This window comes from Ranitomeya variabilis, chromosome 2 (genome assembly GCF_051348905.1).
Source record: "Ranitomeya variabilis isolate aRanVar5 chromosome 2, aRanVar5.hap1, whole genome shotgun sequence".
Lineage (NCBI taxonomy): Eukaryota > Metazoa > Chordata > Amphibia > Anura > Dendrobatidae > Ranitomeya > Ranitomeya variabilis.
In genome coordinates, this window is record NC_135233.1 from 32,669,540 (window position 1) to 32,741,628 (window position 72,089).

The window sequence follows — 72,089 nt, forward strand, 5'->3', positions numbered from 1 at the left end:
AGGGCCCATCCTGATCGCCCTGGTGGTTCTGGTGAGGGTTCGGTGCCCCCTCCTTGAGGGGGGGGTACTGTTGTGAATTTGGATTCTGGGCTCCCCCGGTGGCTACTGGTGGAATTGAACTGGTGTTTTCATCTTCTCTGTTCACCTGTTCCCATCAAGATGTGGGAGTCGCTATATAACCTTGCTGCTCTGTTAGTTGCTTGCCGGTCAACAATGTTATCAGAAGCCTCTCTGTGCTTGTTCCTGCTCCTAGACAACTACTAGATAAGTTGGACTCTTGTCCATGTTTGTTTTTGCATTTTTGTTCCAGTTCACAGCTGTAGTTTCGTTACTGTGTCTGGAAAGCTCTTGTGAACAGGAATTGCCACTCTGGTGTTATGAGTTAATGCCAGAGTTTTAAAGTAATTTCTGGATGGTGTTTTGATAGGGTTTTCAGCTGACCATGAAAGTGTCCTTTCTGTCTTCTGCTATGTAGTAAGTGGACCTCAAATTTGCTAAACCTATTTTCATACTACGTTTGTTATTTCATCTTAATTCACCGCCAATACATGTGGGGGGCCTCTGTCTCCTTTCGGGGTATTTCTCTAGAGGTGAGCTAGGACTAATATTTTCCTCTGCTAGCATTATTTAGTCCTCCGGCTGGTGCTGGGCATCTAGAATCAACGTAGGCATGCTACCCGGCCACTGCTAGTTGTGCGTTAGGTTTAGTTCATGGTCAGCTCAGTTCCCATCTTCCAAGAGCTAGTTTCTATATATGCTGATGCTATGTTCTCTTGCCATTGAGAACATGACAGGTGGCACTAGCGTCGCATGGGGACACACACACGCACACACACACACACAGAAGGACTCCATGCTGCTTCACTGGGGGGCGGGGGCTTCCCTCTTCCTGTCCGACGTCACGTCCGGTCCTGGGTGTCAACCCCTCCGTACAAAGACGCCGACACCCAGGACAAAGGCGCTGTGTGTGGAAGGTAATATGGGGCCCTAGGGGGATACGCAGACACGCCGCTGCGTAAAGAATTGACATGTCAATTCTTTTTACGCCGGCGTGTTTGCAGACAAAAGCGCCGCGTTTTTTTGCGGTGTGTCTGAACGGCAAAGTGAATTTCTCATTCACTTTGCCGGCAGACGAAAATGACATTGCGCATTTTTGAAAAGCGCCCGCAAAATAGCGCTCAAAAATGCGCTATGTCTGAAAGTAGCCTAAGGCTTCTTTCACACTTGCGTCGGTACGGGGCGGTCGCAATGCGTCGGCCCGATGTACCGACGCACGTTGTGAAAATTGTGCACGTGGGCAGCGGATGCAGTTTTTCAACGCATCCGCTGCCCAGTCTATGTCCTGGGGAGGAGGGGGCAGAGTTACGGCCACGCATCCGCGGAAATGGCGGACGCGACGTACAAAAAAAAGGTTACATTGAACTTTTTTTGTGACGACGGGGGCTAAAGTTATGGTTAGGGTTGGGGCTAAAGTTAGGGTTGGGGCTAAAGTTAGGGTTAGAGTTGGGATTAGGGTTAGGGTTTGGATTAGGGTTGGGATTAGTGTTACGTTTGGGATTAGGGTTGGGATTAGGGTTAGGGTTGGGATTAGGGTTAGGGGTGTGTTGGATATAGGGTTTTGATTAGGGTTATGGTTAGGGTTGAGATTAGGGCTGTTTTGGGGTTAGGGTTGTGATTATCGTTAGGGTTGTGATTAGGATTATGGATCGGGTTGAGATTAGGGTTAGGGCTGTGTTGGGGTTAGGGTTGGAGTTAGAATTGGGGGGTTTCCACTGTTTAGGTACATCAGGGGGTCTCCAAACACGACAGCCAATTTTGCGCTAAAAAAGTCAAATGGTACTCCCTCCCTTCTGAGCTCTGCCGTGCGCCCAAACAGTGGTTTACCCCCACATATGGGGCATCAGCGTACTCGGGATAAATTGGACAACAACTTTTGGGGTCCAATTTCTCCTGTTACCCTTGTGAAAATAAAAACTTGGGGGCTAAAAATCTTTTTTGTTGGAAAAAAATATATTTTTTTATTTTCACTACTCTGCATTATAAATTTCTGTGAAGCACTTGAGCTTTCAAAGTTCTCACCACATATCTAGATAAGTTCCTTAGGGGGTCTAGTTTCCAAAATTTGGTCACTTGTGGGGGTTTCTACTGTTTAGGTACATTAGGGGTCTGCAAACGCAACATAACGCCCGCAGACAATTCTATCAAAGTCTGCATTGCAAAATGGCGCTCCTTCCCTTCCGAGCTCTGCCGTGCGCCCAAACAGTGGTTTACCCCCACATATGGGGTACCAGCATACTCAGGACAAATTGGACAACAACTTTTGGGGTCCAATTTCTCTTGTTACCCTTGTGAAAATAAAAATTTGGGGGCTAAAAAAATCTTTTTTGTGGGAAAAAAAATATTTTTTATTTTCACTACTCTGCATTATAAACTTCTGTGAAGCACTTGGGCATTCAAAGTTCTCACCACATATCTAGATAAGTTCCTTGGGGGGTCTATTTTCCAAAATGGGGTCACTTGTTGGGGGTTTCTACTGTTTAGGTACATTAGGGGTCTGCAAAGGCAACATAACGCCCGCAGACAATTCTATCAAAGTCTGCATTCCAAAATGGCACTCCTTCCCTTCCGAGCTCTGCCATGCGCCCAAACAGTGGTTTACCCCCACATATGGGGTACCAGCATACTCAGGACAAATTGGACAACAACTTTTGGGGTCCAATTTCTCTTGTTACCCTTGTGAAAATAAAAACTTGGGGGCTAAAAAATCTTTATTGCTAAAAAATATATATTTTTTATTTTCACGACTCTGCATTATAAACTTCTGTGATGCACTTGGGCATTCAAAGTTCTCACTACACATCTAGATAAGTTCCATGGGGGGTCTAGTTTCCAAAATGGGGTCACTTTTGGGGGGTTTCTGCTGTTTAGGCACATCAGGGGCTCTCCAAACGCGACATGGCGTCCGATCTCAATTCCAGTCAATTTTGCATTGAAAAGTCAAATGGCGCTCCTTTGCTTCCGAGCTCAGCCATGCGCCCAAACAGTGGTTTACCCCCACATATGGGGTGTCGGCGTACTCAAGACAAATTGTACAACAGCTTCTGGGGTCCATTTTCTCCTGTTACCCTTGGTAAAATAAAAATTTGGAGGCAAAAAGATCATTTTTGTAGAAAAAATGCGATTTTTTTATTTTCACGGCTCTACGTTATAAACTTCTGTGAAGCACCTGGGGGTTTAAAGTGCTCACCACACATCTAGATAAGTTCCTTAAGGGGTCTAGTTTCCAAAATGGTGTCATATGTGGGGGGTCTCTACTGTTTAGGCACATCAGCGGCTCTCCAAACGTGACATGGCGTCCGATCTCAATTCCAGCCAATTCTACATTGAAAAAGTAAAACGACACTCCTTCTCTTCCAAGCTCTGCGGTGCGCCCAAACAGTGGTTTACCCCCATATATGGGGTATCGACGTACTCAGGAGAAATTGCACAACAACTTTTGTGGTCTAATTTCTCCTGTTACCCTTGTGAAAATAAAAATTTGGGGGCAAAAAGATCATTTTTGTAGAAAAAATGAGATTTTTTATTTTCACGGCTCTACGTTATAAACTTCTGTGAAGCACTTGGGGGTTCAAAGTGCTCACCACACATCTAGATAAGTTCCTTGGGGGGTCTAGTTTCCAAAATGGTATCACTTGTGGGGGGTTTCCACTGTTTAGGCACATCAGGGACTCTCCAAACGCGACATGGCATCCGATCTCAATTCCAGCCAATTCTGCATTGAAAAATTCAAACGGTGCTCCTTCACTTCCAAGCTCTGCGGTGCGCCCAAACAGTGGTTTACCTCCACATATGGGGTATCGACGTACTCAGGAGAAATTGCACAACAACTTTTGTGGTCTAATTTCTCCTGTTACCCTTGTGAAAATAAAAATTTTGGGGCAAAAAGATCATTTTTGTAGAAAAAATGAGATTTTTTATTTTCACGGCTCTACGTTATAAACTTCTGTGAAGCACTTGGGGGTTCAAAGTGCTCACCACACATCTAGATAAGTTCCTTGGGGGGTCTAGTTTCCAAAATGGTATCACTTGTGGGGGGTTTCCACTGTTTAGGCACATCAGGGACTCTCCAAACGCGACATGGCATCCGATCTCAATTCCAGCCAATTCTGCATTGAAAAAGTAAAACGGTGCTCCTTCACTTCCAAGCTCTGCAGTGCGCCCAAACAGTGGTTTACCTCCACATATGGGGTATCGACGTACTCAGGAGAAATTGCACAACAACTTTTGTGGTCTAATTTCTCCTGTTACCCTTGTGAAAATAAGAATTTGTGGGCGAAAAAATCATTTTTGTGAAAACAAATGCGATTTTTTATTTTCACGGCTCTACGTTATAAACTTCTGTGAAGCACTTGGGGGTTCAAAGTGCTCACCACACATCTAGATAAGTTCCTTGGGGGGTCTAGTTTCCAAAATGGTGTCACTTGTGGGGGGTTTCCACTGTTTAGGCACATTAGGGGCTCTCCAAACGCGACATGGCGTCCGATCTCAATTCCAGCCAATTCTGCATTGAAACAGTCAAACGGTGCTCCTTCACTTCCAAGCTCTGCGGTGCGCCCAAACAGTGGTTTACCTCCACATATGGGGTATCGGCGTACTCAGGAAAAATTGCACAACAAAATTTGTGGTTAAATTTCTGTTTTTACACTTGTGAAAATTAAAAAAAATGGTTCTGAAGTAAAATGTTTGCAAAAAAAAGTAAAATGTTAATTTTTTTCTTCCACATTGTTTTAGTTCCTGTGAAGTACGTAAAGGGTTAATAAACTTCTTGAATGTGGTTTTGAGCAGCTTGAGGGGTGCAGTTTTTAGAATGGTGTCACACTTGGTTATTTTCTATCATATAGACCCCTCAAAATCACTTCAAAGGTGATGTGGTCCCTAAAAAAAACATGGTGTTGTAAAAATGAGAAATTGCTGGTCAACTTTTAACCCTTATAACTCCCTAACAAAAAAAAAAATTGTTTCCAAAATTGTGCTGATGTAAAGTAGACATGTGAGAAATGTTATTTATTAACTATTTTTTGTGACATATCTCTCTGATTTAAGGGCATAAAAATACAAAGTTTGAAAATTGCAAAATTTTAAAAATTTTCGCCATATTTCCATTTTTTTCATAAATAATCGCAAGTGATATCGAAGAAATGTTACCACTAACTTGAAGTACAACATGTCACGAAAAAACAATCTCAGAATCAGCGGGATCCGATAAAGCGTTCCAGAGTTATAACCTCATAAAGTGACACTGGTCAGAATTGTAAAAATTGGCTCGGTCATTAAGTACCAAATTGGCTCTGTCACTAAGGGGTTAATGAGAAAAAAAATGAACTTTTTTTAATTTACCAAATGGCTGCAATGAAACAAAGAGTGAAAAATTTAAAGGGGTCTGAATACTTTCCGTACCCACTGTATCAGATCACCAAACAAATGTAAATATTAGACAAAGATAACACAAGTAATCACAAAATGCAGTTTTTAAATGAAGGTCTTCATTATTAAGGGAAAAATAAATCCAAACCTATGGGGTCCTGTGTGAAAAATTTGAGTGAGCCAAAATTCCTTTAGAGCGTTGTAAGAGACTCTTTGACAGTTATCGCAAACGCTTGATTGCAGTTGTTGCTGCCAAGGGTGGCCCATATAGTTATTAGGTTTAGGAGGCAATCACTTATTCATACAGGGCCCTGCAGGTTTGGATTTCTTTTCCCTTTAATAATAAAGGCCTTTATTTAAAAACTGCATTTTGTGTTATCTTTAAATATTAGACAAATCAGGTGATCTCAAACGTTTAAGTGTGGCAAACAAGCAAAATAATAGGGAATCAGGAAGGGGGCAACACTTTTTCACACTACTGTATATACTTTTCTTCCCCAGTTTCCAGCGCAGCTCTGGTCATCTTCTCGCTCGACAGAAATTACGACTCGCCGGATCACACTTGTGTTTATGTGTGAACATGAAGTTGCATTTAAAAAAATCTGAACGACTGCTTCTTTAATTATGATAATGAGCACAATTTGACGCAAAAAAGGGGTGAATGGGTAAATACTTTTTTTCAACACATTACATTGTGTAATTCAACCTGAACTCTATTCATATTTTTAAAATTGAAGAAAGGTGACACTATCGGATCCAATATGATAACTATTCCTTTCCATTCAATCATTTTTCCATTTCCTCCAAACGCTTGAATTATAGCGCACATGACAACACAAATGAGAAATCCAAATAAAATCTCAACTCCCCTTACAGCGTGTTCCTTCCCCGATACAACGTGTGCTATTTATTCCTCTCTATATCACTTAATCAGTCTATTTCATCATTAGGTTTGGATGAAACATCTGGGATCCTTTTTAATTTAAGAAAACTATAAAAAGAATCATTTTTGCCCCTTTTTAATAACAGTTTTAGTTCCGTGAATATATTTATATTCGGAAAACCCATTTTGTGAAAGAAATTTTGCTTTATCGGCACGGTGCGTGCCAACGGTATGTGGCCTACCTTTGTTTTTTACAACGGTCAGGAAAATGTTTCCGCTTAGCACTTAATCTAAACTAAACAAAAGTAGCCCTATTTTAGGAACACAAAATAAGAAAAAACTGCCCAAAGATAGAAAATTAGCTTGATCCAAAAACTGTTACCTTATGGACAACTACATGGACCAAGAAGGAAAATTTGTGATCGGTTGGGGTCAATTCGCGAAATAAACCTTTACCGGAAAGAATTGGAGTTACTGTACCCCAAGCAGCTAAGTGCAACATTTACGTGGGTACTAACAATCACAAGCGCGTTGTAGTCTTTTTCTTCTCCTGGTTGGTTCTGACGATCGTCCACCAGCTGGATGACACACGGATGACACACGGTGATGGCTTACTCTCTGGATCGTCCATCAATTTTCAAGAAAAACTCCTTTGGATACAATATGCACCAGTTTTGTATCTCGAAAAATATCCTGGTGGCAATTAATATCTGGAGCTTTATTCCAGCAACTAGATTTATCTATGATCGTTGAGGATCTTTGGAACTCCCGTCAATTACAAGAATGTGAAAAGAAAAGTGCTCATGCACGAGCCCATTTTGGTGGAGTCGGTGTCATGGAAATTGAGGAGTCGGAGGTTTGGCTTACCGACTCCATAGCCCTGTCAGGGTTGTGGAGTCAGTCGGAGTCGGAGCCCATTTTGGTGGAGTCAGAGTCGTGGAAATTGAGGACTCAGAGTCGGAGGTTTGGCTTACCCACTCCACAGCCCGACCATTCCTCCATGTACTGTCTATGTGGTCCCATCAGTGGGGGTGCGCACTACCACTCCATTCTCATGGGACTTTGGAAGCCCCATTGAAGGTCCACCTTTGACCATCATTTTGCTTTTACATTTTTATCGAAATTTCAGTCCTCGTTAATTTCATAATATAAATTTATATGGGGTCGGAGCTCCAAATCTTTTGCATAAACACTCTTAAATTCTGTCTGCTTGCCGTCACTTTGAGGAGGAGCTTTTTATAAACATATTTCAAGGGAACTCTGAATCTCCAGATGAATCCCTGATAGGATCGTGTGAGAATCCCTGTGCCCAAAAAAATATTGTCCAAATCTGGACATTAAGTTTAATCTCTACCTTGGTCCAAGTCTTATCCAATATTGGAATGCAAAGGAAAATCAGTGTAAACATCCTTTCTGTGCATTTAAGAACGGATCAGTTTTATTGGTCACCCTTCTCTAATGCTAGTGCTTATGTAACAAAGGGAGGATTTAAAGGGGTTGTCCACATTCAAGTCTGCAGTAACTCTAAGTGATGCAAAATGGTGCAAAAATACAGTGCTAATCGCTGAGAAAAACAAACGCAGAACCACAATGCTGGAAAGCAACAGTGCTAACCACTGAGCCACAAACATAGAACCCCAGTGCCGCAAGGAAACAGTGTTAACCACTGAGCCATAAACACAAAACCCAAGTGCTGCAATGAAACAGTGCCAACCATTGAACCACAAACATAAAACTCCAGTGCTGAAAGGCAACAGTGTTAACCACTGAGCTATAAACACAGAACCTCAGTGCTGCAAAAATACAGTGCTAACCACTGAGAAAAGCAGAACCACAATGCTGGAAGGCAACAGTGCTAGCCATTGAGCCACAAACAGGTGATGCAAAGCAACAATGTTAACCACTGAGCCATAAACACAGAACCAAAGTGCTGCAAGGTAACAGTGCTAACCGCTGAGCCACAAACACAGAACCAAAGTGTTGCAAGGTAACAGTGCTAACCACTGAGCCACAAACACAGAACCAAAGTGCTGCAAGGTAACAGTGCTAACCGCTGAGCCACAAACACAGAACCAAAGTGTTGCAAGGCAACTATGCTATCTATTGAGTCAAAAACACAAAATTCCAGGCCTGCAAGGAAACAGTGCTAACTATTGAGCCACCGTGCTGTGTACACAGTACGATATGGACAATACCTTTTGTCCCAGAACATCTTGAATGCCTTCTCAGTGTTAAAAAAAAACAAAATAGGACAAAACAATAATTTTCACAAGAAGTAAAAGTCATAAACAAATCATGAAATTCGGAAAGTGGAAACGCTTCCCATAAAACGAGAGTCAGAACCAAAATGCGATTATCTCTGATTACAAACATTTATTCCATTTCTTCTTCTGGTTTACTGCACGTTTGCTTTGACCTCGGGCAATTTCTTTAAAATCCAAGACCGTAACTGTTCTAATTCCTGTAGACTGAGTTCATGAAAAAGGTTTGGGAAACTGTGGAAAGATGAAGTCACACCAAGCTCTGTCAGTCGTGTGCAAGTCTTTTCTCCCCACTGGTGAAAGACTAACTCATCAGCCTGTCCATGGCACTGAAACAATTCCGGCAGGTTCTGCGGAGTCCCTTCAAGGTCCTGAAAAATATGGGAAAAAAAGCGGTAAAAAAAAAATAAAAAAATCTATAAATATATATTTAAAGAAACATTCTGGTTTTATCAAATTCATTATATAATGGAACGTTGGACAATTTCCCTGTAATTATTGACCTTCATGAAAAATTTGCTTTGGTCATATGACCGACACACAGATGCATCGCTTGATACAAGACCTGATCTGATCATGACTATTCATAAAGTGGGCTGGCTGACTGGTCAATAGCTAAGCCAGCCCCCTCCTCCCTCTATTTATACTATGGCCACCACAGAGAAGGGGGCTGGCTTAGGTCCTGAAATGAGCCATCAGCCAGCCCCTTTCATGCACAGTTCTAGTCATCTGCCAACACGGGAAATGTGATGATCAGATTGACGTAACAGGTAAAGATGAGAAAATTTGCGAGAATTTTAATTTTTCTGAAAAACAACTCGCCATTATGCTGCATTATGGAATACTGGGTAGGAGTTCAAATTTATTTAAAAAAAAATGATACCTTGACCTCACCAGCGTAGATCTGCTACGATCTTTAGTGGCATCTTCTGCGTTGACTAGGCCCCACTTGTCGGGGGCCTAGTCAGTGCCAAAAGTTCCATGGATGCCACCAAAGAAGACAACCGGACCGGAGGAGGGCTGCACGGTGGGACAGCTGAGGGCTAGGTGGGTAAAATTGTTTGTTTTTTTTTTTTTTTTTTTAAGAGACTTTGGAGTATAACAATGCACAATAGATTCACATGAAATAAATTTGATGTAAACAGAATTCTAAGGCCAAATTTGAGAAAATTTGCTGAATTCACAATTTGTCAGGATAAATCATCCGTTGCAACAAGTCTCAAGTCCGTCACAGCATCAGAACTAAATTTCATCCAATGCAATAACAATTAGAAATCCTAAAAACTGTAACCCCGGACCAGCGCCATAGATTACAACTACTAATTTAGGCTTCTGTCTCTTTTTTCAGTTGGACAACCCCGTCAAGCTGCCCGTAGACATTAGATCTGCTCTGACCGGTTTGACTTGTTGTATTTCTTCGGTTATTGGAAGAAAGGGCCAGATTGGAGATTGGTGGCACCGGAGGTTTCCGGCCTGCCTATTGTTTTAGAAAAAAAACAAAAAAACCTCTCTCCCACACCTGCAGGTGAATATTAGTCTTTTTAGGTGTTTTTTTCATCTTTCTAGAATCACTCTGAAATTCCTTTTGGGTGGACCTGTTCTTCCTGGTGTCATGTTAGTGCTGAGCTCATCACTCATAACCAATCACATCTCTCCATTTTGGCTCCTCCTCCCATCTCAAAGATGCAGTCTCCGAGACAGCAAAGCTGCAGCTGCATCCCCCTCCTCTCCCATTCTCCCTCAAAATTTTAGTGCATCACTATAAAAGGATTTTTTGAGGACTGGGGTCTTTGGAGGCAGGAAAAAGCAAACTATAGGCTACTGGAAAGGGTGGGGTTACCACTTATTATAAAATTTATTACAAAGGTTCAGGTATTCACAAATATTACTGACTTATGCAAAAGAATAAAAAGTAAACTATAGTTATAAAGGTTTTCCCGGTGAAAGCAAGTTACCAATATAGGTCTGACTGCTAGGATTTTTGTTCCCGATGGAGAACTTTTATCTCAGTTACAAAATGGAGGTTGGACGCCCGACCATCATTATCGAATACAAGTCACAAAACGCCACTACAAATTCATCAGTGATACAAAAAATCAGAAGTTCTGTGACAGCCACCAAAAAAAAAAATCTCTTTAAGTGTACCTGAGTTCTAAGGGGTAACGTTGCTCCTTGTGGAGCGTGACCTGTCAGTATAAGGAGACTTATAGGCCTTGTGGAGTGTGACATGCCAGTGTACGGAGAATTATAGGCCTTGTGGAGAGTGACATGCCAGTGTAAGGAGACTTATAGGCCTTGTGGAGAGTGACATCCCAGTGTAAGGAGACTAATCTACTATATAATTGTCTAAGGGTCACTTCCGTCTGTCTGTCTGTCCTTCTGTCTGTCTTTCTTTCTGTCACGGATATTCATTGGTCGCAGCCTCTGTCTGTCATGGAATCCAAGTCGCTGATTGTTCGTGGCAAAACGCCCACGGCCATTGCCACGACCAATCAGCGACGCGCACAGTCCGGAAGAAAAAGGCCGCTCCTTACTCCCTGCACTCACTGCCTGGCGCCCACATACTCCGCTCCGGTCACCGCTCACACAGGGTTAATGCCGGCGGTAACGGACCGCGTTATGCCGCGGGTAACGCACTCCGTAACCGCTGCTATTAACCCTGTGTGTCCCCAATTTTTTACTATTGATGCAGCATCAATAGTAAAAAAAATGTAATGTTAAAAATAATAAGAAACCAAAAAACCTGCTATACCCACCCTCCGTAGTCCGCCGAGCCGCTCGCGCCGGCCGCCATCTTCTGTTCCCGGCGATGCAGTGCAAAATTGCCCAGAAGACTTAGCGGTCTCGCGAGACCGCTAAGTCATCTGGGGAATTTCGCAATGCATCCTGGGAACGGAAGATCGCGGCCGGCGCGAGCGGCTCCGCGGAGCTCCGGTGGATCCCAAGCGTCGGTAACCGCTTCCTGGATCCAAGCACCAACGGAAGGTGAGTATATAACTATTTTTTATTTTAATTCCTTTTTTTTTTAACAGGGATATCATGCCCACATTACTATATACGTGGGCTGCGCAATATACAACGTGGGCTGCGCAATATACAACGTGGGCTGCGCAATATACAACGTGGGCTGCGCAATATACTACGTGGGCTGCGCAATATACTACGTGGGCTGCGCAATATACTACGTGGGCTGGGCAATATACAACGTGGGCTGGGCAATATACAACGTGGGCTGCACAATGTACAACGTGGGCTGCGCAATATACTACGTGGGCTGCGCAATATAATCTTTATTTTTTTTTATATAGCGCTAACATACAATATACAACGTGGGCTGCGCAATATACTACATGGACTGCGCAATATACTACGTGGGCTGCGCAATATACAACGTGGGCTGCGCAATATACATTGTGGGCTGCGCAATATACATTGTGGGCTGCGCAATATACTACGTGGGCTGCGCAATGTACTACGTGGGCTGCGCAATATACTACGTGGGCTGCGCAATGTACAACGTGGGCTGCACAATGTACTACGTGGGCTGCGCAATGTACTACGTGGGCTGCGCAATGTACTACGTGGGCTGCGCAATATACTAGATGGGCTGCGCAATATACTACGTGGGCTGCGCAATATACTATGTGGGCTGCGCAATGTACTACATGGGCTGCGCAATGTACTACGTGGGCTGCGCAATATACTAGATGGGCTGCGCAATATACTACGTGGGCTGCGCAATGTATTACATGGGCTGCGCAATGTACTGCCTTGGCTGCGCAATGTACTGCCTTGGCTGCGCAATGTACTGCGTTGGCTGCGCAATGTACTGCATGGGCTGCGCAATGTACTGCGTGGGCTGCGCAATGTACTGCGTGGGCTGCGCAATGTACTGCGTGGGCTGCGCAATGTACTGCGTGGGCTGCGCAATATACTACGTGGGCTGTGCTATACACTACGCATACATATTCTAGAATACCCGATGCGTTAGAATCGGGCCACCATCTAGTATGTTTATAAGTCTCCTTACACTGGCATGTCATTCTACACAAGCAAAAACGTTACCCTTTAGACCCAGTCAGAGGCCTCTCATCCAGCCAAATCAGATCTCATGTTTTGAACTGAGGAAGGGCGAACACCCCAAAACACTGTCTGAAAATTGAGATTCTGGTTTGGTTATCCTAAGTCATGTGACATGGCTCGTTAAATGGTCAGTCCTGACTTTTAGGGTTCCCACTTACCATAGGTGGTACTAGAATACAAGTCCTCTTTCTCTAAGAAGAGGCAATTTGCATATTTAATGTATAGCTAATATTTTAGGCGACTTTTCAAAATAACACTATTATTGGACACATTATGACTTGTATTTGGATATTACATGACTTGACAGTAGATAATATCATGTCTCCCGTACACAGCACACAGGGACGAGAGGGATTCATATTCTCCTGTTTCTATGCAGTACATGCGCAGAAGCATGGAGGACATTATGCAGAGGTACTGAGCAGTGTAGCGCAGTGTAGCTGTGAATCCAGCATTTGGGTGAGATCAACACTCACTAGAAAGCAGCCTGTTCCGACACTGTGCTTCTCCTTCAGCCCACCTTACAAAAGCCTGAAAAGAGTTGTAAAGCAGTTTTTCAGAGTGAAAAATGATTTATGAAGGCAGGAGGAGTAATGGCTTGTATCAGGTGAAAGCACCATATACCTCTGATAAGATGTATTACCAGGTTTCCTTATTACCTTATAAACCACAGAGTTTTCATTGAGGAAGCTCGATAAAGCAAACACCCCGGAAACATCTCTATGGTACCGATAAGCCAAGTGCATAGCCATAGCGCCACCCATTGAAAATCCACCTGAAGAAAGGAAAAAAATATATAATCACGAAAATGTCATTAGTAATCAAACGAGAACATCCTCAGCATTTACCTTCCAACCAGGTTGTCAAACCCCAAGCACCTACATAAAATATTGTGCAAGAAGGAATCACTTGTGACAAATGTGCAGCGCCCCAGAGTCCTGGTCGTTGCAGTAATGTCATTCTTCCACCAGGGGGAGAGATGTTACGTCTGAAGGCAATAAAAGAGATCTCTTTACCAGGTATCACAACCCACACAACACACTTCACACTCCAGGCTGCCTGGGGGCGCTATGCTCCTATCTATTAGGGCACTCCTCACAGTTGGGTAAAACTGGCGGTTTGGATAGGAAGTCAGACAGAATCAGAAGTCAGCAGCAGAGAGAAACTGGCTGGAGTGAGTTCCAGTCAGATCCAGACTGTGGTCTGAGGAGGACGAGGGTCTGCCCCACATGCGGCAGCATCCAAAGAAAGAGACATTGAAGGAATTTGCGTTGCAGTGAGTAAGAAACGAAGTCATAGCAAAAGGAGAGGAAACCAGAAGGAGTTCTGCCCTGCAAAAGGCTGCCTCCTTCTGAGGCGCAGTAATCCGGTAGCCAGAACACCGAGGGAATAAGGATCTCTACGCTTTACTTCAGAGACTGGCAGGACAGTTAATTCCACGTTAGCTGCCCGACCTTATAGCCAGGAGGCACGATGGCAACTTGTGGGGGCCGGGGCATGGTAGTGTCCCTGTAAAAAGCCTCAGGCCATCAGTCATACGGGTTTGTCCTATCCTATCCATCAGGGGGACAGAGAGAAAGAGACTTAACATCTACAATAGTTGTGAGGACCTTACCGAGAAGCTCAGCAGGGAGGTACTACAACACCCAGGCGCTAGAGGAAGGCTACTGATTTCCACCTGGATAAGGGGACTCTGGATTTGCCTTCAGACCGGCCGGACTCTGCCTACCCTGTGGTCTGTACTCTGGACTGTGTATACTGAAGCCTTCAGTAAAAGGTAAAGAGACTGCAACCTTGTGTCCTCGTTCTTCACTGCGCCTCACACCATCTACACTCTGGGAACATACTTCACCTGTGGGAAGGTACACCATCTAGCTGCCATCACATCACCCCAGCGGACCCCAAAGCAGCGTCGGTCACCCTGACCGAATACCGCAGGTGGCGTCATGAACACTGTTCCCATAGAAACTATTCCTTTTATTGGACTCCCCTCAAAGGGCCACGGACCGGGTCAGGCCACCGTGACATCCCCCGAACCAAAGGACCCGGTACCGAGTACCCCATTGCCCTTACGTGGGGGCGCTCCAGATTCATCTCCAAAGGTATAGAGTCGTACTGCAGTGAAAAGCATTGCTATTTAATGCAGTCACTTGTGCAGGCGCTGTGTACATACATTACATTATTTATACTGTATGATATTCCAGAGCTGCACTCACTATTCTGCTGATGCAGTCACTGTGTACATACATCACATTACTGATCCTGAGTTACATCCTGTATTATACTCCAGAGCTGCACTCACTATTCTGCTGGTGCAGTCACTGTGTACATACATTACATTACTGATCCTGAGTTACATCGTGTATTATACTCCAGAGCTGCACTCACTATTCTGCTGGTGCAGTCACTGTGTACATACATTACATTACTGATCCTGAGTCACATCCTGTATTATACCCCAGAGCTGCCCTCACTATTCTGCTGGTGCAGTCACTGTGTACATACATTACATTACTGATCCTGAGTTACATCGTGTATTATACTCCAGAGCTGCACTCACTATTCTGCTGGTGCAGTCACTGTGTACATACATTACATTACTGATCCTGAGTTACATCCTGTATTATACCCCAGAGCTGCACTCACTATTCTGCTGGTGCAGTCACTGTGTACATACATTACATTACTGATCCTGAGTTACATCGTGTATTATACTCCAGAGCTGCACTCACTATTCTGCTGGTGCAGTCACTGTGTACATACATTACATTACTGATCCTGAGTCACATCCTGTATTATACCCCAGAGCTGCCCTCACTATTCTGCTGGTGCAGTCACTGTGTACATACATTACATTACTGATCCTGAGTTACATCGTGTATTATACTCCAGAGCTGCACTCACTATTCTGCTGGTGCAGTCACTGTGTACATACATTACATTACTGATCCTGAGTTACATCCTGTATTATACCCCAGAGCTGCACTCACTATTCTGCTGGTGCAGTCACTGTGTACATACATTACATTACTGATCCTGAGTCACATCCTGTATTATACCCCAGAGCTGCCCTCACTATTCTGCTGGTGCAGTCACTGTGTACATACATTACATTACTGATCTTGAGTTACATCCTCTATTATACCCCAGAGCTGCCCTCACTATTCTGCTGGTGCAGTCACTGTGTACATACATTACATTACTGATCCTGAGTTACACCCTGTATTATACCCCAGAGCTGCCCTCACTATTCTGCTGGTGCAGTCACTGTGTACATACATTACATTACTGATCCTGAGTCACATCCTGTATTATACCCCAGAGCTGCACTCACTATTCTGCTGGTGCAGTCACTGTGTACATACATTACTGATCCTGAGTTACATCCTCTATTATACCCCAGAGCTGCACTCACTATTCTGTTGGTGCAGTCACTGTGTACATACATTACATTACTGATCCTGAGTTACATCGTGTATTATACTCCAGAGCTGCACTCACTATTCTGCTGGTGCAGTCACTGTGTACATACATTACATTACTGATCCTGAGTCACATCCTGTATTATACCCCAGAGCTGCCCTCACTATTCTGCTGGTGCAGTCACTGTGTACATACATTACATTACTGATCCTGAGTTACATCGTGTATTATACTCCAGAGCTGCACTCACTATTCTGCTGGTGCAGTCACTGTGTACATACATTACATTACTGATCCTGAGTTACATCCTGTATTATACCCCAGAGCTGCACTCACTATTCTGCTGGTGCAGTCACTGTGTACATACATTACATTACTGATCCTGAGTTACATCGTGTATTATACTCCAGAGCTGCACTCACTATTCTGCTGGTGCAGTCACTGTGTACATACATTACATTACTGATCCTGAGTCACATCCTGTATTATACCCCAGAGCTGCCCTCACTATTCTGCTGGTGCAGTCACTGTGTACATACATTACATTACTGATCCTGAGTTACATCGTGTATTATACTCCAGAGCTGCACTCACTATTCTGCTGGTGCAGTCACTGTGTACATACATTACATTACTGATCCTGAGTTACATCCTGTATTATACCCCAGAGCTGCACTCACTATTCTGCTGGTGCAGTCACTGTGTACATACATTACATTACTGATCCTGAGTCACATCCTGTATTATACCCCAGAGCTGCCCTCACTATTCTGCTGGTGCAGTCACTGTGTACATACATTACATTACTGATCTTGAGTTACATCCTCTATTATACCCCAGAGCTGCCCTCACTATTCTGCTGGTGCAGTCACTGTGTACATACATTACATTACTGATCCTGAGTTACACCCTGTATTATACCCCAGAGCTGCCCTCACTATTCTGCTGGTGCAGTCACTGTGTACATACATTACATTACTGATCCTGAGTCACATCCTGTATTATACCCCAGAGCTGCACTCACTATTCTGCTGGTGCAGTCACTGTGTACATACATTACTGATCCTGAGTTACATCCTCTATTATACCCCAGAGCTGCACTCACTATTCTGTTGGTGCAGTCACTGTGTACATACATTATATTACTGATCCTGAGTTACATCCTCTATTATACCCCAGAGCTGCACTCACTATTCTGCTGGTGCAGTCACTGTGTACATACATTACATTACTGATCCTGAGTTACCTCCTGTATTATACTCCAGAGCTGCACTCACTATTCTGTTGGTGCAGTCACTGTGTACATACATTACATTACTGATCCTGAGTTACATCCTGTATTATACCCCAGAGCTGCACTCACTATTCTGCTGGTGCAGTCACTGTGTACATACATTACATTACTGATCCTGAGTTACACCCTGTATTATACCCCAGAGCTGCCCTCACTATTCTGCTGGTGCAGTCACTGTGTACATACATTACATTACTGATCCTGAGTCACATCCTGTATTATACCCCAGAGCTGCACTCACTATTCTGCTGGTGCAGTCACTGTGTACATACATTACTGATCCTGAGTTACATCCTCTATTATACCCCAGAGCTGCACTCACTATTCTGCTGGTGCAGTCACTGTGTACATACATTACATTACTGATCCTGAGTTACCTCCTGTATTATACTCCAGAGCTGCACTCACTATTCTGTTGGTGCAGTCACTGTGTACATACATTACATTACTGATCCTGAGTTACATCCTGTATTATACCCCAGAGCTGCACTCACTATTCTGCTGGTGCAGTCACTGTGTACATACATTACATTACTGATCCTGAGTTACCTCCTGTATTATACCCCAGAGCTGCACTCTCTATTCTGCTGGTGCAGTCACTGTGTACATACATTACATTACTGATCCTGAGTTACATCCTGTATTATACCCCAGAGCTGCACTCACTATTCTGCTGGTGCAGTCACTGTGTACATACATTACATTACTGATCCGGAGTTACATCCTGTATTATACCCCAGAGCTGCACTCACTATTCTGCTGGTGCAGGCACTGTGTACATACATTACATTACTGATCCTGAGTTACCTCCTGTATTATACTCCAGAGCTGCACTCACTATTCTGCTGGTGCAGTCACTGTGTACATACATTACATTACTGATCCGGAGTTACATCCTGTATTATACCCCAGAGCTGCACTCACTATTCTGCTGGTGCAGTCACTGTGTACATACATTACATTACTGATCCTGAGTCACATCCTGTATTATACCCCAGAGCTGCACTCACTATTCTGCCGTTTTGCTGGCTATGATCACAGTGTACATAGAGCTCGTCCCAGTGGACACATTAATAGTACACTCCTTTAGATTGATAATAAATGCATATGGTGGAAGAACCGCTTTAACATAAACCTAATGAAATTGAACCCAAAATAAGCAAAAATGTCTTATTCCAAACCGGCTCTCCACTCTGCCGTTGGGTAGGGGGGCACTAAGAGTTTACGGCCACAGTAATGTTATATATGCACTCACACATACTAAACCCTCACATTTTATGGGCGCTGTTGCATAAGTCGTTCCGCGGACTAAACCCATTGAAATCGCATTACTTCTGAGAAAACCCAAGTTACATTTTACACCCAGTTAGTCACAGCCTGGCAGATCCATGGAGATGACTCACGTACAATCCTCTGCGATGCAGTCACCTCCAGCGTTGAATATTAAGTAATGATACTTTCATGTGGTGAATGCTATGTACAGAAGACTGAATGTATGCACAGATTACCCCCATCAACCCCCTCCCAAAAAAAACAAAAGTTATTTAAATGGAAAAAAAATAAAAAAAAACTCTGTGGCGTATCACTCAATAACCCGGTATTCCCAAGGTATAGACTGTAGTAAATTCTTTGCAGACAGTGATTTCAATAAATATTTATAGTTTGTGGCAACATTTTATGATTCGGAGAGATAGTATTTCAGAGCCGAGATCGACGTGATGCATAAAACACATGCTTTATCCTTCTTTTTTTTTTCTTTTTTGAGGTCGGTAAGAATAATGCGAGTCTTTCTTGACATCGCTTCCAAAAAATGTTGACATAATGACTTGCCCTCTGCGTGGAGTAACCGTTCGGCATTTCATAAAGTCTTCACAAGAGCAAAAGGTAATTTCCTGCCAGGAGCCGAAGTTCTGTGTGCTTCTCCGCGGCGCACGTGACACAAGGAGCAGCCCGAATGTTCCACGAGTTCATTCCGATCGGCTTGGATCAGGGTATCGTCTATCAGACGAGCGTTACATCTCTTCTGATCTACTAACAATGTGTTTGGGTTGTGGGAAAAATAAGGAATTAGTAAATACTTATGTGATGATTATTCTCCTTACTTTAGTTGTATATTAGAATTTTTATTTATCGTTTTCTTTTTTTTTTTATTGTAACTTTATATAGTTTCTGTTAAAGGTGTAGTCCCATGTGTCACCATTTATGCCACATCTGCAGGATAAGCCATGTGATAAGGGTGAGTCTTGGGACCTCAGTCTACCCATTCCTGCCCGTTCCTGCCCTCTCTATATAAGACCCGGGCAGAGCGCGGTACACAAGCCACATCTGGCCCTTTGGCTGTTCTTGTCCAGCACACAGATCGGGAGAGTTAAATGGCTTGAAACAGTGGCGTATCGCACCAAGAAGCCAAGAATACAATGATGGAACGGCGCAGCGGGTGCGATGATGTCACTAGATCATGCCCATCTCAATACACATGCTGCACAGACCAGATCAGCGCATTAATGAACTGGGTTAGATAAGTAGATTTATTTAAGGTTTTTTTTTTATTAATTGTTAGGCAATATTTTGGGAACACTGTGGGGCACCATATTGTTTGTGGAGGGTTGGGGGCATCATACTGTGTTTAGGGAGGCTTTCTGGTCCATCATACTGTGTTTAGGGAGGCTTTCAGGTCCATCATACTGTGTTTAGGGAGGCTTTCAGGTCCATCATAATGTGTTTAGGGAGGCTTTCTGGTCCATCATACTGTGTTCGGGGGCCTGTGAGGCATCATAATGTGTTTGTGGAGGGCTGCGGGGCATCATACTGTGTTTGCGGAGGGCTGCGGGGCATCATACTGTGTTTAGGGAGGCTTTCTGGTCCATCATACTGTGTTTGGGGGGCTATGGGGCATCATACTATTTAGGGGGCTGTTTGATCCGTCATACTGTATGGGGGGCTGTGGTGTACAATACTGTATGGGGGGCTGTGGGGTCATCAAACTGTGAGTAATGAACCATAGGATCCATCACGCTATCTGGGGGGGGGGGCTGTGGGGTCCACTATACTCTGTGTGGGGGGCTGTGGAGAATAATACTGTATGTAGGGAGCTGTGTAGGAACTGTCCGGTGTGTGTGTGGGGTAGTAGCGTAAATAATACTGTATCTGGGGCATCATAATGTATGTGCGGGGCAGTGGAAGTACTTTATGGAGAACTTGGGGGGCATAATACAGTGTAGGTGCTTTAGTTACATATTACTGTGTGTTGGTTGGGGGTATCATACTGTGTGGGGGGCATCATACTGTGTGTGAGGCATCATACTATGTGTGGGCTGTTGATCAAGGTACACAGCTGAATAACAGGAGAACTTTATAAAGAGCAGTAAATTATATGGTATTGACTAGCTTCTACAGGTAAGAATGCAAATTACAGTAAGCCCTATTGTATGTATAAGAATCAGATAGTTACATACTTAATTCAATAGGAAGTAATAAAAATTAATCTAAAACAATAATAAGGAGCAGAATTAAGTTTGGCCCTCCACAACAGTCCTGTTCACTCATGTGCTCTCTTGGAAAACTAATTGCCGGCCCCTGCACTATATCCATCAAAGCAGACGTAGTCTTCACCTCTAAATTCTGACTGCGTTATAGAAAGAGGTTCTCAATTGAACTATACGAAAAGTGTGACAATTGTGCATCGGTGAAAAGGGATCACTGAAGCCATGTTCTCCCCATCAGCAAGAATCCTCAGAGGTTGGAACTAAACCTATCAGACAAATACTTTTGAGGATCTTTTGATCTAATTTACTTTGTCAGGCAGGTCCTATTTAAGTGATTTCTTGATTGAGAACAGGTATGGCAGTAATCAGGCCTAGGTGTGGCTAGGGAATTTGAACTCTGCTTTCCAAAGATGTGATGAACCACAGTTAATTTATGTGTTAAGGTGGGGGGTAATCGCTTTTTCAAACAGGGCCCTGTAGGTTTGGATTTCTTTTTCCCTTAATAAAGACCTTCATTTATAAACTGCATTTTGTGATTACTTGTGTTATCTTTGTGTAATATTTAAATTTATTTGGTTATCTGAAACATTTAAGTGTGACAAACATGCAGAAGAATAGGAAATCAGGAAGGGGGCAAAGACTTTTTCACACAACTATAAGTTCACCAAAGACATCTCTAAGCTTGTAAAGTCGTTTACCATTTCAATCATGACAGCAAGCACCAATCTTTACCATTTCTTTGCTTCTTCCAGCACAGGACATCGTAAAGTGTGATTCTTATTTTAGACTAGATGGCAGCCCGATTCTAAAGAATCGGGAGTCTAGAATCCATATATACTTTATTTATTCAAATGTAAGAATAATACAATTAATAAATAATAGTAAGAAAGAACAAAAAATGGCTGCACTCACCAGCTCTTGACAATTCTTGACAGTACGGCACATTTCTGATTGGTCGCTCGCGGCAGGCGGCAACCAATCAGAAAAGTGCCGCGCACCACGAAGGCATATATCTTTGTCCACCCTGAGCGGGTGTAGGACGCTGGTGACGTCACTTATCTCCAGACATTATCTCCGGACAAAGCCACGGAAGTTGGCACAAATTGCCGGAAGTTGTATTCTAGGCAATTATATATTAGATTTTAATGTTATCAGTGTTTACCTTTGAACGTTTATATTGTATTGTCCTGTCACCAGCCATGTGTACGATTATCGGCCGAAAGCCTCTCTGGAACCAATAATCACCCCATGTAAAGGTATCTTTATAAGTTAAAGATTCAGAATACTATGACTTTTATCATATCCTGAACAGTCAAGTTTTTTATGAACCGTTAAGGTTTTCTGGTTGAAGTAAAAAAAACTCTGAGTGTTTACAGTTTGAAACCATAAAATGTTGAAAAATTATGTCATTCTTGAGTATATCACTCAATGGTGCTCATAAACGTGTCAAATTTGATCTATAATATACTTTAATATACGTTACTTTAATCTTTAATATACTTAAGAACAGGGCCCCAGACATCACACAGGGGGTCTGAAACACCGCACAGTGGTCCAAAATATCGCTGTGCTCTGCCTGGGGCCCCATATGCTGCCTGGGGCCCCTGTGCTCTGCCTGGGGCCCCATATCCTGCCTGGGGCCCCTGTGCTCTGCCTGGGGCCCCATAGGCTGCCTGGGGCCCCTGTGCTCTACCTGGGACCACTGTGCTCTGCCTGGGGCCCCATATGCTGCCTGGAACCCCTGTGCTCTGCCTGGGGCCCCTGTGCTCTGCCTGGGGCCCCATGTTCTGCCTGGGGCCACTGTGCTCTGCCTGGGGCCCCATAGGCTGCCTGGGGCCCCTGTGCTCTGCCTGGGACCACTGTGCTCTGCCTGGGGCCCCATATGCTGCCTGGGGCCCCTGTGCTCTGCCTGGGGCCACTGTGCTCTGCCTGGGGCCCCATATGCTGCCTGGGGCCCCTGTGCTCTGCCTGGGGCCCCATATGCTGCCTGGGGCCCCTGTACTCTGCCTGGGGCCCCATGTTCTGCCTGGGGCCACTGTGCTCTGCCTGGGGCCCCATGTTCTGCCTGGGGCCACTGTGCTCTGCCTGGGGCCCCTGTGCTCTGCCTGGGACCACTGTGCTCTGCCTGGGGCCCCATATGCTGCCTGGGGCCCCTGTGCTCTGCCTGGGGCCACTGTGCTCTGCCTGGGGCCCCATATGCTGCCTGGGGCCACTGTGCTCTGCCTGGGGCCCCATATGCTGCCTGGGGCCCCTGTGCTCTGCCTGGGGCCCTATATGCTGCCTGGGGCCCCTGTGCTCTGCCTGGGGCCCCATGTTCTGCCTGGGGCCCCTGTGCTCTGCCTGGGGCCACTGTGCTCTGCCTGGGGCCCAATATGCTGCCTGGGGCCCCTGTGCTCTGCCTGGGGCCCCATATGCTGCCTGGGGCCCCTGTGCTCTGCCTGGGGCCCCATATGCTGCCTGGGGCCCCTGTGCTCTGCCTGGGGCCCCTGTGCTCTGCCTGGGGCCCCATGTTCTGCCTGGGGCCCCTGTGCTCTGCCTGGGGCCACTGTGCTCTGCCTGGGGCCCCATATGCTGCCTGGGGCCCCTGTGCTCTGCCTGGGGCCCCATATGCTGCCTGGGGCCCCTGTGCTCTGCCTGGGGCCACTGTGCTCTGCCTGGGGCCCCATAGGCTGCCTGGGGCCCCTGTGCTCTGCCTGGGACCACTGTGCTCTGCCTGGGGCCCCATATGCTGCCTGGGGCCCCTGTGCTCTACCTGGGGCCACTGTGCTCTGCCTGGGGCCCCTGTGCTCTGCCTGGGTGTAGGACACTGGTGACGTCACTTATCTCCGGACATTAGCTCCGGACATTAGCTCCGGACATTATCTCCGGACATTAGCTCCGGACATTAGCTCCGGACATTAGCTCCGGACAAAGCCACGGAAGTTGGCACAAATTGCAGGAAGTAGTATTCTAGGCAATTATATATTAGATGGGCATTTCCTGAAGGAAATACATGGTGCTTGAACAGCGCTACCAGCTTTACAGCAGCACTTTTCACACACGGGACTGGGGGGCGCGCTTACTTTTGCACCCGGGGCCGGGGGCGCGCTTACTTTTGCACCCGGGGGCGCACTTACTTTTGCACCCGGAGGCGCACTTACTTTTGCACCCGGGGACGCACTTACTTTTGCACCCTGGGGCGCACTTACTTTTGCACCCGGGGGCGCACTAACTTTTGCACCCGGGGGCGCACTTACTTTTGCACCCGGGGGCGCACTTACTTTTGGGGCCGCACTTACTTTTGGTGGGCGGGGCTCCTCGGCCTCCGATTTGGTTGGTGGGGCCCCTCGTCTTCCGATTTGGTGGGTGGGGACCCTCGGCCTCCGATTTGGTGGGCGGGGACCGGCCTCCGATTTGGTGGGCGGGGACCCTCGGCCTCCGATTTGGTGGGCGGGGACCCTCGGCCTCCGCTTTGGTGGGCGGGGCCCCTCGGCCTCCGCTTTGGTGGGCGGGGCCCCTCGGCCTCCGCTTTGGTGGGCGGGGTCCCTCGGCCTCCGCTTTGGTGGGCGGGGACCCTCGGCCTCCGCTTTGGTTGGCGGGGCCCCACGGCCTCCGATTTGGTGGGCGGGGTCCCTCTGCCTCCGCTTTGGTGGGCGGGGCCGCTCGGCCTTCGATTTGGTGGGCGGGGCTCCTCGGCCTCCAATTTGGTTGGTGGGGCCCCTCGGCCTCCGATTTGGTGGGCGGGGCCCCTTATCCTCCGATTTGGTGGGCGGGGACCCTCGGCCTCCGATTTGGTGGGCGGGGCCTCTCGGCCTCCGATTTGGTGGGCGGGGCCCCTCGGCCTCCGATTTGGTGGGCGGGGACCCTCGGCCTCCGATTTGGTGGGCGGGGACCCTCGGCCTCCGATTTGGTGGGCGGGGACCCTCGGCCTCCGATTTGGTGGGCGGGGACCCTCGGCCTCCGATTTGGTGGGCGGGGACCCTCGGCCTCCAATTTGGTGGGCGGGGACCCTCGGCCTCCAATTTGGTGGGCGGGGACCCTCGGCCTCCGATTTGGTGGGCGGGGACCCTCGGCCTCCGATTTGGTGGGCGGGGACCCTCGGCCTCCGATTTGGTTGGCGGGGCCCCTCGGCCTCCGATTTGGTTGGCGGGGCCCCTCGGCCTCCGATTTGGTGGGCGGGGACCCTCGGCCTCCGATTTGGTGGGCGGGGACCCTCGGCCTCCGATTTGGTGGGCAGGGACCCTCGGCCTCCGATTTGGTGGTCTGGGACCCTCGGCCTCCGATTTGGTGTGCGGGGACCCTCGGCCTCCGCTTTGGTGGGCGGGGCCCCTCGGCCTTCGATTTGGTGGGCGGGGCCCCTCGGCCTCCGATTTGGTTGGTGTGGACCCTCGGCCTCCGATTTGGTGGGCGGGGACCCTCGGCCTCCGATTTGGTGGGCGGGGACCCCCGGCCTCCGATTTGGTGGGCGGGGACCCTCGGCCTCCGATTTGGTGGGCGGGGCCCATCGGCATCCGATGTGGTGGGCGGGGCCCCTCGGCCTCCGATTTGGTGGGCGGGGACCCCTGGCCTCCGATTTGGTGGGCGGGGCCCCTCGGCCTCCGATTTGGTGGGCGGGGCCCCTCGGCCTCCGATTTGGTGGGCGGGGACCCTCGGCCTCCGATTTGGTGGGCGGGGACCCTCGGCCTCCGATTTGGTGGGCGGGGACCCTCGGCCTCCGATTTGGTGGGCGGGGACCCTCGGCCTCCGATTTGGTGGGCGGGGACCCTCGGCCTCCGATTTGGTGGGCGGGGCCGCTCGGCCTTCGATTTGTTGGGCGGGGCTCCTCGGCCTTCGATTTGGTTGACGGGGCCCCTCGGCCTCCGATTTGGTTGGCGGGGCCCCTTATCCTCCGATTTGGTGGGCGGGGACTCTCGGCCTCCGATTTGGTGGGCGGGGACCCTCGGCCTCCGATTTGGTGGGCGGGGACCCTCGGCCTCCGATTTGGTTGGCGGGGCCCCTCGGCCTCTGATTTGGTGGGCGGGGACCCTCGGCCTCCGATTTGGTGGGCGGGTCCCCTCGGCCTCCGATGTGGTGGGCGGGGCCCCTCGGCCTCCGCTTTGGTGGGCGGGGCCGGGCCCCTCTGCCTCCGCTTTGGTGGGCGGGGCCGCTTGGCCTTCGATTTGGTGGGCGGGGCTCCTCGGCCTCCGATTTGGTTGGCGGGGCCCCTCGGCCTGCGATTTGGTTGGCGGGGCCCCTCGGCCTCTGATTTGGTGGGCGGGGCCCCTCGGCCTCTGATTTGGTGGGCGGGGCCCCTCGGCCTCTGATTTGGTGGGCGGGGACCCTCGGCCTCCAATTTGGTGGGCGGGGACCCTCGGCCTCCAATTTGGTGGGCGGGGACCCTCGGCCTCCGATTTGGTGGGCGGGGACCCTCGGCCTCCGATTTGGTGGGCGGGGACCCTCGGCCTCCGATTTGGTGGGCGGGGACCCTCGGCCTCCGATTTGGTGGGTGGGGACCCTCGGCCTCCGATGTGGTGGGCGGGGCCCCTCGGCCTCCGCTTTGGTGGGCGGGGCCGGGCCCCTCGGCCTCCGCTTTGGTGGGCGGGGCCGCTCGGCCTTCGATTTGGTGGGCGGGGCTCCTCGGCCTCCGATTTGGTGGGCGGGGACCCTCGGCCTCCGATTTGGTGGGTGGGGACCCTCGGCCTCCGATTTGGTGGGCGGGGACCCTCGGCCTCCGATTTGGTGGGCAGGGACCCTCGGCCTCCGATTTGGTGGTCGGGGACCCTCGGCCTCCGCTTTGGTGGGCGGGGCCCCTCGGCCTCCGATTTGGTGTACGGGGACCCTCGGCCTCCGCTTTGGTGGGCGGGGCCCCTCGGCCTTCGATTTGGTGGGCGGGGCCCCTCGGCCTCCGATTTGGTTGGTGTGGACCCTCGGCCTCCGATTTGGTGGGCGGGGACCCTCGGCCTCCGATTTGCTGGGCGGGGACCCTCGGCCTCCGATTTGGTGGGCGGGGACCCTCGGCCTCCGCTTTGGTGGGTGGGGCCCGTCGGCCTCCGATTTGGTGGGCGGGGCTCCTCGGCCTCCGATTTGGTGGGCGGGGCCCCTCGGCCTCCGATTTGGTGTGTGCTCTGCCTGGGGCCCCATATGCTGCCTGGGGCCCCTGTGCTCTGCCTGGGGCCCCATATGCTGCCTGGGGCCCCTGTGCTCTGCCTGGGGCCCCTGTGCTCTGCCTGGGGCCCCATGTTCTGCCTGGGGCCCCTGTGCTCTGCCTGGGGCCACTGTGCTCTGCCTGGGTGTAGGACACTGGTGACGTCACTTATCTCCGGACATTAGCTCCGGACATTATGTCCGGACATTAGCTCCGGACAAAGCCACGGAAGTTGGCACAAATTGCAGGAAGTAGTATTCTAGGCAATTATATATTAGATATTGCATTTTCAGCAAAGGAACCCACTTTCCTTCCGTTGCAAACAGTTTTATTCTTTAAGAAAGTAAAGGAGCAAGTGCTTAAATCTGGGCCAGCACCATCATAGGAGAAATGAAACATTACACAGGGGTCACAGAAAGTATCGGTGTGTCAGTGTCGCGCTCACGATGTACCGGGGCCCCTCTGCCTCCGCTTTGGTGGGCGGGGCCGCTTGGCCTTCGATTTGTTGGGCGGGGCTCCTCGGCCTCCGATTTGGTTGGCGGGGCCCCTTATCCTCCGATTTGGTGGGCGGGGACTCTCGGCCTCCAATTTGGCGGGCGGGGCCCCTCGGCCTCCGATTTGGTGGGCGGGGCCCCTCGGCCTCCGATTTGGTGGGCGGGGCCCCTCGGCCCCGATTTGGTGGGCGGGGCCCCTCGGCCTCCGATTTGGTTGGCGGGGCCCCTCGGCCTCCGATTTGGTGGGCGGGGCCCCTCGGCCTCCGATTTGGTGGGCGGGGCCCCTCGGCCTCCAATTTGGTTGGTGGGGCCCCTCGGCCTCCGATTTGGTGGGCGGGGACCCTCGGCCTCCGATTTGGTCGGCGGGGACCCTCGGCCTCCGATTTGGTGGGCGGGGATTCTCGGCCTCCGATTTGGTGGGCGGGGACCCTCGGCCTCCGATTTGGTGGGTGGGGACCCTCGGCCTCCGATTTGGTGGGTGGGGACCCTCGGCCTCCGATTTGGTGGGCGGGTCCCCTCGGCCTCCGATGTGGTGGGCGGGGCCCCTCGGCCTCCGCTTTGGTGGGCGGGGCCGGGCCCCTCTGCCTCCGCTTTGGTGGGCGGGGCCGCTTGGCCTTCGATTTGGTGGGCGGGGCTCCTCGGCCTCCGATTTGGTTGGCGGGGCCCCTCGGCCTCCGATTTGGTTGGCGGGGCCCCTCGGCCTCTGATTTGGTGGGCGGGGCCCCTCGGCCTCCGATTTGGTGGGCGGGGACCCTCGGCCTCCAATTTGGTGGGTGGGGACCCTCGGCCTCCGATGTGGTGGGCGGGGCCCCTCGGCCTCCGCTTTGGTGGGCGGGGCCGGGCCCCTCGGCCTCCGCTTTGGTGGGCGGGGCCGCTCGGCCTTCGATTTGGTGGGCGGGGCTCCTCGGCCTCCGTTTTGGTTGGCGGGGCCCCTCTGCCTCCGATTTGGTTGGCGGGGCCCCTCGGCCTCCGATTTGGTGGGCGGGGACTCTCGGCCTCCGATTTGGTGGGCGGGGACCCTCGGCCTCCGATTTGGTGGGCAGGGACCCTCGGCCTCCGATTTGGTGGTCGGGGACCCTCGGCCTCCGCTTTGGTGGGCGGGGCCCCTCGGCCTCCGATTTGGTGGGCGGGGTCCCTCTGCCTCCGATTTGGTGTACGGGGACCCTCGGCCTCCGCTTTGGTGGGCGGGGCCCCTCGGCCTTCGATTTGGTGGGCGGGGCCCCTCGGCCTCCGATTTGGTTGGTGTGGACCCTCGGCCTCCGATTTGGTGGGCGGGGACCCTCGGCCTCCGATTTGGTGGGCGGGGACCCTCGGCCTCCGATTTGGTGGGCGGGGACCCTCGGCCTCCGCTTTGGTGGGTGGGGCCCGTCGGCCTCCGATTTGGTGGGCGGGGCTCCTCGGCCTCCGATTTGGTGGGCGGGGCCCCTCGGCCTCCGATTTGGTGTGTGCTCTGCCTGGGGCCCCATATGCTGCCTGGGGCCCCTGTGCTCTGCCTGGGGCCCCATGTTCTGCCTGGGGCCCCTGTGCTCTGCCTGGGGCCACTGTGCTCTGCCTGGGTGTAGGACACTGGTGACGTCACTTATCTCCGGACATTAGCTCCGGACATTAGCTACGGACATTAGCTCCGGACATTATGTCCGGACATTAGCTCCGGACAAAGCCACGGAAGTTGGCACAAATTGCAGGAAGTAGTATTCTAGGCAATTATATATTAGATATTGCATTTTCAGCAAAGGAACCCACTTTCCTTCCGTTGCAAACAGTTTTATTCTTTAAGAAAGTAAAGGAGCAAGTGCTTAAATCTGGGCCAGCGCCATCATAGGAGAAATGAAACATTACACAGGGGTCACAGAAAGTATCGGTGTGTCAGTGTCGCGCTCACGATGTACCGTGTCCTCCAGAGGAAAGGATGCCGATTGTCGCTTGTCTGGGCAATAGATGTGGACCCCCATCCTCTACAGGTGCTTCTACTAGGGTCTTTAAAATGGGTTTTCTAAATAAGTAGACCTCTTAAAAATGTCTCTGTACTGGTACGAAAAAATTAGGATCCACATAACACAAAAAAAGTGCAAAAATTACTTGACTATCCGAATAAGAACATTTTTTTTGCTGCAATTTCACTCCAGTCCTTCCTTGGTGTACTTTTGAGTACTCCAAAATGTTGTCGCATTTTTGGCAACTTTTGGCTCCAAAAGTAGCAAAAGCAGTTCAAGACGGACAAGAAGCCCATTTTCAATTCTGCGCCACATTCATGAATCACACGCGCTGTTTTGATGAATTTTGCACCAGAAAACGGCAATTAATACAAGACAAAAAAAAAGGAACATGACAAACAAAACTGCAAATGATGAAACAGGGCACATATGTACAACTCAAAAAAAAAAGTGCCTGGCTATTAGGAGGGCAAAATAATCTGGTTTTGAACTGGTTGATTGGTGCAAGGACCTAGATGTAGAAATGAACATCCAGGCTTCTCAATCATCTTTTATTGTATAAATACAATATAATAAAATATTATTATTCATGCAACCCCCTTTTAGCACCATGCGCCCCTTCGTCTGTTGTGGAAACTGATGTAGAAGGCAGTGATCTTGATTTGCGCCATGAAAGTGCAACTTTCTGCAACAGCTAGCTACGGCGCAAAAAACCTTCTGAACCGCATTTTTCATATTGCAACGCAATGAACTCGAATTCACAAATCTTTATAAATGATCATCGTCCCAGTAACTTCTAAGAAAAATAAACATTTCTGTGCATTAAAACCCAAGAAAAACCGCCACAAAGAGTAAATAGGGGTCTAACGACGGCGGATCTTACCCAGCAATATTCTGTTTTTGGAGATACCAGATGCCATTTCTTCCCCGATTAAATCTGTTAATACTTGGCACATTGAATTGATGGAGTCCAGATGTTCGGGGCTATCGATGGAGATTTTATGTCTGTCGAACCAAACATTGGAGATGCCTCCGTTCATAGGTGTATAGGGTCTAGAAAGAAGGAAACACGGGAGACTTCAGAAATACTGTACACATAATACTGGGGGCTACCATGTTCCCATCTAATACAGTGATGGTAGGTTACACACCATGAATTTATGACCGCTGGTAATCCGAATCCTGGGACCCCAAACTAGAGGTGTATTCCAGCACAGTGCGGCCTAGGCCACCGGCTGACTGCTGCACAGCTTTGTTTGTCTGCACAGTTAGGTGGCCGGGAGCGTCACTTCGCTGAAGGGGCTGCAACACTTGTTCAGCATTGTGGCCGCTAGTGAGAACCCAGAGTTCAGACCTGAACCGATCATAAAATAATGGTGTAGATAGATAGATATCCGTGAAACTTTGCGTCTGTAGTTTACTGTACTGGTATTAACCTAATAAATAAAAAATGAATGAAAAAAATTGACTTATTTTTGATAACCAGCCAAGGTAAAGCAGACAGATGTAGGGTTATGTTACCAGGCTGGGAAGGTCCATGGTTATTGGGCCCTTCCCAGCCTAACAATAGTCGTACAAGCCTGCAGCCACCAGAGTTGCAGCATCATATTAGCGGCGCCAAATCTGGCACTTTGCCCAACTCTTCCTAATTGCCCTGGTACGATGGCAATCGGGGTAATGGTAATTGGGGTTGATGACAGGTGTGGTTTGTCAAAATCAAGCCCATGGGTTAGTAATGTGTCTATCAGACACCCCCACAACTAACCCAGTAATAGAAACACACACACAGAACACGCAGCGAGACCCGGTGGCTGATGAGTGTTGTAGTCATTACCTGGCACCTGTGAATAGTGGTAACTTTATTAATATTCACAGTTGCTAGAGATTTGGGAAACGTGGACTACGATGGAACTTCGTGGGAACATTTTTGGCAATGAATTGGTGAAAGAGGGACTGTCTCTAGTGATGACCGAGTATACTCGTTGCTCTAGTCTTCCAGAGCACGCTCGGGTGGTCTCCGAGTATTTGTTAGTGTTCGGAGATTTAGTTTTCATTGCGGCAGCTGAATGATTTACAGCTATCAGCCAGCTTGATTACATGTGGGGATTCGCTAGCAACCAGGCAACCCCCACATGTAATCAGCCTGGATAGTAGCTGTAAATCATTCAACTGAGGCGATGAAAACTTAATCTCCGAACACTAACAAATACTCGAAGATCACCCGAGCGTGCTCAGGAAAACCCGAGCAACGAGTATATTCGCTCACCACTAACTGTCTCTTGTGTCCATTTCTGGACTACATCATATTTGGTAGACCGGCATGGTATTTTGTTTTTTTTAAATTTCAATAAATTGGTGAACGAGGGATAGTGCTGGAACTTTCCAGCCTGATAATATCAGCCTGCAGATATCTGCTTTACCTGTGCTGGTTATGAAAAATAAAGGGGGGACCTCATGTTGTTTTTTTTAAATTCTTTTTTAGGTTAAACCAGGTTAAAAACACCGGCTAAACGCACACAACGCATGTGTTTTTTTTAACTGTGGCTTTTCTGCATACAATGCATGTTTGTAGGTAAATTCGGAACAGAAGACTGAGAAAGAAAAATTGACATGCTGTGGCTTCAAAACCAGCACCGAAGGCGAGTTTACGCGGCATAGAAAAGAAGCACAGTGGGCATGGGATTTCTATTAATCCCCTCCACTGTGCCTGTACTGTACAACGCAGCGTTTGGACGCAGCAAAAATACACTGCACCCAGAACGCTAATATTACTGATCCTGGGAACGTACCCCAAGGATTAATAGCACTTCAGCTGTTACCAGGTCCTGCGGCTGCATTAAGTTCGCAGTGAGCGGAGAAGCAATACTGCGGCTCTGGAGCTTGTTTTTTAAGGGTCTGATTCCATCGGATTTTGGCCGCACATTCGGCAAATGCTTCGGGAAAACTTATGTTATTATTTTACCTATTAATCACTGTTTGTCTATGACAAAACCACACACGTAATACAAGAATGTAAAACAAAAACAAAGGGAATACAATGTCCCCGGGCGAGACGTCTTCTGACAATCAGATAAAGGATTACTGTCTTGTATACACACTTACCTTTGATATGATCCGAACCGTGAAGAGTTGAAAAAAAACCAAAAAAACCTTTTAAGTCTGAACAGTTGTTTAAATGTTTATTTGAGCAATTGTGTCTTCACAGATGATGGAGATTTTGGCAATTTTTTTTCTATTTTTCTTGGGTTGCAAATAAAGGTTTTCTTAAATCTATAACCGTCATGTTAAACCGCAGGGCCGGCCGTCTGAAGCGATCTAATCTCAGAAACCATTTCTTCAGATTACAGTGTTGCTTTAGCACAGACGGGGCTTTGATCAAATGGAGATTTGAGATACTGGGAAAATTAAGACGGGTGCGGCCAGGAAAAGCTGAATTAAGTGGCGGATGTGCCCCATCCCTCAATTCAAAGTCTACGGCACTGAGCCTGCGCTGCTCTACTCAAATTTACCTGGGGGGAGATTAAACTAGAACACCCCTTTAAATCGAGTTCTACTGGCTGTACGGGTCGCCCAACATCCTCCTCCCCCCCCCCAAAAAAAAGCATCCTCTCCATGTCCTATGTTTAATATCATATCTGCTATTGGAAAACATGCAGCGGCGATAACTTTTGCCTCCTATTAAACATCTGGCTCCACTGACCCCAGTGTATAACGCCTGGCCCTATTGTGACAGGTGTAAAACATCTGGGCTCTCTCCCCAGTGTTTAAAATGAAGTCCCCCCAGTGTTTAACATTCAGCCCCACTGCCCCCGGTGTATAACACGCAGTGTTCCCCCCCCCCCCCCCCCCCCGGTTTATAACATTCAGCCCCATGCCTCTGAAGTATAACATCCAGTTCCCCCCAGTGTATAACATTCAGCCTCATTGCCCCCCGTAAATACCATCCAGTCCCCCTCCCAGTGTATAACATATGGCCCCTTGTCCCTGGTGTGTAACATTTGGCTCCTCGTCCTCCATGTATATCATCTGGCTCCTCACCCTTGGTATATAATATTCGTCCCCTTGCCCCTGCTGAGTAACGCTCAGCTCCTTGCCCTTGGTGTATAACAGTCAGCCTCATTGTCCCCCGTAAATACCATCCAGTCCCCCTCCCAGTGTATAACATCTGGCCCCTTGCCCCTGGTGTATAACATTTGGCTCCTCGTCCCCCATGTATATCATCTGGCTCCTCGCCCTTGGTATATAATATTCGTCCCCTTGCCCCTGGTGTGTAACGTTCGGCTCCTTGCCCTTGGTGTATAACATTCAGCCCCATTACCCCCCCCGTAAATACCATCCAGTCCCCCTCCCAGTGTACAACATCTGGCCCCTTGCCCCTGGTTTATAACATTTGGCTCCTCGTCCCCCATGTATATCGTCTGGCTCCTTGCTCCTGGTATGTAACGTCCGGCTCCATGCCCTTGGTCTATAACATTCAGCCACATTGCCCCCCCCCCCGTAAATACCATCCATTCCCCCTCCCCAGTGTATAACATCTGTCCCCTTGTCCCTGGTGTATAACGTTTGGCTCCTCGCCCTTGGTATATAACATCTGTCCCCTAGCCCCTGGTGTGTAACGTCCGGCTCCTCGCCCTTGGTGTATAACATCCAGCCCGTTTTCCTCAGGGTAAAACGACCAGCCCCTCGCTCCCCGGTGTATAACCTCCAATCCCCCGCATGTCACCAGTCTTTACTAACATGTGGCAGAACGGCTGGTAGTAAAGAGCTCACCGATACCAGCGCGGTCCTGTAATAGGAGACACCGGTGTAACAAGTCCGTCCATGACATTTCTTCCCCCTTAGTAGTAGAGCAATAGGCGGCTTTTCCTGCGCTTCTGGCGATATCCCATAAATGGTTTAGAGAGATCAATAGGATAACAACAATTTTATCTCATGGTGTAAATCTACGCGTTTCGACGTTATCTAACCTCTTCTTCAGGACACAACCACAATGAAGATACAATGACATTTCTTCCTCCTAGACCTTCTCCAATCACCTGTGAGTGCCATTACCGAGAAGTGGAAGGAACCGCAGCAACTTTTATCCAAGAATATTATATGGGAAAATCTCATGAACTGACTCAATACAGACAACTGTGTCAGGCGACTTGTATTTTCAGCCGCGGCCTCATACATTGGCTTAGCTTTATCATGGTACCAAACTGCAGCAGGCAGCGCGCGTCGGCATCTGCTTCCCATCAGTACCTATGTGGAAAACCTCACATGCCAGATAAAGGAGGGCTATTGTTCACTCAGCGAAGGAAAGGGTTAACACTACCCCCACCCTACTGGCAGGGGGGCTGGATTCTATTATATACAGTACATGTGGTATGTGTATGAATTTCTCATTATTACCTAAAAAAAAATCATGGCATCACAGAAGAAAAGACGGATTTGTGTATTCTGGAAATAAGTAGTGATACTCAATGTCAAGCAGCAGCTGCAAAAGGAGGTATAAAAAAAAGATACAAACCCATGATGCAGGGTAATATTGTCCCAAAGTAAGAGCACATCTTAAATATGGCAGACAGATGGTTAAACATAAAAACAAAGGTACAGGTGCTTCTTACATAATTAGAATATCATCAAAAAGTTAATTTATTTCAGTTCTTCAATACAAAAAGTGAAGCTCATATATAGAGTTATTACAAATAGCTTGATAAATTTCAAGTGTTTATTTCTGTTAATGTTGATGATTATGGCTTACAGCCAAAGAAAACCCGAAAGTCATTATCTCAGTAAATTAGAATATTTTATAACACCAGCTTAAAAAATTAATTTTAAAATCCGAAATGTTGGCCTACTGAAATGTATGTTCAGTAAATGCACTCAATACTTGGTCAGGGCTCCTTTTGCATCAATTACTGCATCAATGCGGCATGGCATGGAGGCGATCAGCCTGTGGCGCTGCTGAGGTGTTATGGAAGCCCAGGTTGCTTTGATAGCAGCCTTCAGTTCATCTGTATTGTTGGGTCTGGTGTCTCATCTTCCTCTTGACAATACTCCAGAGATTCTCTATGAGGTTATGGTCAGGTGAGTTTGCTGCCAATCAAGCCCAGTGATACTGTTGTCTGTAAACCAGGTATTGGTACTTTTGGCAGTGTGGACAGGTGCCAAGTCTTGCTGGATAATGACATATCCAACTCCAAAAAGCTTGTCGGCAGAGGGAAGCATGAAGTGCTCTAAAATTACCTGGCAGACGGCTGCGCTGACTTTGGTCTTGATAAAACACAGTGGACCTACACCAGCAGATGACATGGCTCCCCAAACCATCACTGAGTGTGGAGACCTCAACTTGGATTGTGGCAAAATTTACTTTTATCTGAAAACAACACCTTGTTTACAGAAAAGTAAATGGAGCAATGCGTCCAAACGTGTAATATATAAAAAGGTATAAGTTTATTACATGATTAGAGAAAGAATATTAGTACGTTAACAATATCTATCTATATAATCGTCTAAAGGTCACTTCCGTCTGTTTGTCTGTCTGTCTGTCATGGAAATCCCGCGTCGCTGATTCAATTCGGCACAGTCCGGCCGCGAATTCGCACCTTCCTACTCTCTGTCAGTGCCCCCTCCAGTCAGCGCTCACACAGGGATTAACCCTGTGTGACCCACTTTTTACTATTGATGCTGCCTATGCAGCATCAATAGTAAAAAGATCTAATGTTAAAAATAATAAAAAATCATTATATTCTCATCTTCCGGCGCCTTTCCCGCTCCTCGCGACTCTCCGGTCCCAAGAATGCATTGCTGTCTCGCGAGACCGCTACGTCATCATCTCGCAAGACCGCAATGCATTCTTGGGACCGGAGCGTCGCGAGGAGCATCACTAAATGCCTGGGCTGGATCCGGGGGCCGCCGGAAGGTGAGTATATAACTATTTTTTATTTTAATTCTTTTTTTTAACAGGGATATGGTGCCCACATTGCTATATACTACGTGGGCTGTGTTATACTATGTGGGCTGTTAGATACTACGTGGGCTGTGTTATATACTGCGTGGGCTGTGTTATATACGTCTCTGTGCTATATACTACGTGGGCTGTGCTATATACTACGTGGGATGTGTTATATACTATGTCTCTGTGCTATATACTACGTGGGCTGTGCTATATACTATGTGGCTGTGCAATATATTACGTGGCTGTGTTATATACTGCATGGGCTGTGCTATATACTACGTGGGCTGTGCTATATACTACGTGGGATGTGTTATATACTATGTCTCTGTGCTATATACTACGTGGGCTGTGCTATATACTATGTGGCTGTGCAATATATTACGTGGCTGTGTTATATACTGCATGGGCTGTGCTATATACTACGTGGGCTGTGCTATATACTACGTGGGCTGTGCAATATACTACGTGGCTGTGTTATATACTACGTGGGCTGTGCAATATACTACGTGGCTGTGTTATATACTACGTGGGCTGTGCTATATACTATGTGGCTGTGCAATATATTACGTGGCTGTTATATACTGCATGGGCTGTGTTATATACTGCGTGGGCTTTGCTATATATTACGTGGGCTGCGTTATATACTGCGTGGGCTGTGCAATATACTACGTGGCTGTGTTATATACTATGTGGGCTGTGCTTTATACTATGTGGCTGTGCAATATACGTGGCTGTGCTATATATTACGTGGCTGTGTTATATATTATGTGGGCTGTGTTATATACTGCGTGAGCTGTGCTATAAACTACGTGGGCTATGCTATATACTACATGAGCTGTGCTATTCACTGCATGGGCTGTGCTATATACTACGTGTGCTGTGCAATATACTACGTGGCTGTGTTATATACTACGTGGGCTGTGCTATATACTATGTGGCTGTGCAATATATTACGTGGCTGTTATACACTGCATGGGCTGTGTTATAAACTGCGTGGGCTGTGCTATATACTACGTGGGCTGTGTTATATACTGCGTGGGCTGTGCTATATACTACGTGGGCTGTGTTATATACTACGTGGGCTGTGCTTTATACTATGTGGCTGTGCAATATACGTGGCTGTGCAATATACTACGTGGCTGTGCTATATATTACGTGGCTGTGTAATATTATGTGGGCTGTGTTATATACTGTGTGAGCTGTGCTATAAGCTACGTGGGCTGTGCTATATACTACATGAGCTGTGCTATACACTGCATGGGCTGTGCTATATACTACGTAATCAGTAATAGAGATAATACAGAGATAGGATCAGGTAGAGAGCAGCATGTACACTCACATTATATCACATGGGCATTTTAACCATGGTAATAAAGTGCATAGAGACAATAGAAAATAGCGGGGAAGATATAAGTATTATGTAGTAGGCCTGTGCCTGAAATCAGATCAAGGCTGACATACTGAGACCCCACCATGTCGCCGCAGGTTCTTACCTATATTGTGAAGTGAGAGATCACACCGCTAGCCCCAACGTGCGTTTCACGTCGGCTACTAATTCAGTTCCGATTGCTGACCAATTTTCAAGATCAAAATAAGCGGACTGTTTTTCTCAGATGAGAGAAAACGGTCGTGTTCACCTACTCCTACTGACAGCAGCAAGACACCCTTTGATTAGCATGATCTGTGGGGGAATCAGTGTTTAATTTCCCTACAGCACCACCACAGGTGAAATGGAGTATTACACCATTCTCATTAAAGTTAGAGGGCAGTTAATATCAAACACAGAAGCGTCAGAGACCCTCTTTCTACTCCTTCTAGTAAATATGGATCCAGAAAGAGCGAATTCCCTAATAGCGTATCTAACAATGAATTCTCATCAGACAACCCCTTCGAAAACAATGTTCTAGGTGCATACCTTGCAAAAACCATTCGTGAACAAGTTTGAGTCAAGCTTTGCAGTAGCCACTAGATGGTATTGCTGATTTACAGAATGAAGCCTGTGATTCCAGCTCCGGAGCCGTGTTTACTGCCTTATTACATTACTTTCATCGCTCTATGAGGACAAGTGATTTCTTGTCGCTGCTGCGCGAGAAAATCTAATTAACCCCAACATTTAGAACTTAAAAACAATTAGAAAAAAAAAGTATATAAAAGTGAAATAATAGCCAGGGAGCATCAATAAAGCTATATCCAGCCGGTCAAAAACATTCTGAAAATCTGGAAAAACAGGATGACGGGTACGAGCGCTGTCCAATTTGCGACACTCATCAAAAAGCAGCAAAAGAATGAAAAAGCGATTTGTTTACGGGCCAAGAGCGACGAATAATGCCAAAAATTCCTCTACAGAACCGCAATTGTAAACTAAAAACGAAGGATGAAGGGGCCACGTACGACCACGAGCACAGTCCAGGCGGCTCCTGGAAAAGTCGGAGGTGGTCAGTATTAATCCAGGTGATGACTATGTCCTGGATGTAGAGCAGAGTCACAACTAGAGTTTATACATACAGATGTAGCAGAGCTGAATATCCAATTTACAGGTATATTCATAGGAGAGAATTTGGACCGGACAACCCCTCTAACTCTTTAAATAGACCTCCAGAGACCACAGAAGATATCTGCAGAACGGGGCATCTTTAATAAGTTAGCTGCATTAGTAAGTTGTATAATGTGCTAATTTGGCCATATTTAAAAAAAAAAAAAAAAAAAAAAAAAAAAAAAAAAAGGTAAATCCATAGAATATATCATCACTATACAATTGGTGGGGAATCCGACATCCAGAACCCACCAATCAGCTGTTATCAGGTCCTGATGTGACCAGTGAGAACACCACAGCGCCGTACACTATGTAGTGGCTATTTCTGGGTACTGCAGGACAGCTCCTGTTCACTTCACTGGGAGATGAGCCGCAGTACCCGAGAACGGCCACTACGCTGAGTAAGGAGCTGTGGTATTTAGTTCCAGAAGAGGCAGGAGCTGCCAACAGCTGATCGATGGGTACCTGGTGGTGAAATCCCACCGATCTGATACTGATGACTGATCCTTAGAAGAGGGAACCAATAGCGAACCCCTTAAAGAGGAATTGTCACCAAGTCAGAAGTGTTCGGTATTTGCTCGTCTTTTATTTCTGTTGCTCTCCAGAATATTCTGTTTGTCTTTTGTTTTATTTTCTTTTTCCTAAATCCGCCATGAGATTCCTGAGTTTGCATTTACTGCTTCTAGAGATGAGCGGGTCGATTCGCGGGACTCTGGTCCAGCATCCAGGTCAGTCATACCTGGCAACTAGACATGGGGCCCGTGAATCTATTCTCTTCCGGCATTTGATCTGTTAGGGCTGGTGCAACATCATCTGTGGGTAGCACAGACAATGTTGTGCCAGCCCTGGCTAATCAAAAGCCATGCCTGATGGTAAGAGATCCACAGGCCTCCCATCTATCCACCTGGTACCACTAACCCAAACACTGGACCAGAATCCCTCAAATCGATCTTCTCATCTGTTACCTTTTATGGTCTTTATCAGGAGGCGTGGCTCATAGCTTAATTATGCGCTGCAGCCAGCCTAAAGACACGCCCCAGAGGATCCTGTGAGCCACGTCCCCTCCCCTTGAAAAAGACCATAAAAATTAACAGTAGGCCCATATCTCTGGATCTGTATAGTGGATTTTAAAAAAGAAACAAACCTTTTTATGTCATGACGCTTTCTCTTTAAAAAGATTTTTCTGGGCAATACCTTTAATAACTTTTCTATTGGTCTCAGTTTGAGTTTAGTAGTACTGAATCTGCATTTTTTTTTAATGCCTTCACAAGACCCAAAAATCACCCTTTAAAAAAAAAATATACACAAAAGCACTAAATTGACTTTCCGATGGATTTCGAGTCCAAACTTTCTTTTTTTTAATCATGCGCTTGAGCGATGGGTTTGGGAGTGGCAGCATGGCTTCCTGACACCATGGCGAGCTCTTTATAGTAAGTGCTTGCTGGTAATTGCCTCTAGGAATTTGGCATTGGGAATGTTTGTGAGTTACGGGAGGGTTTTGGCCGACTCTTCTCACTTTTTATGGCCTTTCTGACTTCTTACCAGTAATAAAAGACAGAGGGGGAAACCCATGGCCAAAATCCAATTAACACTGCCTCTGCCCATTGACCCTCTGGGGACGCCAGCAGATAATACCAGCAGACGCCACTGCCGGGAGGACACCCATGTAATGCCTTGTGCTTCCTCATTTATGGGAACTAAGTCCGTGAATCACCCACAGTGTGATCCAAGCCTGAACGGTAACACATCAGCCCGAGAATAGGAGAATAGGATCTCCGGATTCCAATATGTGATTCATCTTTTAGACATTTTCCTGGAATGAATGGGAAAACTTATAGAATGGTGAGGAACGTGCGGGACAAAGCTCTGGCCATAAAAAAGAAAAAGAACTACAAGTGGCCACATAAAAAATAAGCCCTCACCTGGATCCATCAACGGAGAAGTAAAAAGAAAAAAGTTTCAGAAAAAGGCGACAACCAAAATTCTTTATCTTCACAAAGTTTTGAATTTTTTTTTAACAACTAAAATATAAAAGAAATATCTCTGACATAACGTAGTGATCTGGAAAATCCCCATATCTGGATGCCATAAATCCCGGGTATTGTAGTACAGCTCATTTCCTTGGGGGCTGAGATGCAAGACATCAATCCTCGAGAATCCTCGAGAATCTTCTGCATTGTGACGTTCCTCTGGTATTTCTCCTAGAAATGTATGGATTAATTAAAACTCTCGTATCAAAGAGGGGTGTCCTCACATTGTTGGACATTAGCTGTACTGATTGGACGTATTTCAGATAGTGTAGGGTCACCACTCGGCCGGTAACAACCAATTCATAAATTTCTAGGAGGAAAAACAAAGGAACGGCAGAACACTGAATTCTAAGAAAATATTATTAAGTATTTATTAAAACTTGTCAGGAGATGCGACGAGTCCTCTATAAATCCAGGACATCTCTTTAAAATCGACAATGAAAAAAGAAAAAACCTTACCGTGCCGGAGCTGTAGGGAATATGACTTTTATATGGCTAAATGCTAAATCCTTCTTCAAGATTTCCCGTATCCATGATTTAATTCCGGGTCCTGTGTCACCTACAGAAGACAGGAACATTCATCAGTTCCAACCTTTGGTACAGCGTCCCTAGATTGCCAACATGAATGTCCTGTCGGAATCAGGGTGGATTGATTTAAATCACGCCGATTTAAATCATGATTTAAATCACGATTTAAATCAAAAGATTTTTTTCTATTTAAATCGGATCGATTTAAATCATGATTTTAATCATGATTTAAATCACTGATTTAAATCAAAAGTTTTTTTTTAATATAAATCACGATTAAAATGAGAAGTGAGAGCAGTGCGCATGTGCGCCCATAGTTACACGAACGAAACTAGGGGCAACGATCTAACGCCAGGGTGAGGGGGGGACCCCAAAGTAAGTAAAAATCTTTTTTGTTTTACTATATGGCAATAGGTAGGTGTTTAAAAGCAGCATGTCTTAATTGTATAAACTATTAATAGCCTCCACATTTTGTTCATACTGCCCCTTTAATTCCACACTTCTAGCTTGGTTTCACTTTTGGTTTAGTTTCTTTTTCCATTCAGTTGACATGCCCAAACTTGTTGGATAGTCAGCAGTACTTGGCTGTAGTAACAATCAAACTTCATAAGTGATGTGTGAGCCATGGCAGGTCGTAAGAGAGACCCTATTTGGGTTCATTTTGTTGAGATGCCAGCAGCAGATCTTGGAAAGAAAGGTGCAAGAGCAAAGTGCAAATACTGTCAAAAGGATATCCAAGGACTTGTTTGCCGTTTGAAATCACATTATGAAAACTGCAACCAGAAGGGAAATGAAGATGTTGATAGTGAAGTGTTTCTTTGGTCATCTTCATCACCGCACTTCTCATGATGTTGCCTCATTCACGCCACCAGGCCTTGCATCTCTTTGTTGCATCGTTTGCATTTTGCACGCATGCCTGCCTTACCGATAGGCGAAGGAGCTTCATTAAAATATTCCCAAACTGGGTCTCTTTTACGGCCTGCTGCCATTATAAGGAAAGAATGTAATAAACCTCAGATCGTACACACAAACAGATCCAGACTTGTCTGTCTGTGGCTATGCTGCAGTATTGTGCTCAAAGTTTCACTTTCATTTTTTTGTCTGCTTGCCCTTCCTCCTCAAAACACTTAGATTCACATTCTTCTTGTGTTGTGCAGATCTATTCCACTCCAAACAATCAGAAACATATTGTCTAACTTCTTGGACTTGGCACTGAAGGCGTTGATTCTGTATTCATAGGTTTGTAGAACAATAGGATTAAGGTCTTTTTCTCAACTCTGTTCATGTTGTAACATTTTTGCCATGAAGAAGAGGCTGGGACCTCTGCGGATTCAAATTCAGTTTTGAGAACTGCGTAAGTAAAGCGAGCGTCTGTGATAATATAGGAGAGAAACTGCCCACTAATCCTACAGAAACCTCTGGAAGAGCATGGCATTGTGAATGTTACACATATACAGCCTTTATTCTACTGAGTTAAACAACTCAGCTTTATCTCATGATGGAAGAACCTTTGGATGGTAAAATATTTTCCTCAAAAAGCAGTTTATTGAAAAAAATCCGATTTAAATCAAAAAAATCCGATTTAAATCAAAAAAATCCGATTTTTTTGATTTTTTTTAAAAAACATTGATTTTTATCCACCCTGGTCGGAATGGAGTAGCGGCCATACACCGGCACCACTTTTCTATAGGACTGTCAAAGGTAGCCAACAATGGCACTCAACTTTCTCCAGAAGATGATCAATGGAGCGCTCTCGGAAGTCGATCCCACCCCAAACCACAAGTTTCCCTATCCTTTAGTTCTAACTTGCAATGAAGGGGGGAAACCCTTTAACTTGAGGGACATGTGGACAATACTGATAAAATAAGTTACACTAATCGTAGCTTCACGCGACAGGTTTCTCCACATCCGACAATAAAGATCCAGTTATTCTCATCAGACTTTGGTCCGAGGATAAAATCAGATAAATACGGGTACGAGTGCTATTCGTCAAAACCACAGTTGAGTGCACGAGCCCTAAGGTTGGGGCTAGAAATGAGTGGATTTCTCTAAATTTGTCCTGGGCACATTCGCTCAATTTCATTTGGCAGATTCAATTACAAGTTCCCCCGATTGCCGCTTATTATGTTGAGATCTTTCCACACCCCAAAGCATAATAAATTGGAGGGGAGCGCTCCAATCTTCACTTCCTCCGGTGCCAAATCCTGTGACAGAGACACGTGGGGGGCTTCACATGTCAATGACCACATGAGGCAATTCTCTGGTCTCCGCACAGCAATGACGTGTGTCTCCCACCCCTCCAAGTGACCAGGTGAGATAAATCGCCAACCACTGGTTTCAGCCTCGGAAGAACTGTAGATCGGATCCGAGGCGAGACCCTAGGACAGGTGTATGTGTTTTATTATTCTAACCCCTTCACGGTCCTCAAAAAATCCAGCGTAATGGTGGTCTGCTTGCCGCCATTTGGCTAGATTCATGCATTTTGAATCTCCAAATTTTCATATTCGTAAGAGTCTGAGCTTTTAGGGAAATTCATAATGAATAGATTTCCTGGGGATCAATCTTTTCAACTCAGGTGTGGAGCATGCTGCCGATAAGTAAAACAAAATAGCGCTCGAGTCATAATGCGCAATTTCAGACCACCCACTCCCTAACGAGGACTGGAAAGTAAATGTACTAACAGAATTAAAGGGAACCTGTCTCCCCCCTCCTGGCGTTATTAACTAAAATAGCCACCTTCTGCAGCACTAATGCTGCATTCTGTGAAGGTGGCTCTTCTTTTTGTGGTCCCCTCCAACGCTGCAATATTAACTTTTATAATTTTCGTGCCATACCTTTAGTCTGTCCGGAGTGGGGCACGTTTTTTCCCCCGGATACAACCGCCTCCCAGCCATCAGTCAACCATTCCTTGTGCCGGGCGCCGCCTCCTCTGTCTTCAGTAACGCACCCGGCGCCTGCGCTGTAATTTCCAATTTTGGGCACACTGCGGGGCGGGATCTCGGGTACACGTAGGCACGAGATGATTTCCATCAGGTGATGTGAGTCAAAGGGCAGCGCAAACTGCGCATGCCCGAAATTGGAATTATAGCGCAGGCGCCGGGTACGTTACTGAAGACAGAGGAGGCAGCGCCCCGAGGGGCTGACTGATGGCTGGGAGGCGGTTGTGTCCGGGGGAAAAGACGTGCCCCCCGGACAGACTAAAGGTATGGCGCGAAAATTATAAGTTAATATTGCAGCTTTGGAAGGGAGCACAAAAAGAAGAGCCACCTTCACAGAATGCAGTATTAGTGCTGCACAAGATGGATCTTTTAGTTAAAAACGCCAGGAGGGGGTGACAAGTTCCCTTTAAGAGTTATTGGACTTTCAAGTAACTTTTCAGAATAAGCTGTTGTAGAATATTACTATATCTGGCCAGGATATGGCATGTATCATGGATATTTCACAAGATTCACCCTCTGCAGGCTGTGTCTCGTAACTTGCAATTCATTCTCAGCTGGTTGGTGCCGACTTACTGCTACAACGTCTCTGACATACCATCTAGCAGATAGAGAGAAATGCCTACTTCTTGTTTTTTTTTTCCACATAGACAGAAGCAGCAGTACCAGCTTGGAGGAAATTAAACAAAAGTACTGGGCTGTGTAGATGGGAATCCAGTTCTGGGGTTGAAGTAAAAGACTTATTAGAAAGCTCAGCATGATCTTTTTGTGTCTCCCTCTGCTTGTTTTCTCACTCTGCTTCTTGCTCCCCCCCATAGAGTATAATAGGTTGTGTAACCAGGCACCACAATGAGCTGATAGAGTAGGGAAAGAAGTGGCTATTAAATGGAGAAATATCTTATTAAAGAAATATGGTTCTATTACAAAGTTTCTTATATTCACCTGGACTATTGATTTATGTAAAGTTTGTTGAAGGGACTGTGTGCCCTTTTACGTAAGGCTGGTTTCACATTTGCGTTTTTTGCCGCTGCGTTTTAGAGCAAAAAAATAAATGCGTTTTTTTTCCCTATATTTAACATTAAAAACGCATGCGTTTTTTTTTGTATGCGTTTTGCCGCGTTTGACGACGCATGCGTCGTTTCTATGCTTGCGTTTTGTTGCGGAAATGCAACATGTAGTAATTTCTAGAGGCGTGGTTTTTTGCGGCAAAAAAACGTATTGCTGTCTATGTAAACGCATGCGTTTCAATAGAAAAAAACAAGAATACACACTGATAAGCCACCCCCCACCATCAAGGTGATAAAGGGATCCAAACCCTAACCCTACCCCTAACCCTAGTGATCCAAACCCTAACCCTAGTGATCCTAACCCTAACCCTAGGGATCCTAACCCTAACCCCAACCCTAGCTATTTCTATTTATAGTGGGTTTTCTAGATGATTTTGATGATTGGCAGCTGTCACACACTTCTCAGCATGCGTTTCAAAAATGCAAACGCAGGAAAAAACGCATGTAAACGCGTCAAAACGCCGCGTTTTTTTTACCACATGCGAAAACGCATGCCTCTAAAAAACGTAGCGTTTGCACGCGTTTACATGCGTTTTTTCACCACCTGCGTTTGCGTTTTAAACGCGTTTTTAAACGCAAATGTGAAACTAGCCTAAAAGCAGTGAACTGATACTCCTCTACTTTTCACAACATCCATTATTTTCGCCACAGTATGTTCACTGACTTCTCTTGTTTTAGTGTCTCCAAATGCTCAATTTTCTGAATTTATCTATATTTTATTGATGTTCTTTGTTATGTCTCATCTACTTTCTTCCCTTACTATCCATTTTGCGCAGCATGTAGCTTTTTTAAAAAAAAAAAAAGCAAATCAACAAAATGTCTTCAAAACGTAATTTTTCTGCAGACTGGACCTCCACCAAGAAAGGATTTTCAGATTTAATAAACTTTTGTTTATTGTGTGTTTAGTCAAAATTGCAAAAACATTGCTAGAAATCACAGTAAAAAAAACCCCCATAAAAACAACAGAGAGTAATAACGATGCCAAATACGCCAACTAGCGAACCAAGGAACAATCCTCAAATAAGCGAAGCCTAAAGAAAGCAAATGAGAAGAGTGTTTTGGTTTAAGGGATTAACTAATGATCAGGCCCATGCTCTATTCTGGAAAGTTAAACCCCGGCGGATCATTTCAAACATATACAAGGAGATTACCAGAGGATATAAAGTTCTCCAGCTAATCACGGCGTAAAATGACAAAGTCCCGAAACAAGTAACTAGCAAAATACGACTCATACAACAGTAGATGGGTGGCAGATACTTCATTTTTGGGCACAATTTTTAGACCCATGACCTCAATCGACTCAGAATTTGAAAATCAGTAATGTAAAAACATTTAAAAAGGATCTGCAACTTCTCATAAATACACTATTTATTGATTTGGTATAAATGCCGCCATTCTCCTGAATCCGGCGTTGTTTTTCTTTTGTTTCTACGCCTCTCCGTTCCCGAGATATGACCTCATTCTCCCCGGATATAGCACAATTTATTTTTTTTACAACTGGGTGTGGTCAATAGAACACAGCTGTAAAGAACGGTTAAGAGCAACGCCCACTTGGCTAACAAGCCTGGAGGTACATACAGGGAAGAAAGAGCCATATCTCAGGAATGGAGAGGCGCAGGAACAAAAGAGAAACATCGCCGGATGCAGGAGAACAGCGGCGTTAACTCCAGAGAAAAATACATATTTACGGCAAGTGATACATTTTCTAAAAAAAAAAATAAAAAAAAATTAAACATAACATTAACGGCTATTTCTTATTGTGAACACTGCTAATCAGCTGCCACGTGCCAACCTGAGCCGGAAGAGAGAGCTGCAGACTGTCTTTCCTGCTTGAAATGTGTTTGACCGCTGCAGTCAAACAGTGGGTAGTCTCGTGACATCCCTCACCTATTTCACAGGACTGTATTTTCAGCAGCACAGATGAGCAATTTTTTCCCCAAATGTTCTTGTGAAAAAAAAATAAAATATAGCAGCATGCACTGGTTTCATACATGTGTCAGATGAGATTCGCCCATTTATGCATCCATTCAAGATGGAAAACCAATGCCCGCTCACTGATGGATCAGGTTACAGCTGCCCAGGGAAGTCTATGAAGGCGTGGAGGGAGCGAGCAATATAGGCACAAGCACACGATGACTGGTGCTACTGCTTACAAGTAAGAATATGTGCGTCCACCGCAAAGAAATGAACATAATGCACAGCAACGTGAAAATGAACAAGCTGCGCACATGTTCTGTCTTTTCTCACTTCTTTTAATCGCTACAAAGTTAGGAAACTCTGTACCGGGTAAAAGAAGTGATATGTTCATTCTTCAGGCGTCTTTGGAAGAGTACAGAGCAAAGTCAGCAGCAGAGTTGTCACAAAAATAACTGAAAAGACGTGTGAGAAGACGCTTTAAGAAAACGATTGCCAGCGTTTTCCCGAAAGGTTTTCCCCTTGGAAAAGTCAGTGGTTCTTAAAGGCGCTGTGTGTACATAGCCTAAGCGTTATATCTCATCCCAGAGCTGGATTCACAGCTACTATGTTCAACACTGAATTCACAGCTACCATGCTCAGCACTGATGAATAATGTCTTCCACACTGCTCCTTCTGAACATGAGTTACATGGAGACAGAAAAGCAGGAATCCCTCATGTCAGTGTGCGCTGTGTATGGGAGACATAATTCATCATGGGAGCCTCCACTTATATCTCTTCCCAGAGCTGGATTCACAGCTACCATGCTCAGCAATGCTGAATGCTTTCCATGATGCTGCTTCTGAGCATGAGTTACAACGAAATAGAAGAGCAGGAATCCCTCATGTCTGTGTGTACCGTGTATGGGAGACATCATTCATCATGGGAGCCTCCACTTATATCTCATCCCAGAGCTGGATTCACAGCTATCATGCTCAGCACTGCTGAATAATGTCTTCCATGCTGCTGCTTCTGAGCAAGAGTTACATGGAGACAGAAGAGCAAGAATCCCTCATGTCTGTGTGTACCGTGTATGGGAGACATCATTCATCATGGGAGCCTCCACTTATATCTCATCCCAGAACTGGATTCACAGCTATCATGCTCAGCACTGCTGAATAATGTCTTCCATGCTGCTGCTTCTGAGCAAGAGTTACATGGAGACAGAAGAGCAAGAATCCCTCATTTCTGTGTCTGCCGTGTATGGGAGACATCATTCATCATGGGAGCCTCCACTCAGAGCTCAGACAAAACTGGAAATTAAAGGCAGAACCTACAGAGGAGAAAACTGGTAAAGGTGTAATATTCTAAAAAGTCACAGGATTTGTTGTATATTTTCTGCTTGGATTCTGCAATCAATATGCTGAGAAAATTACAAGGTTTTAGAAAGCACAGGTGAGGTGGTGAATGTTACTGTTGGGACTCCCATGCTCGCTAGTACAGGGGACCCAAATTTTCTATTTCCTCCTCACCAGCAGAATCGAGGTGACGATGAGCTGTAAGAACCAATAGTGGAGAAGCTATACAGAAGCTCCATATAACCATATATTTCATGGAAATGTTTACACCTGTCCTGGAAAGCAATGGGATAGCTAATGCACTATAGGGCCCCTTAGTTCTTGGAGTGGTTCTGAAAGTTGGACAAGGCTGCATTTCATACAACAAAGAAAGAGTAGCTTAGTCATCAAGATCCGCGCTGCTCCAGCGCTCTTTTTTTTCAAGGTGACGTTTCGCCTACAGTAAGTGAGCGATGCAGCCAACCAACACATGGCATCACATTTGGAAACTGATATGAATGGCCAACCATGTAATATATGGATGGGTCGGTTCTCGAGGACAGAAGTCTCTTGATAACATCCATAAAGGGTTACTTCGTTTCACGCCAATCAGTGAACTCATCAATCGTTCCAAAAAATGTATCGCACTCCTGCCCTTCAATGATCTCCAAAATGCCAGCACTTGTGTACAGACCACTGTCATCGACAATCAGATCGTAACGAAAGAGAGGGGTCACTATACCATCGTAGGTAAGCAATGCCGTACAGCTCTCTCCTCCACCACTTACAAGCTCCTTTGAATCACGTAGGATTCTTTTTTTCTTAATTGCTTAATTCCAGACATAATCTGGTGTCAGAAAGCAGCAGCACAGATGTAACACGGCGCCCAAAACCGAAAGCCTTCATGCTCAATAAGAATAGAAAACCTCCGAGCGGAGCGCCGGCCGCTGACTCACAGATGACCTCATGCCCATTAGTGGCGCCTAGCTCGTTAACATCGGAATTACTGCACGTTATGATTGTCGGCCGCGCGAGGTACAAAGAGAATTAACGAGTCTTCAAATGCATGATTGCAGAACGCGAATGTTCACTTCGGTTTACGGGGAAGCTAACGGCTTGGGACATGACACATGGAAAAACAAGGTCGAGGGGAGTCTTACACAGTGACCACCAAAATGAGTTATGGTCGTATAAAGCCACCGGATTAATTACCTGCACTGAGTCAAGGGGTTTTCCAGAATTTTAAGAAAACTGCCTACAAGGAAGAAATGAGACGGGCACTACGGCTGACAAACACTGATCCAGGAGCCCTGTTATAGGGACTGTTGGCACCAATGGTATTTGGGCACCGATACTTGGAAATGATAATGGTGCGGTCAGATGATTTATGGGGGGCGCATGTGTCAGAGTTCTGACATCTCCTTCATCTCTGAAATCATTACTGAAGCCGTGTTTACACGTGTCAATCGCTGCGTCTTTAAAAGGGGTTGTCCAGGATTGGGCTGAAAGTCTGCAGTCACTCTATGCGGCTGCAGATTTCTGAATCCTCACATCGTGTGCACCAAACACCGTCGGGATTCTCACACGTTGGTGGTCACGTCGCCACAAGTATGAGAGTTGCATACACATGGTCACATGCCAACTAGAAGTCCTCGGCCTTGCATCAGGCGAGATCACACACGTCTAGTCGGAATGTTGACGGAAGTAGGCAAATCGCTTACTTATGGTTATGTGATCGCTTGCTCTCACCACCAGCAGAGGACATTCCCAACAGCTTGTGGGGATCTAGAAGTCTGCAGTCTAGTGATGAGCAAGTATACTCGTTACTCGAGATTTCCAAGAATGCTTGGGTGGTCTCCGAGTATTTGGATGTGCTCGGAGATCTAGTTTCTGTCTCTGTAGCTGCATGATTTGCGGCTGCTAGACAGCCTGAATACATGTGGGGATTTCCTAACAAACAGGCAACCCCTATGTATTCAGGCTGTCTCCGCAGCTGCAAATCATGCAGCTGCGGAGACAGAAACTATATCTCAGAGCACATCCAAATACTCGGAGACCACTCGAGCATGCTCGGAAATCTCGAGTAACGAGTATACTTGCTCGTCAATACTGCAGTCACATGGAGCGATTGCAGACTTTCAACCTGACCTTAGACAAACCCCTTTAAAGGGAACCTGTCACCCCCAAAATCGCGGGTGAGCTAAGCCCACCGGCATCAGGGGCTTATCTACAGCATTCTGGAATGCTGTAGATAAGCCCCCGATGTATCCTAAAAGATAACAAAAAGAAGTTAGATTATAGTCACCTGGGCGGGCGGTCCGATGGGCGTCGCGGTCCGATGGGCGTCGCGGTCCGGTCTGGGGCCTCCTATCTTCATAGGATGATGTCCTCTTCTGGTCTTCAAGCTGCGGCTCCGGTGCAGGCGTACTTATCTCCCTGTTGAGGGCAGAGCAAAGTACTGCAGTGCGCAGGTGCTGGGCATCTCTGACCTTTCTCGGCGCCTGCGCACTGCAGTACTTTGCTCTGCCCTCAACAGGGAGATAAAGTACACCTGCACCGGAGCCGCAGCGTGAAGACAAGAAGAGACGTCATCGTAAGAAGATGGGAGGCCCCGGACCGGACCGCGACGCCCATCGGACCGCCCGCCCAGGTGAGTATAATCTAACCTCTTTTTCTTATCTTTCAGGATACATCGGGGGCTTATCTACAGAATTACAGAATGCTGTAGATAAGCCCCTGATGCCGGTGGGCTTAGCTCATCCTCGATTTTAGGGGTGACAGGTTCCCTTTAAACCTGATAATGAACTGTTGTCAGCTTTTCTCCTTCTATTGGGAGCCAGAAAGAGCGTGTTCAAAATAATGCGGATGCCTTCTTAAATGCAAAATCCCTGAATTTCTGCACTAAAAAAAACACATAAAAGAAACACTGCACCAAAAATGTACGGGGTTTGTCATTTTCCAAGACCCGTAACATTTTTATTTTTGTCGATGGAGCTGTGTAAGGGACTGTTCTTGGGATGAGCTGATGGTTTTATTGATACCAACTCAGGGTGCAGAACACAGTTTGACCTTTTTTTTGTTTTTCCAGTGAGGAGTGGTGACAGGAAGACGGCAATTCTGGAGTTGTTTTTTTTTTTTCAGTTACGGCGTTTACCGATTTGGTGAAGTTATTTAGTATTTTGACAGATCAGACTTTTCTGAGCATCATGACACCAAATATATTCTTCCTTTTTGTTATTTCTATATTTTTAAGGTGAGAAAAAAGCGATTTGAAGTTTTATATTTTTTTTACATCTATAAAAACTTTTTTTTTTACATATTTTTAGTTGATTTTTTCAGTCCCCACAGGGAAGTTCATTTCACTAAACTCAGTTTTTTTACTTTAATATTTTAGGGGTTAAAAGAAATTCAGAACTTTTTTCTCACCATTCCCCCGAGATTCAGAACTTTGTTTTTTGTCCTTCCATTGTTGTTCTTTGTGCAATGAGCAGTCGTTTTTATCGGCCTCATTTTGGGGTACAGGTGAGATTTTGTTAGTTTTTTATTCCATTTTTTGCGGTAGAAAAAAAACCTTTTTCTGCTGATTTACTTATTTCCTTATGACTTTTTCTATAGGGGTTAATTAGCTTCCTACACGTAAACATGATCTTTATGGATTCGGTGATAACTAACTTTTGTTTTTTTCCCATTATTTTTTTTTTGGGGGGGGGAGGGGTGTGGTAAAAAAAATGCAGGGACAGAATTTTCATTATATATATATATATATATACATATATATATATATATATATATATATATATATATATATATATATACACACATTATTTTTTACTTATAGTTTTGTCTCTTTAGGCCCCCCGATAATCATGTCCCGCCCCCCCCCCCCCCATTGCTAACTTTTAACCCTTTCTTAATTCATGACATTTTCATCACAGGTTGAAAAAGGGTTAAATGTTAATGTTAGAACAAGAAAATAAAAAAATAAAAACAAAAGCCGTAACCGACCGGAGTCATCCCCAACCCTGCGGCTCCGTCCACATGACCGCGGAGCCATCACCAGGTCTAGCGGCTCTGACATTGTCTCTTCGGACCCCCAAAGCCGCTCGCTTGGGGGGGGGGGCAGGAGTTTCACTTATTTTTTTTCATTTCTACATTTATTAAAGGAAAGGGGAAAAAACCCTTTAAAAAAAAAGTGAAGTCTTCCCCTGCTCTCACCTCCTCCCCCAGTGACCTTCCCCCACAATATACATTATATAAAGAGAAACACGATCTTAAGGGGCAAATCCTGGCGCCTGCAGAACTACAAGTACCAGCAACACCAAAGCAGCAACTCTGCTGACACTTGTGGTTCCATCCCCAGCAGCGCAGGAAGAGGAAATGATGACACCTGGAGGACGAAGAGAGGGGACAGCACCTGATCCGTGCAGGAAGATGACGGAGGCCGAGTGCTTCCCAGCAGGAGACACCACACAGCGAGACAAGGAGGCCGCCATGACGATCACGTGACTGCCCGCAGCGCGCATGCGCACTGTGCACAGGTTTACTGCAAGTGTTACTGTAATGAGGCTACAAAGCGTCACCTACAACTACACAGGTACAGATCCGGGGTCACAGCAGCTCCACCCGCGGGACCATACTGTCTGCAAGGGGCTGTATATGGCCATTACCCCTGTACTGTGACGTCACTACATGTATTACCCCTGTACTGTGACATCACTGTGTGTATTATCCCTGTACTGTGACATCACTGTGTTTATTATCCCTGTACTGTGACATCACTGTGTTTATTATCCCTGTTCTGTGACATCACTGTGTGTATTATCCCTGTACTGTGACATCACTGTGTGTATTATCCCTGTACTGTGACATCACTGTGTTTATTATCCCTGTACTGTGACACCACTGTGTGTATTATCTCTGTACTGTGACATCACTGTGTTTATTATCCCTGTACTGTGACATCACTGTGTGTATTATCTCTGTACTGTGACACCACTGTGTGTATTATCCCTGTACTGTGACATCACTGTGTGTATTATCCCTGTACTGTGACATCACTGTGTGTATTATCCCTGTACTGTGACATCACTGTGTGCATTATCCCTGTACTGTGACATCACTGTGTTTATTATCCCTGTACTGTGACATCACTGTGTGTATTATCCCTGTACTGTGACATCACTGTGTGTATTATCCCTGTACTGTGACATCACTGTGTGTATTATCCCTGTACTGTGACATCACTGTGTCCATTATCCCTGTACTGTGACATCACTGTGTGTATTATCCCTGTACTGTGACATCACTGTGTGTATTATCCCTGTACTGTGACATCACTGTGTGCATTATCCCTGTACTGTGACATCACGGTGTTTATTATCTCTGTACTGTGACATCACTGTGTTTATTATCCCTGTTCTGTGACATCACTGTGTGTATTATCCCTGTACTGTGACATCACTGTGTCCATTATCCCTGTACTGTGACATCACTGTGTATTATCCCTGTACTGTGACATCACTGTGTGTATTATCCCTGTACTGTGACATCACTGTGTGTATTATCCCTGTACTGTGACCCCACTGTGTGTATTATCCCTGTACCGTGACATCACTGTGTGTATTATCCCTGTACCGTGACATCACTGTGTGTATTATCCCTGTACTGTGACATCACTGTGTTTATTATCCCTGTACTGTGACATCACTGTGTTTATTATCCCTGTACTGTGACATCACTGTGTTTATTATCCCTGTTCTGTGACATCACTGTGTGTATTATCCCTGTACTGTGACATCACTGTGTCCATTATCCCTGTACTGTGACATCACTGTGTTTATTATCCCTGTTCTGTGACATCACTGTGTGTATTATCCCTGTACTGTGACATCACTGTGTGTATTATCCCTGTACTGTGACATCACTGTGTTTATTATCCCTGTACTGTGACATCACTGTGTGTATTATCTCTGTACTGTGACATCACTGTGTTTATTATCCCTGTACTGTGACATCACTGTGTGTATTATCTCTGTACTGTGACACCACTGTGTGTATTATCCCTGTACTGTGACATCACTGTGTTTATTATCCCTGTACTGTGACATCACTGTGTGTATTATCCCTGTACTGTGACATCACTGTGTGTATTATCTCTGTACTGTGACATCACTGTGTGTATTATCCCTGTACTGTGACATCACTGTGTGTATTATCCCTGTACTGTGACATCACTGTGTGTATTATCCCTGTACTGTGACATCACTGTGTTTATTATCCCTGTACTGTGACATCACTGTGTGTATTATCCCTGTACTGTGACATCACTGTGTGTATTATCCCTGTACTGTGACATCACTGTGTGTATTATCCCTGTACTGTGACATCACTGTGTGTATTATCCCTGTACTGTGACATCACTGTGTGCATTATCCCTGTACTGTGACATCACTGTGTTTATTATCCCTGTACTGTGACATCACTGTGTGTATTATCCCTGTACTGTGACATCACTGTGTGTATTATCCCTGTACTGTGACATCACTGTGTGTATTATCCCTGTACTGTGACATCACTGTGTCCATTATCCCTGTACTGTGACATCACTGTGTGTATTATCCCTGTACTGTGACATCACTGTGTGTATTATCCCTGTACTGTGACATCACTGTGTGTATTATCCCTGTACTGTGACATCACTGTGTCCATTATCCCTGTACTGTGACATCACTGTGTGTATTATCCCTGTACTGTGACATCACTGTGTGTATTATCTCTGTACTGTGACATCACTGTGTGTATTATCCCTGTACTGTGACATCACTGTGTCCATTATCCCTGTACTGTGACATCACTGTGTTTATTATCCCTGTACTGTGACATCACTGTGTGTATTATCTCTGTACTGTGACATCACTGTGTTTATTATCCCTGTACTGTGACATCACTGTGTGTATTATCTCTGTACTGTGACATCACTGTGTGTATTATCCCTGTACTGTGACATCACTGTTTATTATCCCTGCACTGTGACATCACTGTGTGCATTATCCCTGTACTGTGACATCACTGTGTTTATTATCCCTGTACTGTGACATCACTGTGTCCATTATCCCTGTACTGTGACATCACTGTGTTTATTATCCCTGTACTGTGACATCACTGTGTGTATTATCCCTGTACTGTGACATCACTGTGTGTATTATCATGGTGAAGAGAAACCCCTTCACAACAGCCAACCAAGTGTACAACACTCTCCCGGAGGTCGGCGTATCAATATCCAAATCTACCATAAAGAGAAGACGGCATGAAAGTAAATACAGAGGGTTCACTGCACGGTGCAAGCCACTCATAAGCATCAAGAAGAAAAAGGCTAGACTGGACTTTGCTAAAAAACATCTAAAAAAGCCAGCACAGTTCTGGAAGAACATTCTATGGACAGATGAAACCAAGATCAACCTCTACCAGAATGATGGAAAGAGAAAAGTATGGGGAAGGCATGGTACAGCTCATGATCCAAAGCATACCACCTCATCTGTAAAACACGGCGGAGGCAGTGTGATGGCTTGGGCATGCATGGCTGCCAGTGGCACTGGGTCACTAGTGTTTATTGATGATGTGATACAGGAATGAATTCTGAGGTCTTCAGAGCCGCCATACTGTGTGCTCAGATCCAGCCAAATGCAGCCAAACTGATTGGTCGTCGTTTCATACTACAGATAGACAATGACCCAAAATATAAAGCCAAAGCAACACAGGAGTTTATTAAAGCAAAGAAGTGGAATATTCTTGAATGGCCAAGTCAGTCACCTGATCTCAACCCAATTGAGCAGCGTTTCACTTGTTAAAGACTAAACTTCAGACAGAAAGGCCACAAACAAACAGCAACTGAAAACCACCGCAGTGAAGGCCTGGCCGAGCATCAAAAAGGAGGAAACACAGCGTCTGGTGATGTCCATGAGTTCTAGACATCAGGCAGTCATTGCCAACAAAGGATTTTCAACCAAGTACTAAAAATGAACATTTTATTTAAAATTATTGAATCTGTCCAATTACTTCTGGTCCCTTTAAAAACAGGGTGGCACATGTTAAGGAGCTGAAACTCCTAAACCCTTCATCCAATTTTAATGTGGATACCCTCAAATGAAAGCTGAAAGTCTGAACTTCAACTGCATCTGAATTGTTTTGTTTAAAATTCATTGTGGTAATGTCTATGACCAAAATTAGAAAAATGATGTCTCTGTCCAAATATATATGGACCTAACTGTATCTTCTACAGAGTTTCCCTTGATACAGGAACATTTTGCCTCTCTCTTTCCAGAGTTGATGCGTCTCTTCTGGGGCATCCTCATCGGGATATGCACTTTGCTCAGTCAATAGTTTCTTCACTATCTTCACAGCCGGATTGCTATCTTGGGTGTCAGCCCATCTATGGTGTGCTAACGGATTAAAATTCACTTCTTGTTGTTTCTGATAGGTATTTGACTGACGATGTTTTGCCTTGGGCTGATGAAAGGCTGGTAGTTCAATTTCTTCAAGCTCCCTCGTTTCTTCTTTTACATCTCTCAAATGCGGCATCCGGGATAGGGCATCGGCATTTCCATTTTTGCGACCTGCTCGATTCTTGATCACGAAGTTGTAATTAGATAACCGGGCTATCCATCGCTGTTCTAACGCACCTAATTTAGCCATGTCTAGGTGGGTCAATGGATTGTTGTCAGTGTAGACAATAAATTCTGCACCGGTCAAATAGTGTTTGAAGCGTTCAGTCACAGCCCAAACTACTGCCAGTAGCTCCAATTTGAAGGAACTATAATTTTCTGAATTTCTTTCAGTAGGCCGGAGTTTTCTACTTGCAAAGGCGATGACTTTCTCCCGACCTTCTTGCTTTTGTGACAGCACCGCTCCCAATCCCACATTGCTGGCATCGGTGTGGAGGATGAAAGGTTGATGGTAATCCGGGTACGCCAGAACTTCTTCTCCGGTTAGTGCCTTCTTTAGTTGTTCAAAGGAGTCTTCTCTTTCGTCGTTCCACTGAAAAGGAGGGTTTCGGTTTGAAGGTTTCTTCGTCTGCCCTATCAAAGCATCTTGCAAGGGCGCTGCCAATTTGGTAAATCCTTTTATAAATCTACGATAGTGACCCACTAATCCCAAGAATTGCCTCACTTCTTTTGCGTTGGTAGGTCTTGGCCAATCCCTTACGGCAGTTATTTTCTCGGGATCCAGTGCTACTCCCTCCGAACTCACGATGTGCCCTAAGTATTGTACCTTTGGCTTGAGAAGGTGACATTTGGATGGTTTGATTTTCATACCATACTTGGATAAGGCTTCGAACACCTCTGCCAGGTCTGTTAAGTGCTGTTCGTAAGTCTTTGAGTAGACGATCACATCATCTAGGTACAGGAGGACGGTCTCGAAGTTCTTGTGTCCGAGGCAACATTCCATCAGTCGCTGGAAAGTACCGGATGCTTTGCAGAGTCCGAACGGCATGCAATTAAATTCGCTTAGACCCATTGGTGTGGTGAATGCCGTTTTTTTCTTTATCTCTCTCAGCCACAGGGACTTGCCAATACCCGCTTGTTAAGTCTAAGGTGGAAAAATAATTAGCAGATTTCAAAGCAGTCAAGGACTCTTCTATCCTAGGCAAGGGATAGGCGTCTTTATGGGTGATATTATTAATCCGCCGGTAGTCTACGCACATTCTCATGGTTCCATCCTTTTTTTTGACAATCACCAGAGGGGCCGCCCAAGGGCTACAACTATCTCTTATTACCCCGGCCTGTTTCATCTCTCTCAGCATGTCCTTCGCGCATTGATAGTGAGCGGGCGGTATGGGTCTATATCTTTCTTTTATCGGGGGATGGTCACCGGTGGGGATTGTATGTTCCACCCCTTCTATCCGTCCGAAGTCCAATGGGTGTTTACTGAAGACCTGTTCATATTCCGTCACTAATCTATACACCCCTTGTCTTTGATGGGTAGGTGTTGAATCTACACCCACGTCTAGCTGTTGACACCAATCCTCCGATTCTCCATCTGAGCCGTTATTTTCCACCTGACAGGTCGATTCTAAGGGCTCAACGGTTGGGATGGCATTGTTGTCAACAGTATATAACTTTGCCACTGTAGCGTACCTTGGCAAAGTGACCTCTTCCTCTCCACAGTTCAAAAGTCGTACCGGCACCCGCCCCCGGTGTACCTCGACCACCCCTCGTGCCGTGAGTATAGTGGGCCTGCTGTCGGTGTACGCTGGTTCTATTAAGGCTTGATAGTCTCGTCCTTTAGTACCAATGGCCGCTCTACACCATACCAGCATTTCTGTTTTTGGTGGTATTACAATAGACGTTGGATCACTCACCCTCACACTGCCGATTTCTCCACCTGCAACTTCTATCTGTTGCCTTAACATTAATACTTTTATTTCCCTAGAGAACTCTCTGCTGGCAGGATCGGGCAGTTTCAGCAATTTGTTGTAAGACAGAAATAACTTCGGAAAAGCAATTCTCTAACACATTCATCCCTATCAATACAGTTGGTTCACAGTTCTGCCGGTCAACATCAACGACAATTATACCCTGTTTCTTCAGTTCTGCTTTACCAATCTTTATGGTCATCTCCCTGAATCCTAGTTTCGGTACCAACTTACCATTACTGGCCCATATATCTAGTTCAACATCAGAGGGTCCTTTATCAATATCTACCTCAGCCCAGTACCTCTTATAAAGGATATATGGTATAGATGAAATCTGGGAACCTGTATCCAACAAAGCGTTGAGGGGAATTCCGTCCAGCACGATAGGGATGATGGTTCGTCCTCCGATGTATCTGTCGTGCCAGGGTGTTGGGCCTTGAAAATTCATTCCTGCGAAGCGGCCCGCATTCCCAGGGGATTCCCGTTTAAATCACAATTCCGTGCAAAGTGGCCTGGCTGCTGGCAACGGCGGCAAATGGGCTGTCCATCCGGTTGGTAGCGGTCACGGGGTCGTCCTCTCCATGTCGGGTATCTCCGGGACCTCATCCATGGAACATCCTCTCTACGGTTTTCCAACTCCATCTTGGGTTCTCTCATCTCCTGCATGGTTTTAGCCATTGAAGCAACAACATCAGTTAAAGAGTCAAGCTTTTGCTGAAGAGCCTCATTAGTAATGGGCCCCAGGGACTTAGCACTGACACCGGACTGTTGTGAATTTGGATTCTGGGCTCCCCCGGTGGCTACTGGTGGAATTGAACTGGTGTCTTCATCTTCTCTGTTCACCTGTTCCCATCAAGATGTGGGAGTCGCTATATAACCTTGCTGCTCTGTTAGTTGCTTGCCGGTCAACAATGTTATCAGAAGCCTCTCTGTGCTTGTTCCTGCTCCTAGACAACTACTAGATAAGTTGGACTCTTGTCCATGTTTGTTTTTGCATTTTTGTTCCAGTTCACAGCTGTAGTTTCGTTACTGTGTCTGGAAAGCTCTTGTGAACAGGAATTGCCACTCTGGTGTTATGAGTTAATGCCAGAGTTTTAAAGTAATTTCTGGATGGTGTTTTGATAGGGTTTTTAGCTGACCATGAAAGTGTCCTTTCTGTCTTCTGCTATGTAGTAAGTGGACCTCAAATTTGCTAAACCTATTTTCATACTACGTTTGTTATTTCATCTTGATTCACCGCCAATACATGTGGGGGGCCTCTGTCTCCTTTCGGGGTATTTCTCTAGAGGTGAGCTAGGACTAATATTTTCCTCTGCTAGTTTTATTTAGTCCTCCGGCTGGTGCTGGGCATCTAGAATCAACGTAGGCATGCTACCCGGCCACTGCTAGTTGTGCGTTAGGATTAGTTCATGGTCAGCTCAGTTTCCATCTTCCAAGAGCTAGTTCCTATATATGCTGATGCTATGATCTCTTGCCATTGAGATCATGACAGTTTGACCGGCCCACTAAAGGGTTAAAATCCTTGGCTGAGAAAGGAGAGAAATAAGTAGTCTGCTGAAATTTTTTTTTTTTTTTTTTTCTCTCCTTTGAATGGCTCTGTGTTCACCTGTTTGCAATGGATCTTCAGAGTGTAACTGCAGGTTTGAATAATCTCGCCATGAAGGTACAAAATTTGCAAGATTTTGTTTGTCATGCACCTGTATCTGAGCCGAGAATTCCTTTGCCGGAATTTTTCTCGGGGAATAGATCTGGGTTTCAGAATTTTCGAAATAATTGCAAATTATTTTTGTCCCTGAAATCTCGCTCTGCCGGAGATCCTGCACAGCAGGTCAGGATTGTGATTTCCTTGCTCCGGGGCGACCCTCAAGACTGGGCTTTTTCACTGACACCAGGGGATCCTGCGTTGCTCAATGTGGATGCGTTTTTTCTGGCCTTGGGGTTGCTTTATGACGAACCTCATTTGGAGCTTCAGGCAGAAAAAACTTTGATGTCCCTATCTCAGGGGCAAGATGTAGCGGAAATTTACTGCCAAAGATTCCGTAAATGGTCTGTGCTTACTCAGTGGAATGAGTGCGCCCTGGCGGCGACTTTCAGAGAGGGTCTCTCTGATGCCATTAAGGATGTTATGGTGGGGTTCCCTGTGCCTGCGGGTCTGAATGAGTCCATGACAATGGCTATTCAGATCGATAGGCGTTTGCGGGAGCGCAAACCAGTGCACCATCTGGCGGTGTCCACTGAGAAGTCGCCAGAGAGTATGCAGTGTGATAGAATTCTGTCCCGAAGCGAGCGGCAGAATTTTAGACGGAAAAATGGGTTGTGTTTCTATTGTGGTGATTCTACTCATGTTATATCAGCATGCTCTAAGCGCACTAAAAAGCTTGGTAAATCTGTTTCCATTTGCACCTTACCGTCTAAGTTTATTTTATCTGTGACCCTGATTTGCTCTTTGTCATCTATTACCACGGACGCCTATGTCGACTCTGGCGCCGCTTTGAGTCTTATGGATTGGTCCTTTGCCAAACGCTGTGGGTATGATTTAGAGCCTTTGGAGACTCCTATTCCTCTGAAGGGGATTGACTCCACCCCATTGGCTAATAATAAACAACAATACTGGACACAAGTAACTATGCGTATTAATCCGGATCACCAGGAGATTATTCGCTTTCTGGTGCTGTATAATCTACATGATGATTTGGTGCTAGGATTGCCTTGGCTGCAATCTCACAACCCAGTCCTCGACTGGAAAGCTATGTCTGTGTTGAGCTGGGGATGTAAGGGGACTCATGGGGATGTACCTGTGGTTTCCATTTCATCATCTATTCCCTCTGAAATTCCTGAGTTCCTATCTGACTATCGTGACGTCTTTGAAGAATCCAAGCTTGGTTCGTTACCTCCGCACCGAGAGTGCGATTGTGCCATAGATTTAATCCCGGGTAGTAAATACCCAAAGGGTCGTTTATTTAATCTGTCTGTGCCTGAACATGCTGCTATGCGTGAATATATAAAGGAGTCCTTGGAAAAGGGACATATTCGTCCATCGTCATCTCCCTTAGGAGCCGGTTTTTTCTTTGTGTCAAAAAAAGACGGCTCTTTGAGACCATGTATTGATTATCGGCTTTTGAATAAAATCACTGTTAAATATCAATACCCATTGCCGTTGCTGACTGATTTGTTTGCTCGCATAAAGGGGGCCAAGTGGTTCTCTAAGATTGACCTTCGTGGGGCGTATAATTTGGTGCGAATCAGGCAGGGGGATGAGTGGAAAACCGCATTTAATACGCCCGAGGGCCATTTTGAGTATTTAGTGATGCCTTTTGGTCTTTCAAATGCTCCGTCAGTTTTCCAGTCCTTTATGCATGATATTTTTCGCGATTATTTGGATAAATTTATGATTGTGTATCTGGATGATATTCTGATTTTTTCGGATGACTGGGACTCTCATGTCCAGCAAGTCAGGAGGGTTTTTCGGGTTTTGCGGTCTAGTTCTTTGTGTGTGAAGGGTTCTAAGTGTGTTTTTGGGGTACAGAGGATTTCCTTTTTGGGATATATTTTTTCCCCCTCTTCCATTGAAATGGATCCTGTCAAGGTTCAAGCTATATGTGATTGGACGCAGCCCTCTTCTCTTAAGAGTCTTCAGAAATTTTTGGGCTTTGCTAACTTTTATCGTCGATTTATTGCTGGTTTTTCGGATATTGCTAAGCCTTTGACCGATTTGACTAAGAAGGGTGCTGATGTTGCTGATTGGTCCCCTGATGCTGTGGAGGCCTTTCGGGAGCTTAAGCGCCGTTTTTCCTCTGCCCCTGTGTTGCGTCAGCCTGATATTGCTCTACCTTTTCAGGTTGAGGTCGACGCTTCTGAGATCGGAGCTGGGGCAGTGTTGTCGCAGAAAAGTTCTGACTGCTCCGTGATGAGGCCTTGTGCCTTCTTTTCCCGTAAATTTTCGCCCGCTGAGCGGAATTATGATGTTGGGAATCGGGAGCTTTTGGCCATGAAGTGGGCTTTTGAGGAGTGGCGCCATTGGCTTGAGGGGGCCAGACATCAGGTGGTGGTATTGACTGACCACAAAAATTTGGTTTATCTTGAGACCGCCAGGCGCCTGAATCCTAGACAGGCGCGCTGGTCATTATTTTTCTCTCGGTTTAATTTTGTGGTGTCATACCTACCGGGTTCTAAGAATGTTAAGGCGGATGCCCTTTCTAGGAGTTTTGAGCCTGACTCGCCTGGTAACTCTGAGCCCACAGGTATCCTTAAGGATGGAGTGGTATTGTCAGCCGTTTCTCCAGACCTGCGGCGGGCCTTGCAGAAGTTTCAGGCGGATAGACCTGATCGTTGCCCACCTGATAAACTGTTTGTTCCTGATGATTGGACCAGTAGAGTCATCTCTGAGGTTCATTCTTCTGCGTTGGCAGGTCATCCTGGCATTTTTGGTACCAGGGATTTGGTGGCAAGGTCCTTCTGGTGGCCTTCCCTGTCACGAGATGTGCGAGGCTTTGTGCAGTCTTGTGACGTTTGTGCTCGGGCCAAGCCTTGTTGTTCTCGGGCTAGCGGATTGTTGTTGCCCTTGCCTATTCCTAAGAGGCCTTGGACGCACATCTCGATGGATTTTATTTCAGATCTGCCTGTTTCTCAGAAGATGTCTGTCATCTGGGTGGTGTGTGACCGTTTCTCTAAGATGGTCCATTTGGTTCCTCTGCCCAAGTTGCCTTCTTCTTCCGAGTTGGTTCCTCTGTTTTTTCAAAATGTTGTTCGTTTGCATGGTATTCCTGAGAATATAGTTTCTGACAGAGGGACCCAATTCGTGTCTAGATTTTGGCGGGCATTCTGTGCTAGGATGGGCATAGATTTGTCTTTTTCGTCCGCTTTCCATCCTCAGACGAATGGCCAGACCGAGCGGATTAATCAGACCCTGGAGACATATCTGAGGTGTTTTGTGTCTGCTGACCAGGATGATTGGGTTGCTTTTTTGCCATTGGCGGAGTTCGCTCTCAATAATCGGGCCAGCTCTGCCACTTTGGTGTCCCCGTTTTTCTGTAATTCGGGGTTTCATCCTCGATTTTCCTCTGGTCAGGTGGAATCTTCGGATTGTCCTGGAGTGGATGCTGTGGTGGAGAGATTGCATCAGATCTGGGGGCAGGTGGTGGACAATTTGAGGTTGTCCCAGGAGAAGACTCAGCTTTTTGCTAACCGCCGTCGTCGTGTTGGTCCTCGTCTTCGTGTTGGGGACTTGGTGTGGTTGTCTTCTCGTTTTGTCCCTATGAGGGTCTCTTCTCCTAAGTTTAAGCCTCGGTTCATCGGCCCGTATAAGATATTGGAGATTCTTAACCCTGTTTCCTTCCGTTTGGACCTCCCTGCATCCTTTTCTATTCATAACGTTTTTCATCGGTCATTATTGCGCAGGTATGAGGTACCGGTTGTGCCTTCCGTTGAGCCTCCTGCTCCGGTGTTGGTTGAGGGTGAGTTGGAGTACGTTGTGGAGAAAATCTTGGACTCTCGTGTTTCCAGACGGAGACTCCAGTATCTGGTCAAGTGGAAGGGATACGGCCAGGAGGATAATTCTTGGGTGAATGCATCTGATGTTCATGCCTCTGATCTGGTTCGTGCCTTTCATAGGGCCCATCCTGATCGCCCTGGTGGTTCTGGTGAGGGTTCGGTGCCCCCTCCTTGAGGGGGGGGTACTGTTGTGAATTTGGATTCTGGGCTCCCCCGGTGGCTACTGGTGGAATTGAACTGGTGTCTTCATCTTCTCTGTTCACCTGTTCCCATCAAGATGTGGGAGTCGCTATATAACCTTGCTGCTCTGTTAGTTGCTTGCCGGTCAACAATGTTATCAGAAGCCTCTCTGTGCTTGTTCCTGCTCCTAGACAACTACTAGATAAGTTGGACTCTTGTCCATGTTTGTTTTTGCATTTTTGTTCCAGTTCACAGCTGTAGTTTCGTTACTGTGTCTGGAAAGCTCTTGTGAACAGGAATTGCCACTCTGGTGTTATGAGTTAATGCCAGAGTTTTAAAGTAATTTCTGGATGGTGTTTTGATAGGGTTTTTAGCTGACCATGAAAGTGTCCTTTCTGTCTTCTGCTATGTAGTAAGTGGACCTCAAATTTGCTAAACCTATTTTCATACTACGTTTGTTATTTCATCTTGATTCACCGCCAATACATGTGGGGGGCCTCTGTCTCCTTTCGGGGTATTTCTCTAGAGGTGAGCTAGGACTAATATTTTCCTCTGCTAGTTTTATTTAGTCCTCCGGCTGGTGCTGGGCATCTAGAATCAACGTAGGCATGCTACCCGGCCACTGCTAGTTGTGCGTTAGGATTAGTTCATGGTCAGCTCAGTTTCCATCTTCCAAGAGCTAGTTCCTATATATGCTGATGCTATGATCTCTTGCCATTGAGATCATGACACCGGACGTAGCTGATGTCACTGGCATTCCCCGTTGCTGAAGTGCATCTGCCATGGGTTGTGTGAGGTCCTGATCCCGAGGTGCCTCTGCCAGCTGGAGACGTATAGCACTCTCCTTTAATTGGGCAAATGTCAATTCAGGGTTCTTAAAAACAAGCATGCTCACATGCCCCCGGTGAGAAGGGGTGTAGAGTCCCTCAATAAATTGGTCTCTTAGCAGTTTATCGGCTCCTGTGTTAAAAATGGGTTCAGCCAGTGTACGTGATTTAAGGGCTTCCTGCAGGTTTAAGGCAAAATCTCTCACGCCCTCATTAGCTTTTTGTTTGCAATTAAAGAATCGTACTTTAGCTTTGCTGCTGGTAGTGGTTTCAAATGTAGCTTTTAATCCAGCAAATATGCGTTCAACAGTACCTTTTAGATCAGTTGCCCATGCCGTGACTTCTCGCTTAGCATGGCCACTTAACTGCATCATCAGGAGACTAACACGCTGAGCTTCACCCACGGGGAACATATCAAAATGAGCCAGCATCTTTTCCCTGAAACCGTCAAGGGTATTAGGTTCACCTTCATACATTGGAAGCCACGGGCCACCCGGGGTAAATGGCATTAACACCGGCATGATGGGCACCACTCCTTGCACTGCTGCGCTGCCAGGCTCTCTATCGACACTCTGTCTTTCAGCTGCATTAGCGTCGCCGGGTGCTGCGGCATCTCCGTGCTGCGACATTCTGTACCCCCTTAGTTAATCCAGACCCCTCCGGTCCCAGCTTCCGTCTAGATAATGTAGATTCGTTCCTCTGTGCAGCAGGATGACAATGACATGCCCCCTGCTGCCTCTAACTGCCGCACGCTCTGTGATGGTGGATTTTGAAGTTTTTCAGTTAGACTGGGGCTTGGGTAATGACGTAGCTCGATTAACAGTTTTGTGCCTAACGGTTATGAGATGATTACATCAGGGGATGGCGGCCATTTTTACCCCATTATAACCAATGGAGAAAAGTCACTTTCAATAGTTTTCAATGGGGAACGGGATTTTCTTTAATAAAGTCAATTTCCAAGATTTTTCATCCAAATATTCACAGTTTCAGACTCCAATTACGGCACACAATACCCGGTGCACGGGCTGGCCCAATCCTGTTCGTGACGCCAGTTGTGACGCCCGGGAGACCGAGGTACCCAGCACCAGATCAATGAGGTCCGTCTCTTGAGGGGGATGTCACTAGTGGCTTGACCCGGTGCTGTGGCCTCAGGCGATGCACAATATAAGGGATATCATGAAGGAACAGACACTTACTTGATCAGCAGCAGGTCCTCTCAGCTGTGATGACTCCGATCCTGGACCGATGGCTATTGTCCAAATGAAAGACTGAGGCGCTGAAACGTTTAACCAGTTTACTTCAACAAAGAGGGATTTGCAACCAATACTGTCACCGGAGTCTGTTTAAGAACTCTGAATTACTTTGACCCTGTCAGGATTTCCACCTCTTATTATGCGCAGTTTCTATATGGCCCTGCTGCTGTTTGTGAACTGGCTGCCGACCCAATCTGTCTCTTCTGTACTCTGGTTCGACGGGCAACCCAAGTCCTTTTTTTGTCGGCTTACCCCCTCTGGGAGTACCGCTGAACTCTGTGTCTGTTGCTACGTCTTACCCTGGTGAAGCTGATATCACCTCACTTCCTTCCGGTTGCTGTATTATAATGAATATAGCCACGGATCCGGTATCCCTCTCTGCGTCTATTCTGGGTAGAGGTTATTGCTACCCGGTTCTCACAATGTCCTTTTTCTCTATTCCTCTTTTCCTACTATGGGTATTACGGGCCTATAATCTATAATATAACGCTGGGAGCGTCACTCTGTCCGAAGCCTCTATAGACTGCGCAAGCGCAAGCGCCGGCGCAGTCTGGACCGCACAGAGCGACGCTCCCAGGAGATCGCGGTATGCGTAAGCGCTGAACGCACACCGCGATCTCCACCGGACAAGCAGGGACGAGTCAGGAGGCGGAGGGTGAGTATACTTACCTGACCCGTTCCACCGACGCGCTTCCGGGCCGTGACTGTCCCCCTGCTCCCGGAATCGGCGCCTGCGCAGTCCGCGCTTTCCGGCGCCATTTTCTTGAAGACACATTGCAGTGTCTTCAAGAAAATGGCGCCGGAAAGCGCGGACTGCGCAGGCGCCGACTCCGGGAGCAGGACCAAGAAAATGGCCGCACCCAGCACAGCCGCCGCGCCCAGCACAGCCACACACAGCCACGCACAGCCGCCGCACCCAGCACAGCCGACCATAGCCGCCCACAGCCACGCACAGGCGCCCACAGCCACGCACAGCCGCCGCACCCAGCACAGCTGCCCACAGCCACCCATAGCCACGCACAGCCGCCGCACCCAGCACAGCCGACCACAGCCACGCACAGCCGCCGCACCCAGCACAGCCGCCCACAGCCACGCACAGCCGCCGCACCCAGCACAGCCGACCACAGCCGCCGCACCCAGCACAGCCGCCCACAGCCACGCACAGCCGCACCCAGCACAGCCGACCACAGCCGCCGCACCCAGCACAGCCGCCCACAGCCACGTACAGCCACCCATAGCCACGCACAGCCGCCGCACCCAGCACAGCCGACCACAGCCGCCGCACCCAGCACAGCCGACCACAGCCACGCACAGCCCACAGCCACGCACAGCCGCCGCACCCAGCACAGCCACCCACAGCCGCCGCACCCAGCACAGCCGCCGCACCCAGCACAGCCATGCACAGCCGCCACAGCCACGCACAGCCGCCTACAGCCACGCACAGCCGCCGCACCCAGCACAGCCTCCCACAGCCACGCACAGCCGCCCACAGCCACGGACAGCCGCCGCACCCAGCACAGCCGCCGCACCCAGCACAGCCGCCCACAGCCACGCACAGCCGCCGCACCCAGCACAGCCACGCACAGCCGCCCACAGCCGCCGCACCCAGCACAGCCGCCCACAGCCACGCACAACCGCTGCACCCAGCACAGCCACCCACAGCTGCCGCACCCAGCACAGCTGCCGCACCCAGCACATCCGCCGCACCCAGCACAGCCGCCGCACCCAGCACAGCCGCCACAGCCACGCACAGCCTCCGCACCCAGCACAGCCGCCCACAGCCACGCACAGCCGCCTACAGCCACGGACAGCCGCCGCACCCAGCACAGCCACCGCACCCAGCACAGCCGCCGCACCCAGCACAGCCGCCCACAGCCACGCACAGCCGCCGCACCCAGCACAGCCTCCCACAGCCACGCACAGCCGCCTACAGCCACGCACAGCCGCTGCACCCAGCACAGCCGCTGCACCCAGCACAGCCACCGCACCCAGCACAGCCGTCCACAGCCGCCCGCACCCAGCACAGCCACGTCACATACAGCCGCCCGTACTCAGCACAGCCACATACAGCCGCCCGCACTCAGCACAGCCGCCCGCACTCAGCACAGCCGCCCGCACTCAGCACAGCCGCCCGCACTCAGCACAGCCGCCCGCACTGATGGGGGCGCAGGATGGAGCAGCACGTGATAGGATGGGGGCGCAGGATGGGAGCACATGACAGGATGGGGATGAGGATGGAGCAGCACATGACACGGTGGAGTGGCACATGACAGGATGGGGGCGCAGGATGGAGCAGCACATGACACGGTGGAGCAGCACATGACAGGATGGGGGCGCAGGATGGAGCAGCACATGACACGGTGGAGCAGCACATGACAGGATGGGGATGCAGGATGGAGCAGCACATGACACGGTGGAGCAGCACATGACAGGATGGGGGCGCAGGATGGAGCAGCACATGACACGGTGGAGCAGCACATGACAGGATGGGGATGCAGGATGGAGCAGCACATGACACGGTGGAGCAGCACATGACAGGATGGGGGCGCAGGATGGAGCAGCACATGACACGGTGGAGCAGCACATGACAGGATGGGGGCGCAGGATGGAGCAGCATATGACAGGATGGGAGCAGCACATACCAGGATGGAGACCATATTCCAATATAAATGCTCGCCACCCGGGCGTAGAACGGGTTCAATAGCTAGTCTGTTATAGGGCTGTTAGGAATTCAGTTATACGACCTCTCACTTTCAGCTCCTCAACCCAACTGCCAGTCCTTTTCTCAGACCAGAATAGATCAAGGGGAGTCTCTAGAGCTCCCCCTTCTGGCCGGAGATGGTAGTGCAGTCTTGCTATTTTAATATTTGTATTTGGTGTCAATAACTATTTTTGTGGCAAATACCCCTAGGGGCGCCACACCCACAAACGTCTGTGCGCATATGGTCTTACAATCCCTAATAATGGAAAGTACAATTTTTGCAATTCTCATAGAGGTGAACGGAGACAGCCTCCTAAATGCTCTCAAACAAAAAGGCAGCACACTGTAGCGCCATAGCATGTAAATATGAAATATGAAAATTGAATTGCATTACTGCATTAGAAATATGAAAAATATAAAAAAATGAAATATGAAAAATTGAGAAAGTTTAGCTCATAAACTGGCCAATTCATGTGTACTTGGAAGCCACGATAAGGCATTTCTCGTTTCCAGGACCTAGCAATGCCTTTCCTCACTTAGAATAAAGTCTTCATCTGTATGGGAACTAAATGCGGCACCACTTTTTTCCTGGCTGCCCAGGCCATGTATGTCCACTATAGAATTATCCCTTTTAGGAATGTTCAGTATTTCCCTGAAAATAACTTTTCGCCTCCATGAACTGATTTTTTTGATGCACTGGAACGACGTCTCTTTAGCTGCAGAAGTTAATGGAAGTCAGTGGAAATTTTACTACCTTAGGTCAGAATTATGTCGTTACAATGGAATTTGTCAAGAGCCCAAAAACGATTCTGACGCTTGAACTCTGACAGCCATATTTAAATAACTTCATTTTAACTTAATAACGGAGAGGAGTCCGGGGAAATCTATGAAATCACAATGAAACCTGTTTAGGGAAGAACATCTGACAAAATGACAAACATTCGCCATAAAAAAGGGTCGAAATCAGGCTTTTTATGGAAAAAGTGCGAGACGTCTGAGAAGAACGCCATCCAGGTCATGGATTTTAGTCGAGGAGATCGCTGTTTTGACTCAACAGTTTTTATCAGGTTCTGTCAGTCAGGTTTATGATGACTTTGCAGTAAATTGCATTTCTTATATTTTCATTTTTCTTTTCTACATCTCAGCATTAACCCTGTAACAAGCATCGACAGAAAGTCCATTGTACACAGTGGATCACTCCTGGAATAGACACAATGGCATCAACTACTAGGATCAGAGGTATCTCTGATCCGGGAGGTTTAATCCCTTACATGCAATGGTCAGTTGCAATCACAGCCTTTAAGGATATTGACAAAGGTGGAACCATCTGTGATCACATCAGCGTCCTGTGACGCCAATGGCAATGAAAACCATCAGGCCTGCCATCGGTATCTGCCTATTAGGCCATGCCAGAGGCCAGTGCGAAAGTGTAAAAATGGAAGGGTTATGCCCAAAATAACTAGTTGTCACCCATCCAATGAATAGAGGATAATTTGCTGATTGCTGTAAGTCTGGCCACTGGGACCCCCAATGATCCCAAGAATAGGGCTCAGAAACCCAAGAAATGAGCTCTGAAGAGCCTTGACCTGAATAGAACAGTCTCATATACTTGGCCTTCACTCCATTCTGTGACTATGGGCCTACTGGTTGAAAGACAACCAAAATGATATGTTAGCGTTCTCCAATGTGTCCATAAAAAATATTGATGTTTTTATAAGCTGTCCAGAAATGCACAAAGTCAAGTTGGCTACCCAGACCTCCGCTCCGTACAATATGGGGCTGCAGTGCACTGTTCTCAGGACCGGTGTGGGTCCCAGTGGTTATCTTCGATCCTACAGATAACTTGTTATTTTCCAAACAACCTTTTTTTAAGATAATTTTACCATTTTAAAAATCGAAAGTCAATAGAAACTCCTGCCAGAGATGAGTGTTTAGGCCAAATAATTTGATCGATTGGTGCGACCCTCACTGGCACCAGTTAGGGCTTCACATCATTGATTATATTTTATTGTTATTTATGGAAAGAGAATTCATAAAAAATACTTCTCTTTTTTTATTTTTTTATGCTGGTCACTGCAGAAATTTTTTTTTAGTACGGTTGTTTCATATCTATGCGACCTTTGGATTGGTTACCTAACGCGCTGCTTTACTTCTGTATTATATCCCATTATTATTTATTATTATAGTGCCATTTATTCCATGGCGCTTTACATGTGAGCCTGCCGTATACTGAGATCACCTCACAAGATCTGCTGTATATAAGGAATATCCCAAATGACCTGCCTTATACCAGAAACACCCCAAAGGATCTGCCATATACCGTGAATCCCCCACAAGACCTACTGTATACCGGGAACATCCCACATAACCTGCTGTATACCAAGAATACCTCACAGGCATGGAGAATACCGAGATCAACTCACAAGCTCTGCTGTGTGCAAGGAATATCCTGAATGACCTGCCTTATACCAAAAACACCCCCACAAGATCTGCCGCATACCGGCAACCCACCACAAGACCTACTGTATACATGGAACATCCCACAACACTTGCCATATACCGAGAACATCCCATA

General features: G+C 46.8%; 1 protein-coding gene across 1 annotated transcript; it reads right to left on the minus strand.

Moving 5' to 3' along the window:
• Positions 1–6,025: 6,025 nt before the first annotated feature.
• Positions 6,026–53,220, minus strand: LYPLAL1 (lysophospholipase like 1). Its single transcript, XM_077282252.1, has 5 exons — positions 53,067–53,220; positions 41,350–41,449; positions 30,268–30,437; positions 13,311–13,426; positions 6,026–8,939 (listed from the first exon to the last, which is right to left on the minus strand). Exons 1-5 carry the CDS (start codon positions 53,173–53,175, stop codon positions 8,703–8,705), a joined length of 732 nt encoding a protein of 243 aa, XP_077138367.1. The 5' UTR covers positions 53,176–53,220; the 3' UTR covers positions 6,026–8,702.
• Positions 53,221–72,089: the final 18,869 nt, after the last annotated feature.

What these genes read in the sequence shown, in the direction of transcription:
- LYPLAL1 (XM_077282252.1), bottom strand. Translation starts at nt 53,175, where the DNA reads ATGCGCGCTGCGGGCAGTCACGTGATCGTCATGGCGGCCTCCTTGTCT. An exon ending in CATCTTCCTGCACGGATCAG is followed by an intron (nt 41,450 to 53,066) that starts GTGCTGTCCCCT and finishes TGTCTTCTGTAG; the next exon opens with GTGACACAGGACCCGGAATT. An exon ending in CAAAAACAGAATATTGCTGG is followed by an intron (nt 13,427 to 30,267) that starts GTAAGATCCGCC and finishes TCCTTTCTTCAG; the next exon opens with GTGGATTTTCAATGGGTGGC.